Source organism: Vicia villosa, linkage group LG2 (assembly GCF_029867415.1).
Source record: "Vicia villosa cultivar HV-30 ecotype Madison, WI linkage group LG2, Vvil1.0, whole genome shotgun sequence".
NCBI lineage: Eukaryota > Viridiplantae > Streptophyta > Magnoliopsida > Fabales > Fabaceae > Vicia > Vicia villosa.
The window spans coordinates 187,598,342-187,670,430 of record NC_081181.1 but is presented as its reverse complement, the minus strand read 5'-3'; the positions used below and the strand labels follow the sequence as shown (position 1 = coordinate 187,670,430).

Here is a 72,089-nt window from a genome sequence, read left to right as displayed (position 1 = left end):
ATCCTGGTGGATGAGGTACTTTGAAAGGCTAAGTTTACGCCTTTGGATAGTTAACACCGGTTTGGTGTGGTTTCTTCTTATATATATATAAGTTCAGTTTACTTTATTTATCGCATTTATTTTTTTTTTAGTATTTATATTTAAGATATAATTAATTTTGATGAGTTGTCCTGATGATTAATTAGCTGGAACACGACTTTTTGTTGTCACGATGAATTTGGCTGATGCAACACAATTTGAGTGGTGATGATATAAGTTGAAAACTGTACGTGCAAGGTACATCCTTTATCGTTTTGTTTATCAAGTACCGTTGATTCTGATGCTTTTAAATTGTACAAATTAGTTGTCATTAATTTCTGTTGATAAAATTAGTTCAATTGTGAATCATTTTAGCCTAGCTGTAGTTGTGAGGAGACTTTCCACTGTGTAGATATATAATAAATTGTGCTGGATACCAGCAATGTGCGCTTTAACTCGTTTTTAGTATGATTAATCTTGCATTTATTATTAAATTGTGTTAAGCATGAAAGTGATCAAGGCGTTTTGTTCTGCACTACGAGTATAACTTCTCTACCATATATAACTTACCCGGTGAGTGTGTGTGCATTTGATAACCATTTTGAGCCGTTTTTGCCAAGATTCAATCGGTATCAATTCCTTGTCTATATTTGCCGATTTTTGATCTGAATCTTGATGATTTTCTTTCAACCTTGAAGAGCACCATTAATTGTGGTTAGGAATGATTCCTTTTCGCCTTAGAATAGAGAGCATTCGTGATTATATGGTGGTAATATTCAAGTTGGGGAGAATAAATTTTTTTTGGTTGTATTGGTAATGAGAAGTAAATAAGTGATTGCTCAAGAGAAAAAAGAAAAAGAAAAAGAAAAAGAAAAAAAAGCTTTGTATAGAGCTAGTCCTTTAAAATAAAAAGGTGAACTCTTGAGCAATAATGTTGTATGATCTGTTGATAAAGAGGTGTGGATGTAAGTGTATTTGAATGCTCTCTTAGGTATTGACCCTTTCGATTCAATGGCCGTGAGATATGACACTTCGTTGTTAACCAAGCCAAGCTACAACCCGAAAGTCCTTAGTGATTCATGCTTATATACTTTTTATTTATTCTGTGCCTAGATGAGTTCATAATTAATTCGGTATGTTTGCGTCATTGTCTGGTGAGTGTTAGGATCCTCCATTTTTGTTCTCTCAGAGGGAAGTGTGTAGGTGTGATTCATTTTTGAACTTCTTTTGCTTATGGAATTATTTTGACATAAAATTTGTACATGGCGATTAGCATTGTTATCATGGTGCTTCGATGGAAACTGGTAAGGATTGATCTTTCTGTACTGTTGGAATTTGAACCACTCAATTGTTCTTGTTCTGCTTGATTGTTTCATTTGTGAAATTTTGTGTTCCCGGTAATTTATCATTGTTTTGTTTGAGGACAAACAAGAGTTTAAGTTGGGGAGAGTTGTTAGGTGCCAAATATTGTTAATATTTAGTTTAATTAGTGGCACCTTTGAACCGATTTTATCGAGTATGCTTTTAATTCTTTGAAGTTTTAGATAATTATTTATAGTTTACAGTTTTTAGCTTTCATTTTATGTTAATTTGTGTTTTTAGTCTTGATTATGTAGGTTTTGGCCAATTTTGGGATGTTTGGAGCTTGTTTTGAGCTTGACAAGAGAGTGCCTGGCAGAAGTATGCGCGCGTCGCGCGGGAATGTGGGCGCGTCGCGCCCTGGGCAAGAGATTTTGAAGCTTCATCCAGAGATCTGCGCGCGTCACGCGCATGGGCGGTTTATATTTTATAAGTGTAATGGCGCGTAGCGCGCTGGAGGGCGCGACGCGCCCTGGACAGATTTCAGAAAAACTATATAAAGAGGTTTTCAGATATTTTGAGGTTGTTGGTTGATTTTGAGAGCTTAAGAACACTTGTCTACTGTAGCAAACATAGAGTTGAAGATTGGAAGCCTTGATCGTCGATTAATCGCCTTTGATGCTTGTTGATCTTCATCCTTTCCTTCTTGTGCAAGTTACCATTCTCATGGATAGCTAAATCCCTTTTGTATCAAGATAAGATGTAATCTTCCTAGCCTTTTGTATGTTTTTCTTGTGAATATATGTGTATGAACAAGTGATGATCAATATAGATGGTTTAGTTTGTTTATTAAAGCTTTTCTTTGGTATAAATGTTTGAGACATCAATGTTTGTATCTAGACCTAACTCATCATCTTTCAAACTATAATTTGCAGACATGGATTTAGAGTTTGATGTTTACTAAGTATCGGTTTTAAAACGTTATTTGTATTGTTTAAACGGTGGAGAAATTGTCGGTTAAACAATACGGTAAATCTAGCTATATCGTTGCGGACACGGACGATATAGGTGTCGATACGTAATTATATTGATCGTTAGCAAGTTCATAAGCGTATATTTATAAGGAAACATACAAACTTAGGTCGATGAAATCGAATCTTGATGCATTTTCTTTAACTTAGAACTTTCATTAATTTACTCTTTGCTAATAAAATTGAATGATCTTTTGCAAACCTAAAACTAAAGTAACATTAACTCAAGACAAAATAGGCTATAGAACGGCGGTGATATCGCAATAATCCCTGTGGATACGATATAAACGAAAAGTACACCACAATACTCTTTCAACAATGTCTAGGATCAAAGACCCAAAACATGACTCTCATCATGTCTTATTTAAAACCTGAGGTAACCAAACTGAGTAGATAACCATGCATTTTGGTGAATTGTGAGTTTTCGGGAACCATCAAGACCAATTCTTTAATCTGGGAAGGAACCCTTACAAAGTTGATTCGAATGAAATTTCTAGGAATGGAAGCCATGACCTGCAACAAAGAACAAAGATAAATTCCTCGGTCCTTGAAATGGTTAGTGAAAATGATATGTTATGATGTTATGATGTCATGTACATGTTAATAGCAAACACAAACAATTCACACAATAGCCTTAAGTTTAAAGGCTTGCATGATGTCCAAAGGTAAGTACCCTTCCCCATTGAGGTTTAGTTGGCTCAACCTGTCTTAGAATAGTAAACGGGTTCTAAGAGACTCATATCACGGATCTTTCTCGCAAGTTTTATTTTAATGGGAACCCGAATGGCCGACCAAAACATCCCGAAAGTCAAATCTCAATGAGCGTAGCCTAGAGTATCAAATAACTTCGGACTGCACCAAAGCCGGTTGTCTCACTACCTTCTAATGGCCAAAGATGAGTTAACTAGGGTTCTAAAAGATTGCAACCATCATATCAACCATATCGGTACATGTCGTACAGTCTCCATGATCTATTGTCATTTACCTAAAGTATAACTAGATCCGGGTGTAGGATCTTTCACACAAGTAAATACCCAAACAACCCTTTAAAGATAAAGCAATAAAGTCAAACAATTTAAAGCGATTAGAAGTGATCTAAACTATAAGGTAACCCCTCCACTTTAAGCATCTCCCAAGCATAGTCGTCAGTCCTGTAATACGGTAGGAGAACTGAATTTTTTTGTTTTTATCCAAATGTGCGGATTGCTAGAGTAACAACCGACTTTTCTTTTATCCAATAAACAAAGGTTGAAAAGAACAGGAAAGACCTTGATAGATTTTGAGCTCGGGGGGTAAGTTATAGAAAGGGAAGATATTAGCACCCTTTGTATCCATGGTTATCCATGGGCTCTTAAATGCTCAACTCACTTTACTTTCTTTTTGAAAAGTAGTGTGTGTTTAGAAAATATTTCGTAAAAGTTTAACTTTGTAATAATTATCGTATGAATATATATACAAAGTGTTTATTTTTTGAAAATATTTTTGAGGTGTGAGGTGTGAAAAATAATTGATTTGTGAGCAAGCATTTAAGAGTGTCTCACCCTCTCAAGGTCGTTTTCCTTCTCCCTTTAGGATAAGATTATCCTTACCATTAGTTGGTAAGTAGTCTTTTCTTTTGGATGTGAAGGGACATGCGTAGGGTAATCAAATGGTCATCGAAGACAACATTTATAAGGATACTTTAGCGATTTCGAAGGGACTATCATCATTTTTTGTAGGGTCACCGGGACAAGATCATATTTCATAGGCAACACGAGGGTCATTGAGGGACTATGATTTCTTGTATAGTATGGACTACGATGATTTTACCGAGGATCTTTTGCTAAGATACCCCTATGTTCGAGGGACATGGCCATTTGTAAGGTGTCATACCCTAATTTTTGACCCCCCCTGAGATGACATATCTTCAGGATTTTCATCAAGTCAAAGCAAGTACCCAGAGCAGCCTGACATTCAATCGAGGGTGTTCAAAGACAAGAAAATTCAGGCAAAGGATCAATCAATAGAAGGATTAGTCTCTAATACAATCATAAGACTCAAAACCCTCATTATTACACCTATGATTGATTAAGACACCCAGTTATCTAAGTACAGGATTACTCAGATCAACAGACTAGGGTTTGGAGTCTATCAAGGACTAAAATCAGGGATCACCTTTGGGAAACCCTAAAAAGCCCCAGGGGATCATTCAAAGACATCAATCATCTTCAAATAACTCATATGACAAGATCAACTGGACATCACACCTCAATTCAAAGTCTACAGTCATCATTCCCATCTGGTCGACAATTAGGGTTTTTGACCTAATTCACCAGGATGGTTGACTTTTAATCAGGGCATGGATCCAAAACTCAATGCATGATTCAAGAATCTCTACTACCTCAATATAATCCATTTACATCATTCATTTGGGGAGAAGATCTTGTTTCTTCACAAAAGCCCAAAAATTCACTTTGTCAGGAAAAGTCAACTGTGTGGGATCACCATTGACTTTTGAGATTTTTGGTCAAACCATGACTTTTAAGGATCAATATCATCAATATATGGATAATAAAGTCATTTGACCAAAGAAATTCAAAGAAATTCATCAAGGAGCAAAAAGTCGGGAATTAGGGTTTTTGAGGGCATGGTGAGAACTCAAAATTTCACCTACACAACTCAAAAAACTTCCAACATGAAAGTTGTAGATCTTGAAAAATAAAACAACATCTTACAAAGGAACTTTTTTCAAAAGATCAATCATTTGAGAGTTTTGGAAATTTTGGAGTTTTAGGTCATAAACACTTAGAAATTTTCTAAGTGTTTTAACCTAGTTTTCATCCAACTTTGGGCTCATTTTTCACAAATTTCCCAAATGATTCTGAAGAAGACATAAACTAATGATTTAAAGTAGATGTTTAGGGCTTTCCAAATTGTGTTCAACCTTCTCCAAATTCAATTTGAGCTAAGAGTTATGCTTGTTCAAAGTTGGCCTCATGAAGCAAAATTATAGGTCATGGACACTTTTGGACTTTGCAAATTTTGTGCAAATAACCTCTCTTATGGATGCTACACGACCCATAACACATTTGAAAACATGCCATGCATTCATTTTCACCATGCCATAAGAATTGAAGAAGATTCTAAAAACAAGAACATGTGATTATGTAATGATTACATTTGTGAATTTATGGCAAATTGATGAATCACCCAAGGAATCTTCTCACCAACCAATTAGAGCTCATTTCTGGCTCAGAATTGTCCCCTAAGATTAAACAAAATCGAGGGCTAGGGGATTGATCAAATGGAATCAAAATTCTCATCATTGCATAAGAGATACTTGCAAACTTCCTTCATGGCTAAGAAAGCAAATCAACTTCACTAAGGAAGCTCACTCCTCTGCAGCTATACTGATCCATTTGCCTATAAATACAGATGCATTCCTCATTCAAAAACACACCAAAGCAACCATATTTCTTGCTTTCTCTTTCTCTTCTCATGTTCATTGTTTTTCAAAGATCTTTGGCAAGAAGAATCGATTTCTTCAAACCAGAGCTTATCTTTGGAAAGTGAGCATTCTAACATCTCAAGGGAGGTCATTTGAGGTGATCCAAGCACCTGGATCACTTCTGTAAGTAGAGGAACACCATTGTTGCTCTCACTTTGGAGCATTTGCAGTTGGAGGTCCATAGACTGATTCAGGAGGTTTCAAGTCAAGCCAATCATCCAGACACACTCCTCAGGTCATAGTGAAGCTAACCAGATGGCTGCAGCTCATCTGTAACTCCAAATTCAACAACCTCCATGTTCACTTGAAGCTGAAATCGAGGGAGGTCCATAGAGCAATTCAGGAGGATTCAAGCTCCAATAAGCATTCAGTTAGTATCATTGAGTCTCAAGGAAGCTATTGAGATCATTCATTCAAACCCAGGTGCTCTCGATCATCCTCACGATCTCCATTTTCAGAGGTAAGTTTCTGAACTTCACCTCTCTAATTTAAGCACTCTTTGTGAAATAGCTCGATTCTATCTTGTTCAGCATCATCAGAGGATTGAAAACCCTCTATCATCATTCATTTATCTTTCAGTATAGTCATTTAATTTGATTTTGAAATTTTAGGGTTCTTCACGATTTCTGGTAAATTAGTTAGATGTAGTTAATATTAATCCATGTTAGTTACATATTCAAAATCGTGAGTGAATTTAGAGCAAGTTTCATGTTTACATCGTTGCAAATAGTTGAGAAACGAGTAAGTTCAGAAATTCAAAAATGAAGAACTTGAGGTTGAAGACGAAGATGGTGAAGCGCGCCATTTTTGAAATTTCAGGGCAAAGTTTATTTTATTTTGAGTGATAGGTGTTTTATAAACTGAACAAACTTGCCCCAGTGGCCACACATACGCCCTTAGTCTCATCATGCCTCAAGTCTGGGGTTCGAATCCCCCTCGCCCCAGACTTTTTGCTTCATTTATTTTTCAATGTTTTGCCACTTGTTTGAAAATATAATAAGTTGGATGTGCATCTTAAACAAACTGCGCGCGTAGCCCAGATGGTGGGTGTTTTGGCCAATGACTTGGAGGGCGTGAGTTCAACCCCTCTAGGTGACAAAACCATTTTTTTATCACTTTTCACACTAAATTTCTTCACAACTTCACACAATCAATTCACCTATCAAATTAAATCATTTTCACTTCATTTTTCACACACTTGCTATTTAATATACCTACTTTGTGAATAATCAAAAAAAATCATAAAAATATTATTTATTTCATGTATTTTAATTAGGTTTAAAATAGTATGTTTTAAATGTTTTCTTTAAAATATATATTTTCATTTTGTTTTAACCTAATTACTTTGTGAATAATTTTATGATAAAACCCTAATTATTTAGGTCTTAATTGGGTATAGATTTCATCTTTGCCTTAATTAAGTTGACTTTTGTCAATATTCAAAACTGTTTTCAATCTCTGATTAAACGGACGATTAAGGTTTTCAAACAACAAAACCTTGCATCATTCCAAATCATTTTTCAAATTGCTTTTACACCAGTACTGTAAAGTACTGGGCCTCTAATAGAGTATAAGTCCCAAAAACCTTCTCTTCTTAGCTTGTTTTCAAAACTGTATTTTCAAAATCTTCTTTCTGTTTTCAAAACATTCTTCTGGTATTTGAAGGGCATTATTCCCGGTGAAACTCTTCAGATACCTATGTGACCTATGTCCATCTTCACTTCTTCTGTTTTCAAAAACCCTTAACTGTTTATCATATATATATTCAACTGTTATCCATCAATTACTGTTGAGGCTCTGTACATACTTCTTCAAAGGCCTCCACTCCATCCAGGTTAGGCTTTACAAGCTTTCAATTTACAGTCTTTTTTAAATTACTGTCAAATATAAATTGTGCATATATTAGTTTAGAACTATGTCTGAGTATAAACCTTAGGACAGTTAAACTATATATATATTATAGGAATATGACCTAGGATTGAGAATGTCTTCCCGGTGAAGGCTCTTTCCTAATTAGAGATCTGTAGTTCAAACCCCCAAGATGAATTATTCCCGGTGAAACATCTTGGCAAAAACCTTAGAATCCAAATAATAGGACACATCCACCCAAAGAGGAATTATTCCCGGTGAAACCTCTTACCCATTTGCTTAGAGCCAAAATAAGTTCAAAACTACATAGCTTTCTCTTGTGCTATAACAAGGACCCTCGATTAGCCTCCTCTTGGGCTTTGTACAAGGACCCACAGGCTTCTTAAAAGCATTTCCAGCTTCCTCTTGAGCTTGTATACAAGGACCCATCAGGTTTCTTATAAACATAGGAACAGGTCTTTAGTCACCTTTTAGCCTACCCTGGTGAGTTTCTTCCAATTTAAACCAGACTTTAAACAAGCTAAGTTTGTCTCAATTTTGCATTGAGTACACCTTTTGGAATGAGAGACATGGACAGTCTCTGTCACCCTTATCTTCATCAATCTTCCTTAGCAGAGTCTAGGATCCATGCTTTGGGTCATCCTCAGCATTGAGTCAGCCTTCATCTTGGGCTTTAAACAAGAAGTTTCCATTAGATAATCTTTCTGCCATTCATTTTTAATAAACCCCTGGAAAGGGTTAGCCTCCAAATCATTCTTCCATTTTCAATAAACCCCTGGAAAGGGTTAGCCTCCAAATCATTCTTTCATTTTTAATGAACCCCTGGAAAGGGTTAGCCTCCAAAGTCAATTAATAAAAATGTTAAAAAATAAAGATTCATTTCTCTTAGGAGATAATTTCCCCAAAAGAGTCAAAACCCCTGGAAAGGGTCAGCCTCCAAAAAACATGATAAAGTCAGTCTTTCAAACAGACAAATTCACCAGCTGAGTCAAAATCCCTGGAAAGGGTTAGCTTCCAAAGAAAAACAGTCTTTTAATAAATAAAATCTCCTCAGTAGAGTCAAAACCAACAAAAACAGTTAGCCTCAACCTTGGGCTTCATACAAGGCACCCAAACAATAAAACTCCCCTGTCAAGAGTCAGCCTCAACCTTGGGCATTGTACAAGGCAGATAATAGAGTCTCCCCAGTGAGTTCTTCATCATTCAGTAGCCACAACCTTGGGCTTTGTACAAGGCAGATAAACCATACTTTCATGTGTCAAAGATTCCTAACACCTAGGATCTTTTCCCCATAGAGTCATCCACACTCAGTTTATTTAAGAGTCAGCCACAGCCTTGGGCCTTGTACAAGGCAGAAAATAATGTTTTCCCTAGCTAGAGTCAGCCACAACCTTGGGCTTTGTACAAGGCACATAAAATAGAGTCATTCATTCAATTATCCTCAACAGTTAGCCACAACCTTGGGCTTTGTACAAGGCACACAAATAGAGTCTCCCTAAGTAGAGTCAGCCTCAATTCTGGGCTTTGTACAGAACACAAAAATACCCTGTAATTAATCCCCAGTGGAGTCATCTCCTAGAGTCAATAATAATTAATTAATCAATCAAAAAGCCTCAAGCTTGGGCCTCATACAAGCCAGCTAAAGTCAAATCTTTTATGCAGTAGATAGACATAGCTTATCTCTATAGAGAGATATTTTTACTACTCTACCACATTCAAACAAACAAACATTTCAATTTCAATTTCAATCAAAGTCTCCCATTTAGGACTCTGAAAGACATGCTCTAGCACATCCCCAGACTTGTACACTTTCCCTAATTTGGACGAGCATCTCTCTTTCATTTAAGAGGCATCTGACTAGCATACTTGCACACACAAGTAAGGTCCCCCTCTTGAATGAAATGAATCCAGTTATTCTGTCACTCTTTCAAAATGTTTGTGGTAGAATAGTACTAATAACTCTCTGTAGAGATGATTTCATGTCTCTTTACTGTAAACAGAGATTTAATTCCAAGCTTCAACCTTGAGCTTCAAGCAAGGCACCAAAAACAATTAATTTCCCTAGTTAGTTCCCCGAACTACATTAAGCTCTGACTTCCACTAGGGATATGTAGGCATGAGGTTCACAAGGAATCTCAGCGAGCTAATAAAATACCAAAAATAGTCAGTCTGTCTATCTGTCTGTCTTTTCAAATCAAATCAATTCCTTCTCCTAACACAAAGGAGAAACTTTCCCAATAATTAGCAGCAAACACAATCACAAATGACACAGAGAAGGTTCCTGTAGAGTACTACAGATATGTAGGGTGTTTAAACACTTCCCTATGTATAACCGACCTCCCGGACTCCAGAATTTCTAGTCTAGGTGAAATCCCCACACTTAGCAAACTCCTAGGGTTTAGTTGAGATCTTTTTTTCCCTTTCCTACTCGTAGGACCAATAAGAAAGTTCGTGTGATATCGTAGGAAGAACTGAAATAAAATTCATCCCACCACGGGCGCATTCTCCTTCCAAATTTCGCGTGAAGGGTTTAGCGTGCCGTCCTCCCAAGTGAAACGGGGAGGTAAAAGAAAACGACACCACAGAAAAATGGCGACTCTGCTGGGGATATAAGTGTTAAAAACCTTGGTTTTTCATCCAAACCAATGGTTGACCTGTTGCTGGTCCAGCCCCAATGAGGAATTAGGGATGCCAAATTCCCCCTCAAACAAGAGAGGTCCTGCCTAACCTCTGTGTCATATCATGTGTTTGTTGCATATATATTTGTTTATTTTGTTTATTCTGTATCGGGAAAGGGCTTGATTCCCCCTTGTGGTGAGAAATCCTATACTCGGATTTGAGTGCAACATAAGATAGGATGGAGGATGTCTTCCCGGTGAAGGCCCTCTAATCTTGGTTTCCAAATCTACTCTTGGGATTTGCCTGGCTGGTTGTGATTAACTGCGCCACTGCATTCCGAGACTGATTTGTACCAGGAGGACCTAGAAACACATTAACCCCACTTAAAGCCTTTTTTAGGACGTAGAGCGGTGATTACGGAAGTAATTGTCTCGCAGATACTACACTCAGAGGAAACTCTCTTATAGATACCAATCAACGTATCTTTAAGGTTGAGCAAAAACTCTGAGACCCCTAGAACCCGTTCTACAGGTACAAAAATCCTTATCCTTAGTTTACCATTGGGGCGGGGATTGCGTTTGGACTTCATGACCACTATACCCTTCAACGCCATGTTTGTTTAAAACTCTTGTGTGTGCATTCATGCATTCATGCATCATTCATTAATAAACAACTAAAAACAAAAAAAAAAGAGTCTTTTTTGAGTCGTTTTTCAAGGAAACTAAATAACGAACGTTTTGAACTTCATAGAAAGAGAGAAACGGAGAAAGGACTTAAGGATCTATATTATGGATTACGGAAGAAAGAGAGCTAGGAAATACACCTTCAAGATTCCCCAGGTCGAGGAACTGGGAAAGCTCGGAAAACTGGTGGTCAACCCCCAGGCTTTCAAGGAGAAGTATGGAAAACTTCTGCCTTTGCTCAATACCAACATGGTGGATGGGATCCTTCCCACCTTGGTACAGTTTTACGATCCCACGTATCACTGCTTCACCTTTTCAGATTATCAGCTCATGCCTACGTTAGAGGAGTACTCTCGTCTGATTGAGATACCCGTGTACGCGCAAGATCCGTACTCCGGTTTGGAAAAGAATCTTGACGACATTATCATTGCTGCAACTACTCCTTTGAACGTAGTCGACATTAGAACTCATATGGTGAGTAGAGGAGGACTTCAAGGATTGCCCTCCAAATTCCTGTTTGATCAAGCTCGGTACTTCGTCAGCATCCAAGATATGAGTGCTTTTGAGGAAGTCTTGGCTTTGCTTATCTACGGATTGTTTTTGTTCCCTAACATTAACGATTTCGTCGACATCAACGCAATTAAGATCTTCTTGATTGGAAATCCAGTTCCAACCTTGCTTGCAGATGCTTATCACTCTGTGCATTCAAGAAACCTGCAGCAAGGAGGATTAATCACATGCTGCGTACCATTGTTATACGAATGGTTCGTTTCGCACCTGCCAAAGTCTAGCACTTTATGGAACATGAGGGATGGCCTTTACTGGTCACAGAAAATCATGTCTCTCACTCATACAGACATTGATTGGTGTAGTCCTGACAACGACGAAACCAAGATCATCTTCAGTTGCGGAAGTTTTCCCAACATACCCCTTATTGGAACTAAGGGAGGGATCAGTTACAATCCAGCTTTAGCCCGTCGTCAATACAACTATCCCATGAAAAATATACCAAGTAACATTCAATTTGAGGGTCTGTTCTTCAAGAACATTGACGATCATGGCAACATGCTGAAGAAGGAAATTGTCCAAGCCTGGCGTCTTGTTCACAGCAAAGGGAGAAGATTGTTAGGAAAACATCTTTGCATCTCCCTGGATCCTTACCTTCAATGGGTACGCGTCAGAGCATTCAAACTCAGGATGCCATATCAACATCAAGAACCTATTCCCCTAAGGGAACCAATTTACCTTTTCTCCACCGACGTTGAAAAACTGCAAGCAGCATTAAACAAGGTATGCCAAGAAAGGAATGCTTGGAGGAACAAGTATCGAATTGTCAACATGGAAAATGTTGAGATTCAAAACATCCTAAGAAGGAAGGATGAGTTACTTGAAGTGCTCGATCGACAAGTGACACAAACGTCACTTTCTCATCACATCCCTCCTGCTTCCTGGATCATCGATCAGCTCACGTCAGAGAACGCTCAGCTCAAGAAACAGAAGAAGATGTTAGAACGTGAAGTCGGCTCATCATCAAAATTTTAGAGTCCTTTCTCTCAGTTTCTCTGTATTTCCATTTTCAAAGTGTGTAAAAACGGCGTTTTCGCTTAATTAATAAAAGTTTGATGTTTCATAACGTAATTATGGTGTTTCCTTGAAAAAATAATAACTTAATTGCATATCATACATCGCTTTAGTCGTACGCACTGACACGAGAATTGTCGCGGATCTAATAGTCACTTTCCTTTCTCCAGAAAGAGAGGAGGAGAAGGAGGTGAGCCAAGACTTTCAAGCTGTCTCATCCATACAACACTCGTTCAAGTCGCAAGAAAAGAATGGAAGACTTTGAGCAAGAGAATGAAGAACTCAGAGAAGAGATTAATACTCTCAAAGGTACTGTTGAAAGACTCAATAGTATGGTGGAAGCCCTGGTAGTTGCGCAGAATCGACCAACGCCAGAAGAACCACAAAGGACTGTGGTTTCCGAGATTGTTTCTACTCCTATTCCTCAGTATACCATGCCGCCTGATCGACCTTGGGGCATGCCGTATAATTTTACTCCAGAAGGGTACATACCTCCAGCTTCTGAAGCTCCAAAAGTCACCATGGATATGCGTCCACCGGAGGGTTACAAACCTCTGGAAATTGAAGTTCCAAAAGCAACGGCAATGGGTTTCGCACAACAGAATGCTGAGATTCCAAGATCTGCTGTCATGGCTTCTCCACAGCCGATTATGCATACTTTTCCCCCGCAGGGCGGACAAGTATATCATCACGCTCCAAGTGAGGATGCTGGCGTGTATGAAAGATTGGACGAGTTCCAGGAACAGTTTCTGCAAATGCAGAAGGAACTCAAGACTCTCCGAGGACAAGATCTATTTGGAAAGAATGCTGCAGACCTCTGTCTGGTTCCAAATGTTAAGATTCCTCACAAATTCAAAGTACCAGAGTTCGAGAAGTACAAAGGGAATTCATGCCCACAAAGTCATCTTGTGATGTACGCTCGAAGAATGTCAACTCAGACTGATAATCAACAATTGCTCATTCATTATTTTCAAGACAGCCTGACTGGTGCTGCACTCAAATGGTACATGAACTTGGACAGTTCAGAGATTCGTACTTTTCGAGACCTCGGAGAGGCCTTCGTCAAACAGTATAAGTACAATCTGGATATGGCTCCCGACAGAGATCAACTCCGGGCCATGACTCAAAAGGATAGAGAAAGCTTCAAGGAATACGCTCAGAGATGGCGTGAAGTTGCTGCTCAAATTTGTCCGCCACTTGAAGAGAAAGAAATGACAAAAATCTATCTCAAAACTTTAAGTCCATTTTACTACGGACGAATGGTTGCAAGTGCACCAAGTGACTTTACCGAGATGGTAAACATGGGTGTGCGTTTAGAAGAAGCAGTTCGAGAAGGACGCTTGAACAAAGAACCCGAATCTTCTGTTGGTCCAAGGAAGTATGGAAGTTCTTTCCAGAAGAAAAAGGATCAAGATGTCAGCAATGTCTTGCACAAAATCAGGAAGAAATTCCAACCTCAAGTTGCAGCAATAACTCCGGTTGTTAACTCAGCGCCAGCTCATCAACCTCAGGTTTCGCAACAACAAATTCAACAAAGGTCGCAGCAACCTCAGCAGCAGGTTCGACCTCCAAATTACAACAATCGGGCTCCAAGGCATCCTGCCTTTGACTCCGTACCAATGCCGTATGCAGAATTGTTTCCAACATTACTGGCAAAAGGACTCATTCAGACAAGGAGTCCTCCAAATCCTACAAACAGTTCCTCACCATGGTATAAGGCTGACCAATCTTGTCCCTATCATCAGGGGGCACCAGGTCACAATATTGAGAACTGTTTCTCTTTCAAGATTGACGTCCAACGATTAGTGAAGAGCGGAATGCTATCCTTCAAAGATACTAATCCAAACGTCCAAGCAAATCCTTTGCCGCAGCATAAAGAAGCTTCAGTAAATCTGGTAGATCAACACCCCAATGTCATTCAAATCTACGACATTCGTCAGATAGGGGAAAATCTTGCAAGAACAAATGAACTTAGGATGGATTCAACATATCCGAGTCAGAACTGAACATGACATCAACATGGTTCAAGGATGTCCAGGAGAATACAAAATCTACAAAGTTGAAGACCTTGAAGGATCGGTAGTCAGGTTCCACAAAACTTTAAATGGACTTGCCTACTTTGGAACGGATTTCCACGCTTACAGTAGATGCGAAATCTGTCGAAGAAATTCACGAGGATGTTTGCGTGTTCGCAACGACATTCAAAAGATGATGGATGACAATACCATTACTGTTCTTGCCAACAGAGAAGATGATGAAGTCTTTACCGTATCTCCTCAAACTAATCAAGATGAACCTATGCAAATTAAGTATGATAGCAGGAAGACAGCAATTGCTCCACTAGTCATCTACTTACCAGGTCCTGTACCGTATGAGTCCAGCAAGGCTATACCATACAAGTACAACGCTACATTCATTGAAAATGGTAAGGAAATACCATTACCGTCTGTTGTCAACATTGCTGATGTTAGTCGAGTCACCAGAAGTGGACGAGTCTTCAACAGAACAACAGAAAATATGGAGAAACCTTCGGAGGAAGTACCACATAGGCAAGACAGTCATCCGACCAATGCTGTTCAAGTGAAAGAAAATGATGAGATCTTGAAGTTAATCCAGAGGAGTGAATACAACATTGTAGATCAATTACTACATACTCCGTCTAGGATTTCTGTTCTTTCCCTGCTATTGAGTTCTGAAGCTCATAGGGAAGCTCTACAGAAAGTTTTGGAATAAGCTTTCGTAGAACCAAGTGTTACGATAAGCCAATTCAACAACATCGTTGCCAACATCTCCGCAGGAACTAGCCTAAGTTTCTGTGACGAAGATCTTCCTGAAGAAGGAGTGGACCACAATCTTCCACTTCACATCTCAGTTGGCTGCATGGGTGATACACTCACAGGAGTCCTAGTAGACAATGGATCCTCTCTCAATTTCATGCCTAAATCAACATTATCAAGATTATCTTTCGAAGATTACCCTCTAAGAAAAAGTCATGTCATCGTCAAAGCATTTGATGGATCAAGAAAGTCAGTTTTCGGAGAAGTAGATCTTCCCATAACTATTGGACCTCAGACATTCAAAATCACTTTCCAGGTTATGGATATTCCAGCACAATACAGTTGTTTGCTAGGTCGCCCATGGATTCATGAGGCTGGGGAAATTACTTCAACACTTCATCAGAAACTGAAGTTCATAAGAAATGACAAATTGGTAACCGTATGTGGAGAACGAGCTCTGATCGTCAGCAACCTGTCATCATTCTCCGACATAGAACCAAAAGAAGTTGTTGGAACTAAATTCCAAGCACTTTCCTTGGACAAAGGAAAGGAGAAAGCAGCGTCTATCTCTTCATACAAAGATGGAATCCAAGTTGTAAAGGATGGCACTACCAGTGGTTGGGGGCACATTAATATTCCTACCAACAACAAGAACAGAACAGGAATTGGATTCTTTCCGACATCATCAAAAGCTATCCCAGGGATTGAGGTAGTTCTCCCAATTCAAGAAACTTTCTGCAGTGGAGGTTTTCTTCAACCTGTTCAACAAACAGTCAATACCATCGGTACGGAAAACACCGATGAAGAGGAATGGTTATCCTATCTTAATAAAGCAGGATACATCTCCCTACCAGAGTCTGATCCACCTTGCTGTTATCCGACTAAAGGATCTGAAAGTAAGACTCAACCAAGCAGTGATGAAGTTACTGACAGCTTCACCACCAGAAGTCATGGTTCATCGGAAGAAGTTCCTCCTATCCCCGAAGAGACTTGGGATACATTAGGAGAACCAAGCGGAAAATTCGACTACATGGTGAAATACTCCGCTCCTGAAAGTTCAAAAATCTCTCTTGAAGACATTGTTCCAACTGGATGGAACATTGATTATGAGTACCTCTCTCAGCCAAAAGAGATGTATAACCCTTGCTATTCATCAGCATCTGGTGAAATCATCATTGAGGATTATATCCCCAAGTCACCTTCCGAGGCTACAGATTTAGAGTTCACATATCTAGTCAATGCCATCTTGGGAGAAGAGCAAGACCAAAATACAGAAGAGGATGATCTCGAAAGTGTATGCGACAACGAGTCTCTCCATTCAGAAGATTGGAAGTTTCCTCAAAAGAAAAACCGACATACTCCACTCAGAAATGGGTATGCTCACACCGCTCAGTCTGTTGAAGTAGAAGAAGATCGTCTGAGTGTTGCAAAGACAGTGGTTGGTAAATCAAGACCTACCACATGCCAGCTTAAGCCTAAGGTTCCAGATTACTTAGTGCACAATGGGGTTCGCCACTACTGGACAGCTGTTGAAGTTTCAACTGTTGTTCGCACTCCTAAGTAGGAACTTTCACCGTTATTTTGTCCTCTCACCGTAGCCCAGGGTGAAGAGATGTTTCATAGGGCTTTGCATTTTACTATTTCTTAGGAAAATGTCCCTCTTTGCTTCGCCCAAAGCAATAGAGTTTTGTTTTATAGGGTCTTTGTTTCAAGAAATGACTGTCAATAAATAAAAATGTCATTCTGTTCCTTCGTTTAGTTTTTCCTTTTTTTTTTTCTTTCGGAAATTGGTAATCCTAAAAAACACCCTTAAAAAACATCAAATATTCCATTAACTGCATACACCGAGTCTTCCCTCGTTGTCTAAATAAAACTTATCACACATATGCAGATTAATCATAAAATACCCCGTTGAAACGTGCAACCGTATGACTTCTCCAAGCTTTGAGTTTCCTGTATTCGAGGCAGAGGAAGAAGAAGACGAAGAAATATCAAAGGAAATTTCACGGTTACTTCAACAAAAGGAAGAGGCCATTCAGCCATACAATGAGCCTCTAGAGATCATTAACCTTGGTTCCGATGGAAACAGAAAAGAGGTTAAGATTGGAGCTTCGCTCAGTTCAGAGATCAGAGAGAGTTTGATACAGCTGCTCAGAGAATTCTCAGATGTCTTCGCTTAGTCTTATCAAGATATGCCAGGGTTGGATACCAGTATAGTGGAGCATCACTTGCCATTAAAAGCAGAATGCCCTCCGGTCAAGCAAAAATTGAGAAGAACTCATCCGGAGATGGCCATGAAAATCAAAGAGGAAGTTCAAAAGCAGATCAACGCAGGTTTCCTCGTCACCTCAGAATACCCTCAGTGGTTAGCTAACATTGTTCCCGTTCCTAAGAAAGACGGAAAAGTCCGCATGTGCGTCGACTACAGAGATTTGAACAAAGCTAGCCCTAAGGATGATTTTCCTTTACCACATATTGATATGTTGGTGGATAGTACAGCAAAATCCAAAGTTTTCTCGTTCATGGACGGATTTTCAGGATACAACCAAATCAAAATGGCACCTGAAGACATGGAAAAAACAGCTTTCATCACCCCCTGGGGCACGTTCTGCTATCGAGTTATGCCTTTTGGACTAAAGAACGCAGGGGCAACTTATCAAAGGGCCATGACTACGCTTTTCCACGACATGATACATAAGGAAGTGGAAGTCTATGTGGACGACATGATTGCCAAATCAGAAAATGAAGAAGATCACATACAGAATCTGACAAAGTTATTTCAACGCTTACGGAAGTTTCAGCTTCGCCTGAACCCCAACAAGTGCACCTTTGGTGTATATTCAGGAAAACTCCTTGGTTTCATCGTCAGCAAACGAGGAATTGAGGTAGATCCAGACAAAGTCAAGGCAATTCAAGAAATGCCTTCGCCCAGAACCGAGAAACAAGTTAGAGGATTTCTTGGACGTCTGAATTACATCTCGAGATTCATATATCTCATGACTGCAACTTGCGCTCCTATTTTCAAACTTCTACGGAAAAATCAAAGTTGCGTCTGGACAGACGATTGTCAGAAAGCGTTCGACAGCATTAAGGAATATCTGTTCGAACCACCCATCTTGTCTCCTCCAGTGGAAGGAAGACCTTTGATAATGTACTTAACCGTCTTAGAAGACTCCATGGGTTGTGTCCTTGGACAGCAAGACGAGACAAAGAGAAAAGAGCATGCCATTTACTACCTGAGCAAGAAATTCACTGATTGTGAATCCCGCTACTCCATGCTCGAGAAGACGTGTTGTGCTTTGGCCTGGGCTGCCAAGCGTCTCCGCCAGTACATGATCCGACATACTACTTGTTTGATCTCTCATATGGATCCAATCAAGTACATCTTTGAGAAGCCTGCCTTAACCGGGAGAATTGCCCGATGGCAGATGTTGTTATCAGAATATGACATTGAGTATCACGCACAGAAAGCCGTGAAAGGAAGCATTCTAGCTGAGCACCTGGCTCACCACCCACTCAATGGTCATGAATCAACCAGTTTCGACTTTCCGGACGAGGACGTCATGTACCTCAAGATGAAAGATTACGACGAGCCACTACCAGACGAAGGACCTGAGATAGGATCCCAGTGGGGCTTAATCTTTGACGGAGCTGTCAATGCTTATGGACGAGGAATTGGGGCAATCATTGTTACACCTCAGGGTACCCATATTCCATTTACTGCCAGATTAACTTTCAAATGCACAAACAATGAGGCCGAATATGAAGCTTGCATCATGGGTCTCGAAGAAGCCATGGATCTAAGAATCAAACACTTGGATGTATACGGAGATTCTGCTTTGGTCATCAATCAAATCAAAGGAGAATGGGAAACACGCCAGCCTGGGCTAATTCCTTACAAAGACTACGCAAGAAGATTATTACCATTCTTCGACAGGGTAGATTTTCATCACATTCCTCGTGAAGAAAACAATTTGGCTGATGCATTAGCCACACTCTCTTCCATGATTAGGATAAATCATTGGAATGACATTCCTCGGATCGATGTTATGCGCCTGGATAGGCCCGCTCATGTGTTCACAGTAGAAGCAATCATCGACGACAAACCGTGGTATCACGACATCAAGAACTTTCTTCAAAAGCAAGAGTACCCTCTTGGGGCATCAAAGAAAGATAGAAAGACTTTGAGAAAGTTAGCTTGTAGATTCTTCCTGAATGAAGATGTTTTGTACAAGAGAAATTTTGACATGGTTCTGCTCAGATGCGTTGACAGAAAAGAAGCAGAAATACTCATGAGAGAAATACATGAAGGTTCCTTTGGTACTCACACCAATGGACACACCATGACAAGGAAAATACTGAGAGCAGGATATTATTGGCTGACGATGGAGTCAGATTGCTACCAGTACGCAAAGAGGTGTCACAAATGTCAGATCTACGCCGATAGAATTCATGTGCCACCATCTCTTCTCAACATACTCTCTTCCCCTTGGCCTTTCTCCATGTGGGGAATCGACATGATTGGAATGATCGAACCAAAGGCGTCCAACGGACATCGCTTCATCTTGGTAGCCATAGACTATTTCACCAAATGGGTTGAAGCAGCTTCATATGCAAACGTTACAAGACAAGTTGTCGTCAGGTTTATCAAGAATCACATCATCTGTCGCTACGGCATTCCTAGCAAGATAATCACTGACAATGGGTCAAATTTGAATAACAAAATGATGAAGGAGCTTTGTGAAGAATTCAAGATCGAACATCACAACTCATCTCCTTACAGACCAAAGATGAATGGAGCTGTAGAAGCAGCTAACAAAAACATCAAGAAAATCATTCAGAAGATGGTCGTCACTTACAAAGATTGGCATGAAATGCTCCCGTATGCTCTTCATGGTTACCGTACATCAGTACGTACTTCGACTGGAGCAACTCCTTTCTCCCTTGTATATGGCATGGAGGCAGTCCTACCTATAGAGGTTGAGATTCCATCAATGAGAGTTTTGATGGAGGCAAAATTAACAGAAGCCGAGTGGTGTCAAAGCAGATTCGATGAATTGAACTTAATCGAAGAAAAGCGCATGACAGCTTTATGCCACGGACAGCTATATCAACAAAGAATGAAGAAAGCTTTCGACAAAAAGGTTCGACCTCGCACAATCAAAGAAGGCGACCTTGTACTCAAAAAGATTCAATCTTTTCTCACAGATTCGAGAGGGAAATGGACTCCCAATTATGACGGCCCCTACGTGGTCAAGAGAGCTTTCTCAGGAGGAGCCTTAATACTCACGGCTATGGATGGAGAAGAATTCACCCGTCCTGTGAACGTCGACGCAGTCAAGAAATACTTCGCCTAAATAAACAAAAGAACAGCTCGCTAAGTTGAAAACTCTCAAAGAGCGACTTAGGCAAAAAAGAGCGTCTCGGTGAATCGAAAACCCGAAAGGGCGATTCAGGCAAAAGTTAGAGACATAAAAAAAATATATAATAATCAATCCCGGTAGACTTAAAACCCGAAAGGGGTAGTTTACGCAAAAGTTAGGGATATATGGCAAGTAACTGTGTTCAGGACACACTTGATCATTCAAAATCCATAGCGGAGTGTTCATCAACAGCAGGTCATCTTCTACGAAGCATGAATACAGCGCAACTCGGAGTGGAAGGGAAAGATAACGGTCGTCACGTTTCATCGTAGCCCTTTTCCCGAAAATTACCAATTTCCAACTTTGTAAATACTCCATGGAATCAAGCATTTGGCTGATTACCATTCCATATATAATAATTTGAGCCTTGTGCTTTTCCTTTGCAATCTAGTCTTATTCAGTTTCTTGGAATGCATTTTAAGTTTAAACAGTCATTTTCTTGAAACAAATGTTTTCATAAAATAAAATGAATTTACTTGCAAAAATAAAGGTGAAATTTCTTTCTGAGGTTTACAAACAATAGGAAGAATGCAAACAGTTGCTCCGAGAACGGTTGAGACTCCGGGAACCAATATTTCCCCATGAGGTCGCTTTGCGAACATCTCCCGATGACGGATCATCACTTCAATTCATATTACTCATTTCGGACAGCGGACAACTGATAACCAGATATTCCCAACAGAGTTCGAACTACAAGGAGAGGACATCTTCTGATCAACAAGAATTCAAGTCGTATCTTAGGATTTTCCATCCGCGACAATTCTATTCACATTCACTTTACATTTTATCATTGTCATAATATTCATGCATACATTACATCATAATTGCATAGCCGAATCGGGCTTTGATCCTGTGAATGCCTAAGTCATTAAGGCATGAACTCAAGTTTCCCCTGCAAATTCCGGAGAAACTTTTTCCTTCGAAACAACAGTTCATACACAAGGATCTCCCCAAGCAAGTCAACAAATGGTTGTCTCCCTCAAAGAGATAGTTTGTTCACTTTTGGATTTCCTCAGCCGAGATTCTCCTGCAGAGCGACATTCGACAGTCTTCTTCAGATAAGATAGTCTGCTTCACATTTTGGAATTCCCTACAGGTTTGGTATTTCCCCAGCAGGGTCAAGAGGTGCCACTTCTTGTCAAAGAATAATTCAGAATCTCCCAGCAGATCAACAAATGATTCCCCAGCGGAGTCAGCGAATGATAGTCTTCGTCCAGAAGATAGTTCAGATTCCCCAACAAAGTCAGCAAATGGCAGTCTCTTTCAGCAGAAGACAGTTTGCTCACTTTCTATCACAACAAAGTCAGCAAATGACAGTCTCTTTCAGCAGAAGACAGTTTGCTCACTTTCTATCATAACAGAGTCAGCAAATGGCAGTCTCTTTCAGCAGAAGACAGTTTGCTCACTTTCTATCATGACAAAGTCAGCAAATGGCAGTCTCTCCCAGTAGAAGACAGTTTGCTCCCCTAGCAATTGGCAAATGGCAGTCTTTTCCCAAGAAAAGACAGTTTGTCTGCTAAATACTCAAGAGATCGACAAATGGCAGTTTCTTCAAACGGTTTGTCTGTTTCTTGGATGTTTAACTCCCCACAGAGTCGATGAATGGCAGTTTTCCTCTTAGGAAAACAGTTCGTTGATTCCCCGGGCATCAGTCGACGAATGGCAGTTTTCACCCTGAAAACAGTTCGTCCGCCTTCAAACAAAGTCATTAGCCCCTCAAAAGATCATGAGGCCATATGACATTCTTTCAAAGACGTCAAGTCAAAAGGGAAGATGGTGAAGTTTCTCTACCACCGTCAAATGGCATCTTATCTCCAAGCGCTGATAAGAAGTTTGACGAGGAAACAAACCTTTGAAGTTTCTCTACCACCGTCGAATGGCATCTTATCTCCAAGCGCTGATAAGAAGTTTGACGAGGAAACAAACCTTTGAAGTTTCTTTACAGCCGTCAAATAGCATCTTACCTCCAAGCGCTGGTAAGAAGTTTGACGAGGAAACAAACCTTTGAAGTTTCTCTACAGCCGTCAAATGGCATCTTACCTCCAAGTGCTGGTAAGAAGTTTGATGAGGAAACAAACCTTTGGAAATTTTCTCTTTATCTGAGATATCGTCCAAACGCAACTGAGACCAGTTTCGAGATTTGGACATCCGGAACGAGAGGAGGTTGTTTACCTTTTTCTAAGTATCAACACTTAGTTAAAGAAGATGGATTGCGCATCCTACATTGCCATCCATTCACCAGAATCCACATCAAGTATTTCTGCAGGAGTTTATCTCCTCATCCCCCGCCAAGTGCGACAAAAGGATCAAATCATGCAAAGATTTTATCATCTCAGGAGCGCCCAAAATTCGGGCATTCTTTGATATTTAAGTCTCTTTTACGCAGAAGAGATCGAGATATCAATCTCTCTCCCTCCAGTTAAAAGAAACTTAAATAGGGGCATCTGTCATACCCTAATTTTTGACCCCCCCTGAGATGACATATCTTCAGGATTTTCATCAAGTCAAAGCAAGTACCCAGAGCAGCCTGACATTCAATCGAGGGTGTTCAAAGACAAGAAAATCCAGGCAAAGGATCAATCAATAGAAGGATTAGTCTCTAATACAAGCATAAGACTCAAAACCCTCATTATTACACCTATGATTGATTAAGACACCCAGTTATCTAAGTACAGGATTACTCAGATCAACAGACTAGGGTTTGGAGTCTATCAAGGACTAAAATCAGGGATCACCTTTGGGAAACCCTAAAAAGCCCCAGGGGATCATTCAAAGACATCAATCATCTTCAAATAACTCATATGACAAGATCAACTGGACATCACACCTCAATTCAAAGTCTACAGTCATCATTCCCATCTGGTCGACAATTAGGGTTTTTGACCTAATTCACCAGGATGGTTGACTTTTAATCAGGGCATGGATCCAAAACTCAATGCATGATTCAAGAATCTCTACTACCTCAATATAATCCATTTACATCATTCATTTGAGGAGAAGATCTTGTTTCTTCACAAAAGCCCAAAAATTCACTTTGTCAGGAAAAGTCAACTGTGTGGGATCACCATTGACTTTTGAGATTTTTGGTCAAACCATGACTTTTAAGGATCAATATCATCAATATATGGATAATAAAGTCATTTGACCAAAGAAATTCAAAGAAATTCATCAAGGAGGAAAAAGTCGGGAATTAGGGTTTTTGAGGGCATGGTGAGAACTCAAAATTTCACCTACACAACTCAAAAAACTTCCAACATGAAAGTTGTAGATCTTGCAAAATAAAATAACATCTTACAAAGGAACTTTTTTCAAAAGATCAATCATTTGAGAGTTTTGGAAATTTTGGAGTTTTAGGTCATAAACACTTAGAAATTTTTCTAAGTGTTTTAACCTAGTTTTCATCCAACTTTGGGCTCATTTTTCACAAATTTCCCAAATGATTCTGAAGAAGACATAAACTAATGATTTAAAGTAGATGTTTAGGGCTTTCCAAATTATGTTCAACCTTCTCCAAATTCAATTTGAGCTAAGAGTTATGCTTGTTCAAAGTTGGCCTCATGAAGCAAAATTATAGGTCATGGACACTTTTGGACTTTGCAAATTTTGTGCAAATAACCTCTCTTATGGATGCTACACGACCCATAACACATCTGAAAACATGCCATGCATTCATTTTCACCATGCCATAAGAATTGAAGAAGATTCTAAAAACAAGAACATGTGATTATGTAATGATTACATTTGTGAATTTATGGCAAATTGATGAATCACCCAAGGAATCTTCTCACCAACCAATTAGAGCTCATTTCTGGCTCAGAATTGTCCCCTAAGATTAAACAAAATCGAGGGCTAGGGGATTGATCAAATGGAATCAAAATTCTCATCATTGCATAAGAGATACTTGCAAACTTCCTTCATGGCTAAGAAAGCAAATCAACTTCACTAAGGAAGCTCACTCCTCTGCAGCTATACTGATCCATTTGCCTATAAATACATATGCATTCCTCATTCAAAAACACACCAAAGCAACCATATTTCTTGCTTTCTCTTTCTCTTCTCATGTTCATTGTTTTTCAAAGATCTTTGGCAAGAAGAATCGATTTCTTCAAACCAGAGCTTATCTTTGGAAAGTGAGCATTCTAACATCTCAAGGGAGGTCATTTGAGGTGATCCAAGCACCTGGATCACTTCTGTAAGTAGAGGAACACCATTGTTGCTCTCACTTTGGAGCATTTGCAGTTGGAGGTCCATAGACTGATTCAGGAGGTTTCAAGTCAAGCCAATCATCCAGACACACTCCTCAGGTCATAGTGAAGCTAACCAGATGGCTGCAGCTCATCTGTAACTCCAAATTCAACAACCTCCATGTTCACTTGAAGCTGAAATCGAGGGAGGTCCATAGAGCAATTCAGGAGGATTCAAGCTCCAATAAGCATTCAGTTAGCATCATTGAGTCTCAAGGAAGCTATTGAGATCATTCATTCAAACCCAGGTGCTCTCAATCATCCTCACGATCTCCATTTTCAGAGGTAAGTTTCTGAACTTCACCTCTCTAATTTAAGCACTCTTTGTGAAATAGCTCAATTCTATCTTGTTCAGCATCATCAGAGGATTGAAAACCCTCTATCATCATTCATTTATCTTTCAGTATAGTCATTTAATTTGATTTTGAAATTTTAGGGTTCTTCACGATTTCTGGTAAATTAGTTAGATGTAGTTAATATTAATCCATGTTAGTTACATATTCAAAATCGTGAGTGAATTTAGAGCAAGTTTCATGTTTACATCGTTGCAAATAGTTGAGAAACGAGTAAGTTCAGAAATTCAAAAATGAAGAACTTGAGGTTGAAGACGAAGATGGTGAAGCGCGCCATTTTTGAAATCTCAGGGCAAAGTTTATTTTATTTTGAGTGATAGGTGTTTTATAAACGACTGAACAAACTTGCCCCAGTGGCCACACATACGCCCTTAGTCTCATCATGCCTCAAGTCTGGGGTTCGAATCCCCCTCGCCCCAGACTTTTTGCTTCATTTATTTTTCAATGTTTTGCCACTTGTTTGAAAATATAATAAGTTGGATGTGCATCTTAAACAAACTGCGCGCGTAGCCCAGATGGTGGGTGTTTTGGCCAATGACTTGGAGGGCGTGAGTTCAACCCCTCTAGGTGACAAAACCATTTTTTTTATCACTTTTCACACTAAATTTCTTCACAACTTCACACAATCAATTCACCTATCAAATTAAATCATTTTCACTTCATTTTTCACACACTTGCTATTTAATATACCTACTTTGTGAATAATAAAAAAAAATCATAAAAATATTATTTATTTCATGTATTTTAATTAGGTTTAAAATAGTATGTTTTAAATGTTTTCTTTAAAATATATATTTTCATTTTGTTTTAACCTAATTACTTTGTGAATAATTTTATGATAAAACCCTAATTATTTAGGTCTTAATTGGGTATAGATTTCATCTTTGCCTTAATTAAGTTGACTTTTGTCAATATTCAAAACTGTTTTCAATCTCTGATTAAACGGACGATTAAGGTTTTCAAACAACAAAACCTTGCATCATTCCAAATCATTTTTCAAATTGCTTTTACACCAGTACTGTAAAGTACTGGGCCTCTAATAGAGTATAAGTCCCAAAAACCTTCTCTTCTTAGCTTGTTTTCAAAACTGTATTTTCAAAATCTTCTTTCTGTTTTCAAAACATTCTTCTGGTATTTGAAGGGCATTATTCCCGGTGAAACTCTTCAGATACCTATGTGACCTATGTCCATCTTCACTTCTTCTGTTTTCAAAAACCCTTAACTGTTTATCATATATATATTCAACTGTTATCCATCAATTACTGTTGAGGCTCTGTACATACTTCTTCAAAGGCCTCCACTCCATCCAGGTTAGGCTTTACAAGCTTTCAATTTACAGTCTTTTTTAAATTACTGTCAAATATAAATTGTGCATATATTAGTTTAGAACTATGTCTGAGTATAAACCTTAGGACAGTTAAACTATATATATATTATAGGAATATGACCTAGGATTGAGAATGTCTTCCCGGTGAAGGCTCTTTCCTAATTAGAGATCTGTAGTTCAAACCCCCAAGATGAATTATTCCCGGTGAAACATCTTGGCAAAAACCTTAGAATCCAAATAATAGGACACATCCACCCAAAGAGGAATTATTCCCGGTGAAACCTCTTACCCATTTGCTTAGAGCCAAAATAAGTTCAAAACTACATAGCTTTCTCTTGTGCTATAACAAGGACCCTCGATTAGCCTCCTCTTGGGCTTTGTACAAGGACCCACAGGCTTCTTAAAAGCATTTCCAGCTTCCTCTTGAGCTTGTATACAAGGACCCATCAGGTTTCTTATAAACATAGGAACAGGTCTTTAGTCACCTTTTAGCCTACCCTGGTGAGTTTCTTCCAATTTAAACCAGACTTTAAACAAGCTAAGTTTGTCTCAATTTTGCATTGAGTACACCTTTTGGAATGAGAGACATGGACAGTCTCTGTCACCCTTATCTTCATCAATCTTCCTTAGCAGAGTCTAGGATCCATGCTTTGGGTCATCCTCAGCATTGAGTCAGCCTTCATCTTGGGCTTTAAACAAGAAGTTTCCATTAGATAATCTTTCTGCCATTCATTTTTAATAAACCCCTGGAAAGGGTTAGCCTCCAAATCATTCTTCCATTTTCAATAAACCCCTGGAAAGGGTTAGCCTCCAAATCATTCTTTCATTTTTAATGAACCCCTGGAAAGGGTTAGCCTCCAAAGTCAATTAATAAAAATGTTAAAAAATAAAGATTCATTTCTCTTAGGAGATAATTTCCCCAAAAGAGTCAAAACCCCTGGAAAGGGTCAGCCTCCAAAAAACATGATAAAGTCAGTCTTTCAAACAGACAAATTCACCAGCTGAGTCAAAATCCCTGGAAAGGGTTAGCTTCCAAAGAAAAACAGTCTTTTAATAAATAAAATCTCCTCAGTAGAGTCAAAACCAACAAAAACAGTTAGCCTCAACCTTGGGCTTCATACAAGGCACCCAAACAATAAAACTCCCCTGTCAAGAGTCAGCCTCAACCTTGGGCATTGTACAAGGCAGATAATAGAGTCTCCCCAGTGAGTTCTTCATCATTCAGTAGCCACAACCTTGGGCTTTGTACAAGGCAGATAAACCATACTTTCATGTGTCAAAGATTCCTAACACCTAGGATCTTTTCCCCATAGAGTCATCCACACTCAGTTTATTTAAGAGTCAGCCACAGCCTTGGGCCTTGTACAAGGCAGAAAATAATGTTTTCCCTAGCTAGAGTCAGCCACAACCTTGGGCTTTGTACAAGGCACATAAAATAGAGTCATTCATTCAATTATCCTCAACAGTTAGCCACAACCTTGGGCTTTGTACAAGGCACACAAATAGAGTCTCCCTAAGTAGAGTCAGCCTCAATTCTGGGCTTTGTACAGAACACAAAAATACCCTGTAATTAATCCCCAGTGGAGTCATCTCCTAGAGTCAATAATAATTAATTAATCAATCAAAAAGCCTCAAGCTTGGGCCTCATACAAGCCAGCTAAAGTCAAATCTTTTATGCAGTAGATAGACATAGCTTATCTCTATAGAGAGATATTTTTACTACTCTACCACATTCAAACAAACAAACATTTCAATTTCAATTTCAATCAAAGTCTCCCATTTAGGACTCTGAAAGACATGCTCTGGCACATCCCCAGACTTGTACACTTTCCCTAATTTGGACGAGCATCTCTCTTTCATTTAAGAGGCATCTGACTGGCATACTTGCACACATAAGTAAGGTCCCCCTCTTGAATGAAATGAATCCAGTTATTCTGTCACTCTTTCAAAATGTTTGTGGTAGAATAGTACTAATACCTCTCTGTAGAGATGATTTCATGTCTCTTTACTGTAAACAGAGATTTAATTCCAAGCTTCAACCTTGAGCTTCAAGCAAGGCACCAAAAACAATTAATTTCCCTAGTTAGTTCCCCGAACTACATTAAGCTCTGACTTCCACTAGGGATATGTAGGCATGAGGTTCACAAGGAATCTCAGCGAGCTAATAAAATACCAAAAATAGTCAGTCTGTCTATCTGTCTGTCTTTTCAAATCAAATCAATTCCTTCTCCTAACACAAAGGAGAAACTTTCCCAATAATTAGCAGCAAACACAATCACAAATGACACAGAGAAGGTTCCTGTAGAGTACTACAGATATGTAGGGTGTTTAAACACTTCCCTATGTATAACCGACCTCCCGGACTCCAGAATTTCTAGTCTAGGTGAAATCCCCACACTTAGCAAACTCCTAGGGTTTAGTTGAGATCTTTTTTTCCCTTTCCTACTCGTAGGACCAATAAGAAAGTTCGTGTGATATCGTAGGAAGAACTGAAATAAAATTCATCCCACCACGGGCGCATTCTCCTTCCAAATTTCGCGTGAAGGGTTTAGCGTGCCGTCCTCCCAAGTGAAACGGGGAGGTAAAAGAAAACGACACCACATAAGGCAACGAAAAGATGGTTACCTTAGAGGTGCAAGTGTGAATAATGTTTGCTTTCAGTTATTTAATCTTGGATTAGGATTCTCTAGAATTCGTTTTAGTCTTGCCATACAAACCCTAGTTACTAACAGTTAATATTTACAGGAATTTAAATTGCGGAAAAAAATTCCTACGCTATTACAACCTGTGAGCAGTTACATAATTATAAAAAAATGCGGAATTTGAATCTACACTATTACAATTGGTTAACAAATACAATTAAAAATAGCAAGAAAATAAATAATCATGAAAAAGAAGGTTAATATTTGAATAAAGTTTTAGGGGTAATAGAAACCTAATTCTAATTAATTGAAATTAAACCTAATTAATTAAAACCTAAGTTGAAATTGATTTTAATAAACCCTAATTAACTAAATTAAATTAATTAATTATTTGACTAAAAACCTAATTTAAATTAATCATCCTAAACCTAAAATTAAAACTAACCCTAATCATTTGGCCAAACCCTTATTATTAAGGTTTTTAACAAATGACTCATGGTTAGTGAAGGTTTGTGATTATGTTAATTATCGGTTGATAAATTAGAAAAGAATGTGAAATAAGCAAAGAAAAATAAGAAGCCAAAATATTGTGTGGGGTGGGAATTGAATTCGCCCCCTTAAAATCAAGGGGTAAAGCTCCATCCACTTGGCCAATCACGTTGGTGTGTTAAGGAATGACTTACACTCAATTCATAGGAAACATGTTCATAAACCTAAATAATCAAAAATAACATAATAAAACAAAACCACAAAAATTCAAACTAATTAAATACGCGCTAAACACTGTTCATCTTTGTTTTGATGAAAGACTTTTACTCATCCATCAAACTTCTAGCCAGGATTCCCCAAAATCACGAAGAACAAACCCTAGCCATGGCAATTCATGATACCTGCACTAATTCTCTAAACAAATGATCCAAAAACATTATATGCATTCATACAAATAATAACATATGATCAAAACATGTTTATGATGCGTGAATCAATGTAATCGAATTAAAAAAACGTAAACAAATTGTGGCACTTGGTTGAAGTGATTCACGAGGTTTTGAATGTTGGTGATGATTGAAATAGCTTCCGATCAACCTTTGGATGCTTGTTTGATCCTTAGGAAAGCTTGGAGATGGCTGCAAGATTAAAACTAGTTTGTCCTGTTTTTTGTAGTTTTTTTTTTTTTTGCGATTTAGAATAGTGTTGATGGAGCAAGAATTCGTCCTTGTTGGAGCAAGAATTTTTGCGTCCTCCTCCCTTCTCTTGGTCTGAAATTGTTGTATACTTATAGTAGAGTGAATTAGGTCAACTTGTTTGCAAAGAAATCATGAGATTAGATGATTGGAGATTTAATTGGAAATTTGATTGGAAATTTGAATGAAAAGCTTCCATATTTGCTCAATCTTGTACCAACAATTGTAACATGATTTCTCCATCACAAAGATATGGTTTTGGATTCATTATTTGATTTGAAATTCATATCTACATGCATAAACTATATTAATTGGTATTTTATTTGATTTATTTTGATTTTAATTGAACAAAATCATAATAAAAAGAAATAAAAAATCACCAAAAATATATGAATAGATTTATGGGTCCTTGATAAGGTCAAAATCACGTTTAGACCTTAAAAGATAGGTAACTTGGTTCAAAAATTCAAGTTTTATCATTTTGACTTTCATGAATTTTTTCAAAATTACCCAACTTGTGTATCTCATAACTTGATCAATTTTTATCATATGAGGGTAATCTTGGACTTTTAGAAAACCTCAAGATATCTCCTACAACTTCCTTGTTGGTCATCCTTTCATATGAGGGTAATCTTACACATGATATTACACATTTTTTTGATAGTGTGAAAATCTATTTTTCTGACAAACCGGATATTTTGCAGACCCCTAATCTTTACTATGTAAATCTATTTCTGCTATTACTTCTTAAGTGCACAGCTGATAACTAAATCTATTTCTATTCTAAGCTGGTTAACAAGCACTGTAAGTAAATTTATTTCTATTCTAAGTTGATCATTCTAAAACAGTTAAACTCTAGATTAAAATTATTATTATTATAAAGAACAAATAAAGTTACTTGTTATGTGCCAACTCATTTTAGTTACCCTAAAATAGGCTCAACAAGCCAAATGTCAATCAACCCATTATCCTATTACCAATACCTCTTCATAAGTGTCCCCAAACTGCTGAATTCAAATTATGCAGCAAAACAGATACGGCATGGAAAATTTCATCCTAAATTTTTTAATACAAGGCTTACCTATAAGTTAGAGTATATTTATATTCATATATAACCAATTAAAAGCTGTTTGAAAAGAGAAACTATAAATCTAGCATAGTCAATTTTATAAGCAGGCCTCTAACAATTCTTTTTAAGATTCACAAATAACGAAACATTCCAAAAAGTTCAGACTCTAAATGATGATTATGTACACAGAAAAGGTCTAGTGTTGAGGATTTATTCCGATGCGGTATCACATTTTAAACTAAGAATATCACCTGTAAACAAATGAAAAGGTTTTCAACAATTTCATGTACTACTTCTCCATGTTTCGTATGACTGCAAAACTATGACAGTGGCACCGCCGTTGTTCTAAAGTGCAATTTCCTTGCCTAATCACATTCAGATACTAGACAACATATGTTCCCTTGAAGATAAACCACAAACTTGAGTTCATGCAAGAGACGTATCGGAGGTGGAAACTAGAAACATATTCAAAGTGACAGTAATACCAACGAGGCAATCAAGTATTATAAGTACAGTACAGCAATGAAATTTAAAAAATAATAGCAACAACTCTCAAGTGAAAGGCAACGAGACCCAATACTACAACTAAAATTAGAATTCACAATGTGCTTTTTCGATAACTAACTCTTTCTCAATTCTCATAACTATTTTTTCATTCTTGGATCACTTTTAGTCTCTTGACCTTTGCTCATATCCATCATCCCATCACAGGTATTTGACTTTTGTATCGAAATGAATTTTTTACTATATAAAGCATCTAGATATAAGCTATTGTTGATAATAAGTATTATCTAGAGTAAGTGTAATACAATTAGTACAAATTCAACACAACAACACTCCTAAGACAATAATTTTCTTTTCATATCCAACCAATTTCCCTCAAGTTGCAACTCACCACTCTATTAGTTGGGAGGCATAAACACACTCAACCAAACGAAATTAGGTGAATCAACTTCATAAATAAAATGATAAAACAGTAGTGTTGAAACATAAATTCAAAATAATAATGTACAACAATAGGTAAATATCTTACCTAGTTTTAGCCATACAATAGACCTCTTGCAATCATTTCACAAAGAAGTTTCTCCGCCTTATCATTCTCATCTTTATCAAAAAGAGAACGGATAATTATTTCATAAGTTATAGCGTTTGGAAGGCAACCATTGTCTTTCATTTTTGACAGCAAGGTCATCGCTTCATCAAACAAGCCCTTGTCGCAAAACCCTTGGATCATAGCGGTATATGTAAAGACATCAAGATTGTAGCCTTTGACCAAAAGATCTGCAAAAACCTTTTGTGCATCCTCTAGTCTTCCAACTTTACACAACCCATCGATAAGAATATTATACGTGCACATGTTTGGGTGAATACCCTTATCATTCAATTTTCTTGACAATGCAATTGCCTTATCAACTTGATGGTTTTTGCATAAAGCATCCAATATAGAATTGTACGTGATTATATCAGGTAGTTGACCTTTATAACACATTTCATCGACAAGCTCCAAAGCATATGAGATTCTTCCCAATTTGCACAAGCCATTAATAAGGGAACTATAAGTTATCGTATTTGGAATGATTTTTCTACAATGCATTTCTTTGAAGAGATTAATAGCTTCATCTACCATTTTAGCCTTACAAAATCCATCGATCATGATAGTATAGGTTCGAACATCAGCAGTCAGTCTCCTTTTGAACATAACATTGAATATATCATTGGCTTTGTTCACTTCATTTACTAGACAATATCCATTCATTAGAGAATTGTAGGTAACACCAGAAAGTTTAATGTCATTTTTAATCATCACAGCTAACACATTTTGAGCTTCTTTCACCTTCCCTTGCTTACAAAAAGCATCAACCAATATATTAAAGGTATACACATCCGGATTGATGTTTTCCAATGTCATTTTATTAAATAAATCAATTGCTTTTTTTAATTCACCAACAATGCAAAAGCCACAAATTAAGGCATTGTAACTGAAAACATCAGGAGAGATTCTCTTAGCAAGCATTTCAGAATATAAATCACATGCATCATTAACAAGTTTATTTTTGCACATACTATCAATGATTGTATTGTACATTACCGAATTAAGCTGAACCAATTTCCCATCAACTCGTCTGAGCAATTGTAGTGCTGCTGTTGTTTGTCCGGCTTTGCATAGACCATTGATCAATGTCGCATAAGTAACTTGGTCCAACTGAAATCCCTGAGCTATGTGGTTGTCATGAAATCGCAATGCTTGATGGAGGTGACCTTTGAGACAGAGACCCTTGACGAGTGTATTGAAGGTTATGAGATTAGGGTGATAACCTCTCTTGAGAATCTTAGAGAAAACAGAAAAAGCAAAAGAAATATGACCCAATTGAGAGAAAGAATTGATGAGGATGTTGTGAGTTACAAAATCAGGAGTAACTCTACTGAATTCCATTTGTTGAGAAAGGGAAACAACAGTAGGGTAATGTTTGGCTTTGACAAGAGAGCCTAAAATCTGGCCAAATTCAATGGCGGGTGGGGTGGGTTTCTTATGGAGCATTCGATTGAACAAGGAAACAACATCAATAACATCATCATTGAAATGTTGGAGAGAATGAGAGTATGATCTAGAATTTGGAAAGGAAACGGAAACAGCATACCTTAAAAACGACATCGTTGTGTTGCCGCTGGACACAGTAAACAAAATGTTGGAATTGGAATTGAAATAAAAGAATGAGAAATGTTATGTGTACACTTATTTGTACACCGACACCATAATTTATACACAAAGTATATACTTTTCACTTTTTTTATTAATTTTTTTCACACTTTGGTATGTGTGCAGCACAAAATAAATGTATATATATACGGTGTAAAATCTCAGGTGTAGAAATATGGTGTACACATAGCATTCCTCTAAAAGAATAGCTGAACTGAAATGTTGAATTGGAATAATAATCTTCGATCTTACTAATATACAGTAATTGATAATAAATGTCTTTTTATTTATTTGCTTTGAATATTTAGACCGATTTACAGCATTTCATTTGAAATCCATTTTAGGGTTTTTTTGGAACGTCACATCATCTTGAAACAATTCATCCAATTTTTATTTTAACGGGGCAACTTTAAGGGTGCGTTTGATTTACTAAAAAACAAGGTAATTGACAAGATAATTTTTTTTACTCTGTTTTGATGCAGAAACTAATCATAACACTGGATAAAAAAATATGGCAAGATAATGGACAAAACCATAATTTCTTGTCCCCCACTAAAAAAGTACTGGATAAAACACATATTGAGTTCCATAATTTTACTTTACATGATAATATTTTATTCATAATAAATTTTATTTTAATTCAAAATATTAATGTGTAATAAAATAAATAAATAAATTTATTTAAACTTAAATTTTATAATAATAATTAAAGTAAAAAATATTATAAAAGTGTTAAAGAAAATTAACTTTTATTAAAAAAACAATTATTTATAAATTTGTTAATATAAAATATAGTTAAATATAAATATTTATAAACACATAAATTATTAAAGTAAAAAGTTAGAAAGTAGAATGAAAGAAAACAGTTTTATCATTATTTTATTATGACTTAAATGCACCTTTGGTCTCTGTAAGTTAGCGAGTTTTTGATTTTCGTCCCTGTAAGTTTTTTTTCTGGGTCTGAGTCCCTATATTTCACTTTCGCGTTTGTTTTAGTCCCTAAAATCAAAATCCGCAAGAAAATTCGCAGGAAAACCTGCAAATTTTCCTGCGGATTTTGGCTTTAGGGACTAAACCGCAAACAAAAAGTAAAATATAGGGACTCATACCAACAAAAAAAACTTACAGGGACGAAAATCAAAAACTCGCTAACTTACAGGGACCAATGGTGCATTTAAGCCTTTTATTATTTATTAAAATTGAAGAACTCCATTAAGAGCAGCTCCAGCGGACCGTTTTTCACAAGTTTGTCACTTAGTTGTCCAGCTGGCAACATACTTTTTCTGCTCCATATAACTCCAGCTGGTCATCGTTTGAACAACATGCAACCTTCTTTTTTTTTTTTATATTAAAATTTTAACTCCAGCTGCTCCATACTTTTTTAATGTTATAAAATTTAATATAAATAAAATATTCATTTATAAAGTAAAGTTGTGGGACCCAATATGAGTTCTTCAGAGTTGTATCATTGGAGAAAAAAATTAATTGAGTTGCTTCAAGCTGACGTGACTTAATAGGTTCCACAAAGAACCCAAAAATGAGTTCATGGAACTAAGGCCGTCTCCAACGGTAAGTTTTTACCGTGTCGTACGTCAGTTGGAAGAAAGATTTGAAGATTGAAGTGCGCCAGCTATGCAAACGTTATGGTACAAAGCAATGGCACTTTCTAATAAAATAATAATATAACTTAAAGCTGTTGCTCTTCAACGACTCTTTTTTTTTAAAATTTTTTTTATAATTTATTTGGTTATAAATATAAGCAAATGTTAGTCAAATCTTATCTCATAAATTTATTCCTTACTCATAGTGTTTTAATTTTCTCTCACAATTTCTTCTTATTAGCCTTCAATTGATCATATATTTTACCAAATTTTTCATCTTCTTAGTTCAAATTACTATTGTTAAGGACAAATGGACCCTAATCAATATAATTTTCAACAATCTATGTTCCATCTCATGCAAAATCAGCAAAATTCTAATCCGCAAAATTCTCAATTTCCCCCACCGCCAATAAACTCTACCGTATTTTTTCCGCCACCAAACAACCCAAATATTTATTTTAGACCACAGATAAATACTCATGGGGTGAATTTTTCTCATCATGAACCCGAAACACCAAATAGGTTTATGTCTGAACGCCAAGTTCCACAATTTTCAACTCAAGTTGGTATTGAAAATACTACAATTGAAAAAGAACAAAGGCGTTCTGTTAAAAAAAACCTCGAGAGGTATTCACAAGGGAAGAGGATACACTTCTTATGCAATCATGGCTCAATGTTTCAAAGAATCCAATTGTTGGAGTTGATCAAAAAGTTGATAGCTTTTGGTTAAGAATCACTGATAATTATAACCAATATCGTGGGCAGTCATGAGAAAAGCTACAAGGCCAATTAAAATCTCGATGGCATTGAATAAATGGTTGTGTTCAAAAATTTGCTGGGTGTTACAAACAAGCTGTCATGGAAAAAAAAGTGGGGCATCAGAGAAAGATATCTTAATCATTGCGTATGCTTTTTATGAACAAGATGAAGGTGCACCATTCAATCTTGAGTATGCATGGCGGCTTTTAAAAGATGAACCTAAATGGATGGGAGCGTTCACCGAAAATTCTTCAAAGAGAACAAAGAATTCTACTAGTGGTTCATACACGACATCGCCAAACTCAGAGACACCTTCAAGTTATGAGTTAAACTCATCATCTCCAATGGAGCGTCCAATGGGACAAAAGGCGGCAAAACGAAAAGGTAAGGCAAAGGAAAATGCAAATGCAACTGAACCTCCTTCTAGTGTTATTTCCGATACAAGGAATAAAAGAATGGAAGTAATGGAAAATCTAGCACGACTTAAGGATGAAGAAAACAAATTAGTCAAGAAAAAGATGGAGTTTGAAGCAATGCAATTCATAATGTCAGATACTTCTAAGATGAATGATAGTCAACGTGAATTTCATGAAAAACGTTGTAATAACCTAAAAGAAAAATATGGATGGTAATAATATGTAATGTTCTAGTATTTATTATATTTAAATATTATGTAGTACTTGTTATGTATCAACAACTATTGTAATAAGGTGCAATGTTCTAGTATTTTTTATATTTAAATATTTTTCAAACTAGCCGTTATTCAAACTAGCCCTTATTCAAACTAGCCGTTATTCAAACTAGCCTTATATATACTTTCATTCTTTTCTCACTCTTCTATCATTTTTCTATCACACTTCTATCATCATTCTCTCACTCTTCTATCATTTTTCTATCACCCTTCTCTCACTTCAATGGATTCAAACAATTCAAACAACCTCAACAAACTTTTTTGGGAGGTGATTGAAGAAGAACTTATGGACAACACAGATGAAGAACTATTGTTATCAATGCTCGAGAAGGAACTTCAATCTAGAAGTTCATCAAGGCGAACAAGAAGATGAGTGATAGATCGGAATCGTGAAGAAGGGCATATACGATTATTCAACGACTACTTCTCAGAAAATCCATGATACACGGATGCGCAATTTCGTACAAGGTTCAGAATGCATAGGCATTTGTTTCTTCGAATTGTATAAGCCCTTGGAAATCATGATGAATATTTTCAAATGAGGGTCGACGCAACTGGTAAAATGGGTCTTTCACCATTGCTAAAGTGCACTTCTGCTATTCGTATGTTGGCATATGGATCTTCCGCTGACATTGTAGACGAATATGTTCGAATTGGTGAAAGCACTGCAATTGAGTGCTTAGAGAGATTTGTAAGGGGCGTGAATGAGGTATTTGGGGCCGAGTATTTAAGAAGGCCTAATAACAATGATGTTGAACATCTTTTACAAATGGGGGAGTCACGTGGATTTTCAGGCATGCTAGGTTCCATTGATTGTATGCATTGGGAATGGAAGAATTGTCATGTTGCATGGAAAGAACAATTTTGCCGAGGTGATCATGGTAAACCTACGATCATGCTTGAAGCAGTGGCATCACAAGACTTATGGATTTGGCATGCATTTTTTGGTATTGCAGGTTCAAATAATGACATTAATGTGCTAAACCAATCCAATGTGTTTAACGATATTTTGGAAGGACGTGCTGCTACTGTGCAATATACAATCAATGGGACTCCATATAACATGGGGTATTATTTAGTAGGTGGTATATATCCTGAGTGGGCTACATTTGTCAAGATCATTTCAATGCTGCAGGAGAAAATTATTTGCTCAACATCAAGAATCAGCTAGAAAGGATGTGGAGCGGGCATTTGGAGTGCTTCAATCTCGATTTTCAATTATACGTGGCCTAGCGCGTGCATGGCATATGGAAACCCTCAAGCATACCATATAGGCTTGTATCATATTGCACAATATGATTGTTGAAGACGAACGACACACATATGGAGGTGATTTTGATTACTCTTATGATAATGTAGATGACACCTACTCTACAACGGAAACATTTAACGGTCCTCATCTGAATCTTGCAACAAAACTACAAAGAAGAGCAACTCTTCATGAAAAACAAGTTCATCGCAAACTTCAAGGAGATCTAATCGAGCATATTTGGAAAAGTTTTGGACATGAGGATGATGTAAATTAAATTTGAGTAATTTTATTATGTTATTTATTTTTATTGTTTTTAATTATATGTCATGTATTTGAGATTAATTTTAATTATCATTTTAAATTTTATGTTTAATTATCATTTTAATTATATGTTGTTAATTTATTTTATATTAATTTCATTATCATTTATTTGAGATTAATTTTAATTATCGTTTTAAATATATGTTATTTATTTATTTTATATTAATTTAAATTTAAATAATTTAAATTATTATTTTAAATTAAATAAAATTTAATATGAATAAAATATTAATATATATAATAAAATTTTGAGACCCAATATGGGTTCTTTAGAATTGCACCATTGGAGTGAAAATTAAGTGAGTTGCTTTAAGATGACGTGGCTTAATGGGTCCCACAAAAAACCCAAAAATGGGTTGCACCATTGGAGATGCTCTAAGACCATCTCTAATGGTAGTTTTTTCTATTGGGTTCTCCACATGTACCATTAATTTAATAATTAAATATTTAAAAAATTTGCCATGTCATAATAGAGTTGCATTGCAATGCAACAACTAAAATATTGTAGTACCCAATCAAATCAAGTTATGAGGTAAAGTTGTGGGACCCATATCAGATTTTTATTAAAGTTAAAATTAAATAAATTCTTTTAATATGATGTGGCTTAGTGGGTCCCATAAAGAACTTGAAGGATAGAAAAACACTTAGAAAGGGGGGGTTTGAATAAGTGTGGCTTTAAAAACTTGAACGATAAAAATAAATTGCACAGTTATTTTTATCCTGGTTCGTTGTTAACTAAACTACTCCAGTCCACCCCCGCAGAGATGATTTACCTCAACTGAGGATTTAATCCACTAATCGCACGGATTACAATGGTTTTCCACTTAGTCAGCAACTAAGTCTTCCAGAGTCTTCTGATCACACACTGATCACTCCAGGAACAACTGCTTAGATACCCTCTAAGACTTTTCTAGAGTCTTCTGATCCACACGATCACTCTAGTTACAACTTGCTTAGATAACCTCTAAGACTTCCTAGAGTATTCTGATCCACACGATCACTCTAGTTCATTACAACTTAATGTAATCAATTCTAAGAGTATTACAATTGCTTCTTAAAAGCTATAATCACAAACTGTGATATTTCTCTTAACGTTTAAGCTTAATCTCACTAATATATTACAACAGCAATGTAGTGAGCTTTGATGAAGATGAAGATTCTGAGCTTTGATTTGAACAGCGTTTCAGCAAGTTGATATTCACAGAATAGGTGTAGAAATCGTTAACCTTGCTTCTCATCAGAACTTCATATTTATAGGCGTTTGAGAAGATGACCGTTGAGTGCATTTAATGCTTTGCGTGTTCCGTACAGCATCGCATTTAATGTTATACGCTTTTGTCAACTACCTCGAGCCTTGTTCACGCTGTGTCTACTGACGTAGCCTTTAATAGCTTTTAACGTTCCTTTTGTCAGTCAGCGTAGCCTGCCACTTGTACTTCCTTCTGATCTGATGTTTGTGAATACAACGTTTGAATATCATCAGAGTCAAACAGCTTGGTGCATAGCATCTTCTGATCTTCTGACCTTGAAGTGCTTCTGAGCGTGATACCATCAGACCTTCAGTGCTTCTGATCTCATGTTCTTCTGATGCTTCCATGGACCCATGTTCTGATTCTGCTTCGACCATCTTCTGATGTCTTGCCAGACCATGTTCTGATGTTGCATGCTGAACCCTTTGAGACAAAGCTTCTGAGCGCTGAATTATGCATACTCTTTATATATTTCCTGAAAAGGAAATTGCATTGGATTAGAGTACCATTATTATCTTAAGCAAAATTCATATTATTGTTATCATCAAAACTAAGATAATTGATCAGAACAAATCTTGTTCTAACAATCTCCCCCTTTTTGATGATGACAAAAACATATATAAATGATATGAATTTGCGATCAGAAAGAGCAGACGGCAAAAGACAAATTACACAGCTATAGCATAAGCATATGAATATGTCTCCCCCTGAGATTAACAATCTCCCCCTGAGATAAATAATCTCCCCCTGAAATAAATACTCGAAGAACTTTAATAAAAGACTTCCCTGATTATTTCGGTAGAGACGATCACATAAGCTTCTGTCTTCAGAGAATTCATAGCTTCTGACTTCTGCTTCCATTGGACAGCTTCAGAACTAGAATTTCTTTAGATCCCTAGAACACTCACAACTTCTGATTCCTGCTTCCATCTAGGACAGCTTCAGAACTTGAATTTCTTTGATCTTCAGAACATTCACAGCTTCTGATTTCTGCTTCCATTTAGGACAGCTTCAGAACTTGAATTTCTTTGATCTTCAGAACATTCACAGCTTCTGATTTCTGCTTCCACTTAGGACAGCTTCAGAACTTGAGTTTTCTGGATCTTTAGAACATTCACAGCTTCTGACTTCTGCTTCCCTCGGATAGCTTCAGAGCTTTGAATTTCTACCAACATCACTTCATGCTAGATTTGTATCAGAACATTGTTGAATGTACCAGAGCATCATCAGAGCATCTCTACATCCTGAAATGTTACAGAACAAAAACTAAATGACAAAAGTCAGCATGAACGAGTCAGAACATAAAATGTATATTAGAACACATGATATGTATCAGAGCCATATAGGCTAAAATAATGTTATCAGAGCAAATAGAATTTTGTCAGAGCAAATAGACAAATATGGATCAAATTCTATTATCAGTGCTTCTGATTCATTCTTCTTTCTTGCTTCTGATTTCTGAAGCTTGACAGCACTCAGCTTGCTTCAGTTTCCATGAGTTTATTCTTTTTTCAGAATAACACTTCTTATGGTTTTGCTTCTTGTGTTTGCTTTGAAGATTCTCTTCACTTCTTTATACCTGCAAAACACTTAAACCATATAGAACTTGCAGTTCTTGTTAGTAAATATGTGGGAGCTTTACCCAGCAACTGATAGATTAATCAAATCATTTATCATTTATCTTTCTCCCCCTTTTTGTCATAACATCAAAAAGAATATTTCAAAAGATACAGATGTATAAAACGACAGATAAAATTACTGGAATATAAAAACAAAAACTTTTCATTGATAATCAAAAGAAGGATTACAAAAGGTTCCTATGTTTAACAAGATGAGAAACATTCCTAGCAAATAAAATGAGACAAATGATGGATAGCATTTAATGTTGCGTGAAATGAGGAGAGATAATAAAGACAAATGAGGTGACTAGCACAGTTACCTATGGTCGGCGTCCCTTCAACTGCACGCGCGCTTATCTATGAACAGTAACAACAGGTTTACCATCCCGAGATAAAACGTTACAGCTGTTTTGCTTTAAAAGAGGTTCTGAATCAACTTAGACACTGAAACGTTAGTAATAACCGAATCATAATTTCTAAAAGATTTCAATCAGAACTTCTGATTTAAAAAAAATCCACATTCATTTCAGAAGATACTCATACATAAGAACTTCTCATCTTCTCATTCTGGGCATAAATCCATACTGATGTTCTTCAGAATGAACTTAAACCTATCTTCAGCCAGGGGTTTTGTAAAGATATCAGCCCATTGATGGTCTGTATCCACAAAGTTTAAAGATATAACACCCTTCTGAACATAGTCCCTTATGAAATGATGTTTAATCTCAATATGTTTAGCCTTTGAATGAAGAATAGGATTCTTAGATAAACATATAGCAGAAGTATTATCACAGAATATAGGAATGTTACTCTCATATATCTGATAATCTTCTAACTGACTCTTCATCCAGAGCATCTGTGTACTGCAACCAGCAGCAGCGACATATTCTGCTTCTGTTGTTGATAGAGCAATAGTTGCTTGCTTCTTGCTGTACCAGGAGATCAAATGACTTCCAAGAAATTGGCAACTTCCTGAAGTGCTCTTTCTTTCAATTCTGTCTCCAGCATAGTCAGCATCGCAGAATCCTACTAAGTTGTATTCTTTAGATTTTCTGTAAACTAAGCCAACATTAGTAGTACCTTTCAGATACCTTAGAATTCTCTTAACAGCAGTTAAATGAGATTCTCTAGGATCTGATTGGAATCTAGCACACAAACAAACACTGAACAGAATGTCAGGTCTAGAAGCAGTCAAATATAGAAGAGATCCAATCATACCTCTGTATAACTTCTGATCTACCTTCTTACTTACCTCATCCTTACCTAGGATGCACGTTGGATGCATAGGAGTTTTGGCTTCTTTGCAGTCTAGAAGATTAAACTTCTTCAGAAGTTCCTTCACATACTTGGTTTGGTGAACATACGTTCCTTCTGATGTTTGATTTATTTGTATTCCAAGGAAATACTTGAGTTCTCCCATCATGCTCATTTCAAACTCAGCCTGCATAGACTCAGCAAACTCCTTTCCAAGTGTAGCATTAGATGTTCCAAAAATAATATCATCTACATATATTTGACAAATTAAAATATCCCTTTTAAAGGTTTTACAAAAGAGAGTAGTGTCCACTTTTCCTCTAGTGAAACCATTATCCAGAAGGAAAGAACTTAAGCGTTCATACCAAGCTCTGGGAGCTTGTTTCAATCCATACAACGATTTCTTTAGTTTAAAAACATGATTAGGAGACATAGAGTCTTCAAAACCAGGAGGTTGATGGACATAAACTTCTTCATCTATATAATCGTTTAAGAAGGCACTCTTAACATCCATCTGATAGAGAGTGATGTTATGTTGAGTGGCAAATGAAATTAATAAACGAATAGATTCTAACCTGGCCACTGGTGCAAAGGTTTCTGTATAGTCAATCCCTTCTTGCTGACTATAACCCTGAGCCACCAGTCTGGCTTTGTTCCTTATCACTTCACCTTTCTCACTGAGCTTGTTTCTGAAGACCCATTTTGTACCGATTATATTGAATCCATCTGGTCTAGGAACAAGATCCCAAACATCATTCCTTGTAAACTGATTCAGTTCTTCTTGCATAGCAATTATCCAGTCTGGATCTTCTAGAGCATGATCAACAGAAGTTGGCTCGATCAGAGACACAAGACCTAATTGACAGTCTGCATTGTTCTTAAGGAATGCTCTTGTTCTGATTGGATCATCCTTCTTTCCAAGAATGACATCTTCTGAATGACCAGAAATGAGTCTGGATGATCTTCTGACAGATGGTTCTTCAGAAATGCTTAGATTGTCCAGAGAAGCTGATACTTGATCTTCAGATTCTTTGCTTCTGAGAAGCTCTGCTTCTGATGCGTTGCTTCTTGGCTCAACAACTTCTGATATGTCAATATCACAATCTGCAAAATTATCAAACTGCTTTGGTTTTTCAGAACCAAGCTTATCATCAAACCTGATATTGATTGATTCTTCCACAATCAATGTTTCAGTATTGTATACTCTGTAGCCTTTTGAGCGTTCAGAATATCCAAGAAGGAAACATTTTTGTGCTTTGGAATCAAACTTACCAAGATGATCTTTAGTGTTCAGAATAAAGCATACACATCCAAAAGGATGGAAATATGAAATGTTGGGCTTTTTATTCTTCCACAATTCATAGGGAGTCTTATTTAGAATAGGTCTGATAGAGATTCTATTCTGAATATAGCATGCAGTGTTTATTGCTTCTGCCCAGAAATGCTTAGCCATATTGGTTTCATTGATCATGGTTCTGGCCATTTCTTGCAGAGTCCTATTCTTTCGTTCTACAACTCCATTTTGCTGTGGAGTTCTAGGACAAGAGAAATCATGGGCAATACCATTTTCTTTGAAGAATTCTTCAAAGGATCTGTTCTCAAATTCACCACCATGATCACTTCTGACCTTTATGATTTTACACTCTTTTTCAGATTGAATCTGAATGCAGAAATCAAAGAACACTGAATGAGTCTCATCCTTGTGTTTCAAGAATTTTACCCACGTCCAGCGGCTATAATCATCTACGATGACTAATCCATATTTCTTCCCTCTGACAGATGCTGTTTTGACTGGGCCAAACAGATCAATGTGCAAGAGTTCTAATGGCCTTGAGGTAGAAACAACATTCTTGGACTTGAATGCAGGTTTGGAGAACTTGCCCTTCTGACATGCTTCACAAAGAGCATCTGATTTGAATTTCAGATTAGGGAGTCCTCTGACAAGATCCAGTTTGTTAATCTGAGAAATCTTTCTCAAACTAGCATGACCTAATCTTCTGTGCCAGACCCACTGCTCTTCAGAAACAGACATAAGACAAGTCACCTTCTGACTCATAAGATCTTGCAGATCTGTCTTATAAATGTTATTCTTCCTCTTGCCTGTAAATAGGATTGAGCCATCCTTCTGATTTACAGCCTTGCAAGACTTTTGATTAAAGATTATATCATAACCATTGTCACTCAATTGACTGATAGATAAGAGGTTATGTGTTAATCCTTCTACAAGAAGTACATTAGAAATGGAAGGAGAGTTACCAGACTTTATAGTTCCAGAGCCAATTATCTTGCCCTTCTGATCTCCTCCAAACTTGACTTCTCCTCCAGACTTAAGCACCAGGTCTTGGAACATAGACCTTCTTCCTGTCATGTGTCGTGAGCATCCAGAGTCCAGGTACCATGACATGTTGTGCTTTGTCCTTTTTGCAGCCAAGGATATCTGTAATAGGAATAATCTTATCCTTAGGTACCCACATCTTCTTGGGTCCTTTCTTGTTAGATTTTCTCAAGTTCTGATTGAACTTGGGTTTAACATTGTAAGCAATAGGAGGAACAGCATGATAATTTTTAATGTGAGTTTCATGATATTTCCTAGGTTGTGTCACATGCTTTTTGGTGTGTGTTATGTGAAAACTTTGAGCATGTGAAGTGTGCCTAATATCATGGGAGTGGCCATACTTGAACTGATCATACAATGGCTTGTATGTGAATTTCATTTCATCAACAGGTTCAAGTTTGTATGGGGTTTCACCCTCAAAACCAATGCCGACTCTTTTGTTTCCAGACACAGCATATATCATAGAAGCTAGCTGACTTCTGCCAATACTTCTAGATAAGAACTTCCTGAAACTTAAATCATATTCTTTCAGAATATGGTTTAGACTAGGAGTGGATTTTTCTGAATCAGAAGGAGATCCAACATTATTGGATAATTTTAAAAGTTTTTCTTTTAATTCAGAATTCTCCAACTCAAGCTTCTTTGTTTCAAATTCAAATAGCTTTTTCAGCTTTTTGTATTTGAGACTAATCTGAGACTTGAATTCCAGAAGTTCAGTTAAACAGGAAACTAACTCATCTCTAGTAAGTTCAGAAAATACCTCTTCAGAATCTGATTCTGATGTAGATTCTGATCCGTCATCTTCTGTCGCCATCAGCGCACAGTTAGCTTGCTCATCTTCAGAGTCTGAATCATCTTCTGATTCATCCCAGGTTGCCATAAGACCTTTCTTCTTATGAAACTTCTTCTTGGGATTTTCCTTCTGAAGTTTTGGACATTCATTCTTGAAGTGTCCAGGCTCATTGCATTCATAGCACATGACCTTCTTCTTGTCAAATCTTCTGTCATCAGAAGATTCTCCACGTTCAAATCTCTTTGAACTTCTGAAGCCTCTGAACTTCCTTTGCTTGCTCTTCCAGAGTTGGTTTACCCTTCTGGAGATCACGGATAGTTCATCTTCTTCTTCAGATTCTGATTCTTCAGGATCTTCTTCTCTAGCCTGAAAAGCGTTAGTGCATTTTTTGATATTTGATTTTAATGCAATAGACTTACCTTTCTTTTGAGGCTCATTTGCGTCCAGCTCTATTTCATGGCTTCTCAAGGCACTGATAAGCTCTTCCAGAGAAACTTCATTCAGATTCTTTGCAATCTTGAATGCAGTCACCATAGGACCCCATCTTCTGGGTAAGCTTCTGATGATCTTCTTTACGTGATCAGCCTTTGTGTATCCCTTGTCAAGAACTCTCAATCCAGCAGTAAGAGTTTGAAATCTCACTACAACAAAAATGACTTTAGCCAACAATGGAAAACCGCAGCATAAAGTTAAAAAACCGTTGCCAAAAGCTTCAGGGGACGGTTTTACATGCGTGGAATAAACGGCCGTTGCCTATTTCTTTAGAGCGCGGTTTTTGTATTTCTACCCACGGATTCAAAACACCGTCGCCTTAAATATTTAAGGGCCACGGTTTTTGTAATAATTTTAGGGTGCGGTTTTTTAACGGCAACATAAAATAACCGTCCCCAAAACATAAGAAATGGCAACGGTTATCAACAGGCAACACATAAAAACCGTAGCCTTATCCATAGCACCACTCATTAATTTACCCACACAATTATCAAACCAACCAAATATGTCATATTCTTATATATAAAAAAACGTAATATTTCATATCACCTTACAATATAATTAAATGACTAATGTAAGTTTATTTTCATGATAATAATATTAAGAACAACTATTTATTTTAATTTATCATCAGAATTTACAATGATTCAACCAATTTATGATAATTCTATGACCTCAATAATTAATTTAAAAAATCAAGAGTAATACTTTGATTCCTTAACAATATCCATGACTTTTACAAAACTCATGCTCACCAATAATGGGCACAAACAACCACTGTAAAGTCAATAAGATTTAACAGCAGAGAAACTTCAAAATAGAATGAACAACTATTTCAAATTAAGGCCAACAAAATAATCATCTATAATATGATAGAAATTCATTATAGAATATCCCAATGGGTAATATGTACAACTAGAACAACCAATGATTAAGAACGGTACAAAATATGACAGGATTTACAAAATATTATTGATCTTACTAATAATTTGCTTGAAGGAATGAATCTAAATTTTTGTAAAGCTTCCTTTAAGTTTCTACTTCCATTTTATGTTCTCCTTCAGCAGCTGCCAAGATTGTTATATGTTATAGAAGAACAAAAAAAGTTAGGAGCAAGATACGTGAATTGTCCCATGAAACTTTACTCTTCAAGTGATAAGGGACAAAGAAGTTGAAAATAAAGAATACTTTTCAAATAATATTAAAATACATGTCAATATAATATATTATATAACATTAAAAATAACATTTAAATATTACCGGTGAAACCTCGGTTCAACCCCTGTCAGATCATTGAACCTTAAACCTCTACCTACTCCGATTTAATGACCGGTCCGATTTTAATTACCTTGCTATTTATTTTTCCAGTTAACAAAATCACAGAGCTCTGCAGCCAAACAAAAGTAAGAACAGGTTCATTTAGTTTAGTTCAGTTATATGCCTATTGGATTTAAGAGATTAATTATATGCCTATTTGAACAAAGATGTAGGTTAATGAATCAAATGCATATTGTCACGAGCAACAGAGATGAGATAGATTTCAAATTGATTTCTATCCCTTTTCTTTGTTTTCTTGTTACTACTTTGAGTTACTTAATGGAAAAATGATCGTTGACATATGCAGAGCATGTCAACAAGGATCATCTTTTAAAACATTTCCTGAATGATCTTGTATAATAAAATGTATGTAAAATATGCATATTGGAAAGATTAAAACTACTCAAAAAAACAAATGTTTCAGTCTGAGTGAAATGCATTAGGCTGCTGAAAGCATAATGCGTACCTCGTCATAGAGCAAACATTCTCTCTCTATATATTTGTTTGTTTTGCTGTCTTTTTTTATTGTCGAAAGTTCCCTTGCATGGAACCAAATTTAAAATAATAAGCATCATCACTTTACCAAAGTTGCCAACTTGATATTGGAAAACAGACAGTCAAAAGAGTATGCAATAATAAGCAGCATCATTGAATGTTTAGCAATTGTAAAACAGGGAAAGGGTTGAGGAAATACCTTGTTAACATTGATATAATGAAGCCAAGCATTAAGAAATTTGTGGAAGTAATGAAACATTTCCACGGAAGAACCAAATGTCTTTGCTCCCAATTTCACAGCTTCGGATGCTTCATTTTCTTCTCCATCTTCAGTGTTCTCTAATTTCTCAAGCTTCTGTTCTTCTACAGACTTTTCCTCGTCCACTTTAGATTTCTTCGAAACGAAATCATCTTTGGGTTCCGCTTATTCCCTAGGTTGTTTATCCTTGGAATCAACAGCGTGTTTAACCTCCATGTCGACGGTAGCAGCGACGGGGTTGTCGGTATCGACGGTGGTGGCAACAGCGTTGTCGGTATCGACGGCGATGGCGGCGGTGTTGTTGGTATCGACGACTCATGATTCAGTTTCTTCTGCAATTAGATAGATTTTGTTTTATAATTATTAGGTTATTCAAGGGAGTGTAATGGCTAGCGTGAAAGGGGTGAGTGAGTTGCAGAGCAAATCGCAATTGTACCTGCAAGAGAAAGAAGACTATATTAGGGTTTATTTCCCCAATTTTAACGATAAAGGTAATAAGTATGTGTCAAAAAAGAAAAAAAGATTTTAATATGATTTTAATATATTAATATGTTTGATGATAAAAAACTTTCAAGTTTGCGCAAATGCTTCAGTGGTGGTGAAGTTACTCTAGTGTTTTAATTGCCTGGGTTCGAAACTCAATTTTAGCATTTATATAGGATTACTTTTTCCATTTTTAAATAATAGACGTTCAAGGAGTGGGGTTCGATCCCCGTGTTTGACATATGTATTAAAGCGAGATATTTAAAATACCAATCTCTAAAGCTTCAGTTTATAAAGCCACAATTTCAAAAACGTAGGAAAAAAGGAATAAGCTACGGTTATATTATACCAACGCTTTAAAAGTGTTGTTTAAAGAGAATAAACTACGGTTATGTTAGGCCCACGGTTTTAGAACAGTAGCGTAAAGTAAATAAGGGACGGTTTTCATTAAAAATCTGAAAACTCGTCAACATTAAAAAAAGCGCAGCCTATTATCCCTATAAGCTACGGTTTTTCAGCCGTTGCCTATTCTTCCGTTGCCTAAAGTCAAAAATGTTGTAGTGTCTTGAAAACATCTTTTCAATGTCTTCATCATCCTCCATCTTGAAGGCTTCATACTTCTGGATTAAAGCGAGAGCTTTAGTCTCCTTGACTTGAGCATTTCCTTCATGAGTCATTTTCAAGGACTCATATATGTCATAGGCCGTTTCTCTGTTAGATATCTTCTCATACTCAGCATGAGAGATAGCATTTAGCAAAACAGTTCTGCATTTATGATGATTCCTGAAAAGCTTCTTCTGATCATCACTCATTTCTTGCCTTGTCAGCTTTAAGCCACTGGCATTTACTGGATGTTTGTAACCATCCATCAGAAGATCCCATAGATCACCATCTAGACCAAGAAAGTAACTTTCCAGTTTATCTTTCCAGTATTCAAAGTTTTCACCATCAAATACCGGCGGTCTTGTATAACCATTGTTACCGTTGTGTTGCTCAGCAGAGCCAAATGTAGATGTAGATTTTGCATTTTCATCAGCCATCTTTTACTGAAGCGTTTTTCTCTTCCTGAATCTTTTCTAAACACGGTTAAGTGCTTGCACCTTAGAACCGGCGCTTTGATGCCAATTGAAGGATAGAAAAACACTTAGAAAGGGGGGGGGGTTTGAATAAGTGTGGCTTTAAAAACTTGAACGATAAAAATAAATTGCACAGTTATTTTTATCCTGGTTCGTTGTTAACTAAACTACTCCAGTCCACCCCCGCAGAGATGATTTACCTCAACTGAGGATTTAATCCACTAATCGCACGGATTACAATGGTTTTCCACTTAGTCAGCAACTAAGTCTTCCAGAGTCTTCTGATCACACACTGATCACTCCAGGAACAACTGCTTAGATACCCTCTAAGACTTTTCTAGAGTCTTCTGATCCACACGATCACTCTAGTTACAACCTGCTTAGATAACCTCTAAGACTTCCTAGAGTATTCTGATCCACACGATCACTCTAGTTCATTACAACTTAATGTAATCAATTCTAAGAGTATTAAAATTGCTTCTTAAAAGCTATAATCACAAACTGTGATATTTCTCTTAACGTTTAAGCTTAATCTCACTAATATATTACAACAGCAATGTAGTGAGCTTTGATGAAGATGAAGATTCTGAGCTTTGATTTGAACAGCGTTTCAGCAAGTTGATATTCACAGAATAGGTGTAGAAATCGTTAACCTTGCTTCTCATCAGAACTTCATATTTATAGGCGTTTGAGAAGATGACCGTTGAGTGCATTTAATGCTTTGCGTGTTCCGTACAGCATCGCATTTAATGTTATACGCTTTTGTCAACTACCTCGAGCCTTGTTCACGCTGTGTCTACTGACGTAGCCTTTAATAGCTTTTAACGTTCCTTTTGTCAGTCAGCGTAGCCTGCCACTTGTACTTCCTTCTGATCTGATGTTTGTGAATACAACGTTTGAATATCATCAGAGTCAAACAGCTTGGTGCATAGCATCTTCTGATCTTCTGACCTTGAAGTGCTTCTGAGCGTGATACCATCAGACCTTCAGTGCTTCTGATCTCATGTTCTTCTGATGCTTCCATAGACCCATGTTCTGATTCTGCTTCGACCATCTTCTGATGTCTTGCCAGACCATGTTCTGATGTTGCATGCTGAACCCTTTGAGACAAAGCTTCTGAGCGCTGAATTATGCATACTCTTTATATATTTCCTGAAAAGGAAATTGCATTGGATTAGAGTACCATTATTATCTTAAGCAAAATTCATATTATTGTTATCATCAAAACTAAGATAATTGATCAGAACAAATCTTGTTCTAACAGAACTCAAATGTAAGTTGCACCATTGGAGATGCTCTAAGAGCATCTCCAATGGTGAACCCATTTATGGGTTCCTTGTGGGACCTATTAAGCCACGTCAGCTTGAAGTAACTCAACTAATTTTTCGCTCCAATGGTGCAACTCTTAAGAACCCATATTGGGTCCCACGATTTTATTTTATTTATTAATATTTTATTCATATTAAATTTTATAGAAATGAAAATAATAATTTTAAATGGCTCTTTTTAATATTATAACATTATAATATTAAAACAACCGTTGCATTATTATAGTATGATGACCAGCGTGGCAATGGTTTTGAATGGCTACAGTGGAAAAGTAGATGTCCATGCTGGCAAACCAAAACGAAAATCCAACGCTGGAGGTGGTCTAATATCCATATCAATGCAACGTTTGCCATGCTAGAAAAACTGAAAAAAAAACTCCCATGGTGCAACTCATTTTTGAGTTTTTTATGGGTCCCGCCAGCCATATCATCTCAAAATAATTTATTTAATTTTTATTTTATTGGTGTAATTCTAATGGGTCCCACAACTTTACCTCATAAATTAATTTGATTGGGTAACACAATTTTTTACTAGTTGCATTGCAATGGAATTGTACTATGACATGGCAAATTGTTTTAATATTTTATTATTATATTGATGTCCAGCTGGAGAACCCAATGGAAAATACTACCATTGGAGATGCTCTTAGCTTTCGGAATGACGTTAAAGCACATAGTCCAATCGGTTCAAGCCACGTGATGCAGTTTTCTGTGAATGCTTTGATTACAGCTCAATGTCAGAAAAAAATTCACCCAACATAGAAAAAAGCAAAAAAAAAACGAAGAAAAAGAAAAAGAAAGGATAAAGTCATTACAAAGAGCATTTTCCGTAAAAAAAATACATTTTCCATATAACATAGTCTAACTCCATCCGGTTTTTAATATAAATCATTTTTGGGAAAAAATTAATATTAAATTATAAATCATTTTATACTATTAAAAAATTATTATATTATTATTATTCAATGGTAATCTTGTTCTTGTCTTTGAATGGCTTACGATCTCAAATCAAATGACCATGTGTCCCCAGCATGGTAACCACCCAGTATTATTATTTGTTCCTGCGAAAAACTTTAGATTACTTCCCAAAAAAAGACTCTAGCGAAGTCATACAAAAGTTGTAAGTTTTCAGCTTTAGGGATTTGAGCAATGCAAATGGTCCAAGCTCAAGATAGAAGGCGTCTTGCTTATCCCTCGGTCGGGAGCTCTAAGTATAGATGCTAGAGCAGTAATCACCCTCGTGAATGGAGAAACCTTGTATTATTATTGAACTCAAGAGAGTTGTCTGCGGTGAGAGAGACCCAAAACACGAATCTTAATCAACTAAAATTCCAACAAGCAGGGAAGCAACTGAACATATGGGCACCGGGATCACATTAGCTTGTTTATCATATTCTTTCTATCTTTGTTGACAAGCAAAGGTTGTTGAAAAGGAAACTCCATGAAGAGGTTCTCCAGGATATAAAACAAAATCTTGGGAATGAGATGTGTGCCCCTGCAGATCAATCTTGATTACTGTCTGGCAGATGTGAGGCAAAGGATGCATGCCATTATGCCTTCTAGTTCTGAAGAAACATACGCAGATGAGTTTAACATAAAGGTAAAGCATGATGGTTCGCTATCCGTTAGCAATATGTACCGGTATCTTGCTAACGAGATAGAGGAGGGCGAGAATTTTGAGTGGAGACAAGTTTGGAAGCTTCAGGTGCCTGAAAGAGTGAGGACCTTTATATGGTTGTTGAAGTATGATAGGCTTCTAACAAACAAAAGCAAAAGTTTGAAAGGGATGGGGTCGGCTTCCTACAAGTTGTGTGGGTGTTATAGTGAAACAACCATTCATGCTAAGCGAGATTGTAATAGAGTTCGTAAAGTGTGAGAGGTTATGGTGCCAAATCGAATATGGAATGTGTTTTTTTAGTCTGATATTAAAAGTTGGTTCAATATTAATATTGGTGAAAAGAGTGGAAGAACAGTTGGCGACGGCGTGCCATGCGATGGAGACATGGAGAAACAAGGAGGAGCATGACGAGGATTTCACAAGACTGTATGACCCGGGAGATTGTATTTTTAAGAGAAAGAAATAGTATGAGGCAACCACAAAATTGAATATAGAAATCAACCATATGAGCGGAAGTTTACAAAGAATTGGGTGGATTCCTCCAAAAGTGAGCACTGCTAAGATTAATGTGGATGGCACTTGTAAGCACAATTTATTTACAGGGTGTGATGGAGTTATCCGGAATAGAACCGGTAATTGGATAAACGGCTTCTCTAAATCGTTGGGATGTTGTAGCATTATAATGGCGGAACTCTTGGGAGTTGTGGAAGGTTTGAAACTTAGTGTATCTTTAGGATTGCGCAAGATTTAGATTAATGTGTACTCATTAGAAGTAGCTCAAGCTATTGACAAGGGTTTTGCGAGACATGGGGAAGGTGTGTCTCTCATAAAAATGATTCGTAGATTGATTAAGTTGCATGAAGAGGTTAAGATAGAGCACGCGTTTCGTGAATCCAACAAGTGTGTGGATGTGCTAGCCAATCTAGGGTGCACGCTTGATTCAGAATTGGTTATTTTTGATATGGCTCCGATGGTCATCTCTAGCTTGTTAGAAAATGATTAAAAAAAGGTGTGACCACCACTAGAGTGGTCTTTTCGTAGTTTTCTCATTTTTCTTGGGCGTTCGCCCTATCTTGTACCCAAAAAAAAAAATTTCTTTCTTTTTTTCAATTATATTCTCGAATATCCATTTTTTTCTTTTAATTTTTTAAATTTATTTTTCTCATATAAATATTAACATCTATGTTATTTAAACACTGAATCTCACACTTACACCCTAGTCACTGTTCATTAATACAGTAAACATTGATATAAATTATAAATAATATGTGAACAATACATGAACAATAATTGTGAATAGTAATACGAACAATGGTAGCACAAAATTGTTTAATTGAATATGAAAAATTGGTTAATACAGTGTATAGTTTGGTTAGCAAACGTACAGTTATTAAAAAAAATTTAATAGTAAAAGAAAGTTGGTTAATGAAGTGTAAAATATTGGTTAATAAACGTCCAGATATTAAAAATAGTTTTTAATAGTAAAAGAAAGTTGGTTAATGAAGTGTAAAATATTGATTAATAAAATGATGAAATTGCTTAATAAACGTTCAAATACTAAAAATAAGTTTTAATAATAAAACAAATTTGGTTAATGAAATGTAAAATGTTGGTTAATGCAATGATTCAATTGGTTAATAAACGCTCAGATATTAAAGATAAGTTTTAGTAATAAAACAAAGTTGGTTAATGAAGTATAATGTAGCATCCTAATTTACCCGTAAAATATTTATAAAATTGGACTAATAGAATTCCATTCAACACAAACCATAATGTCACATTTCTTCATAATACAAACACCTGTCCGCAATTAACAATAGATACATAACACATTTAAGTCGGATGAACCGATCAAAACAATATAGTCTTCAAAAACATATTTCATTACGCAGCGGAAATTATTCATAATTCAAATAAAAACCGACATAGCAACTTAGTTCAACAAATAGTCAACATCAATATTTAAAATAATTCAAAAATCATATAAAATCCAACAACAAAAACAAATGGCGTTCATCCCCCCTCCAGTGTTACGTATCAGAGCGATGACACCGACTCGTACTACTGAAGGTAATCCTTCATTCCTGATCACCTGCATGTTACCAACATCGGGACATTCAAACAAAAGGGGTGAGATATCATAACAATATAAAGAAGTGTATGATAATAAATATATGAGAATAAAGTAATACACAATTCACCACTTCAAAAAGCATCAATATCATTAATCAACAAGTAGTAAATAAGTATTCAATATCAATATCTCATCATCACATCATTAGTTATACAAAGATTCATCATCAAAAAACTCATTATCATTCATCATCATCTCAAATACAAAGAGACCAACGACTATGCAAATGTATGTGGTACCAACAGGGCATACACCCCATCTTAATTGTTAATAAATAGAGGCATCAACAAGGCATACACCTTAATCCTAATTTGTCAATCCAGACCATCTTATAGAGCATAAGCCTCCATCACGACATCTTACAGAGCATAAGCGCCTATCACGAATGCAACGTATGCGACACGACACACAACATCACAATTATGCAACCTTAAGGCCACCACTTCTTCGCCATCATAGGCCACCATTTCTTCGCCATCACAAAACCACATCGTACAATTACAAACAACATTTATTAAACAAGATTAGAAATTCTTTATCAAGCAATCATCCATTCTAATGCCAAAAACATAGAAATTCAAGTAAATGATTTTCATGAAAAATCGATTCAAAAGCCAATCAAACTACTCTTGTAAATTCTTAATAAATTACTATTGTCCAAGATGCAATTAAGTTTTGCAAAAAAAAAAACATTCATGACAGAGCTCACTAAGCACAGCTAGCTCCCTAAGCGCACGATCGATTATGCAGAAATTTTTTACAACTATTCGTTACTGCCACAACCGCTAATTCCACCAAAAATCCATCTTAAACAGTTCGATTTTACGAAATAATTATATATTTATACTCCTCTAATCATCTAACATCTATTGAGATCCTAAAATCGCAATTCTATGACGTCACTTTCGACACCAATTTTACGGTCAAAACACAAATTTTCACGAAACACAACAACAAAGCCAGAATTCATGCAATATAAGCCATACAATACACATACAACATATCGCAATAAGAATCGTCGTCAAACATACATCAATTTATCAATTTCATGGGAATTCCTCTTCAAAACCTAAGTTATCAATACAAACGCAAAACCCCCATTCTTACATACACACCATCATACTCAATCTTATAGAGTTAGAACCTCACTCTTACCTTTGGATTAAAGGTGCTCTACTCTTTCAATTAAATCTTTTCCCTAGCCTCTTTGTGCCTCTTGTCCTCTTTCACGTTCTCTCCAAAATATCTATCTTCTCTATTTTTCCCAATTTTCTCTTTTCCTCTTATTTTTATTAAACCCTTCACTAATTTCTAGTTCACTATTGGGCTTAACTCACACACTGACACCCCCACTACTTCTAATGCTAACACAAAACATGCCCAACTATCTATTTACTCATTATTACATCATTATTATTATTATTATTCAACTATATACTATAATAGTATGGATACCAATAATTCACAAATACATCACAAATTCATCAAATAATTAACAATCAATTAATTAAATAATTAATTAAAATAAACGGGCTTTACAACTCACTCCCACTTAAAATATTTTCGACCTCGAAAATTTACCTGATGCAAACATCTTTGGATTCGACTCTCGCACCCTAGTGCCCAGTTCCCACGTTACATTCTCTCCAGCAGCTCTTCCCCAAACAACCTTTACTAAAGCAATCCCTTTGCACCTCTGCTTCTTTACCTTACGATCCTCGATCCGTACAGGTATCGTTTCAACTGTAAGGTTATCTCTTACTTGAACATCGTTCATCAGAATCACATAAGAAGGATCGTAAATATACTTTCGGAGTTGCGAAACATGAAACACATCATGCAGATTTGAAAGATTAGGCGGTAAAGCCACTTTATATGCCACAACTCCCACTTTCTCAGAAATATGGTATGGACCAAAAACCGAGGCATCAACTTCCTCGACTACAAGGAACTACCCACACCTGTCACCAGAGTGACTCTAAAAAAATTACATGGTCTCCCGCTTGAAATTCAAGATCTTTCCTTCTCTTATCATGATAACTTTTCTGTCTACACTAGGAAGACTTCATGATCTCTCAAATTAGTTTGACTTTCTCGATAGTCTGTCGAGCAATTTCTGGTCCAAGAACTACGCTCTCACCATATTCATATCAACACAACGGAGTCCTACACCTCCTATTGTACAAAGCTTCAAAAGGATTCATTCCAATACTAGAATGAAAACTGTTATTGTAGGTAAATTCTATTTGTGGAAGATAAGTATCCCACGCATCTCCCTGCTCAAAAACACAAGCTCTCAACAAGTCCTCTAATAACTGAATAGTCCTCTCCGTTTAACCATCTGTCTGTGGATGATACGCCGAACTCAATCTCAGCTTAGAACCTAACACATCATGCAATCTTTTCCAAAAGTCATAAATAAACCTTAGATCTCTATCCGACACAATACTTGACGGAACACCGTGAAGCTTCAGAATCACACGAATATAAATCTCCGCCAACTTCGGTATTGGAAAATTTATATTAATCGGAACAAAATGGGCTGATTTCCTCAACCGATCAACAATCTCCCAAATTGCATTGTACCCTCTAGGAGTACTAGGAAGCCCTGTTACTAAGTCCGTTGATATACTATCCCATTTCCATTTCGGAACATATAACTGTTGCATTAATCCTACAGGTCTCTGATGTTCGACTTTTGACTTCTGACAAGTCAAACACGTATACAAAAACTGTGTTACATCATGCTTCAACCCAGGACAAAAAAATAACTCCTTCAAATCTTGATACATCTTAGTATCCCCAAGATGAATACTTAAATTGCTTCGATGTTCTGGTCCAAGAACTACGCTCTCACCATATTCATACCAACACAACGGAGTCCTACACCTCCTACTGTACAAAGCTTCAAAAGGATTCATTCCAATACTAATGAAAACTGTTATTGTAGGTAAATTCTATCAGTGGAAGATAAGTATCCCACGCACCTCCCTGCTCAAAACACAAGCTCTCAACAAGTCCAATAATGACTAAATAGTCCTCTCCGTCTAACCATCTGTCTGTGGATGATACGCCGAACTCAATCTCAGCTTAGAACCTAACACATCATGCAATGTTTTCCAAAAGTCAGAAATAAACCTCAGATCTCTATCCGACACAATACTTGACGGAACACCGTGAAGCTTCAGAATCACACGAATATAAATATCTGCCAACTTCGGTATTTGAAAATTTATATTAATCGGAACAAAATGGGTTGATTTCCTCAACCAATCAACAATCTCCCAAATTGCATTGTACCCTCTAGAAGTACTAGGCAGCCCCGTTACTAAGTCCATCGATATACTATCCCATTTCCATTTTGGAACATCTAACTGTTGCATTAATCCTACAGGTCTCTGATGTTCGACTTTTGACTTCTGACAAGTCAAACACGTATACAAAAACTATGTTACATCACGTTTCAAAACAGGACACCAAAATAACTCCTTCAAATCTTGATACATCTTAGTAGCCCCAAGATGAATACTTAAATTGCTTCGATCTTCTTCCTCAAGAATCATCTTCTTCACATCGTCATCATCGGGAATACAATTTCTACCGTGAAACCTCGCCACACCTTGTTCATCCGTCTTAAAGTTGCCAGCTTCTCATTGATTACCTCCAACCATTACATCTACTACTTTCACATATAACTTCTGAGATTCTTTTATTCTAGTTAAGAAATCACTATTAATCTTCAACATTTCCAACATAACACTCTGCGGTGTCCTATCGCAAATCAAACTCAAGTCTCTAAACTGCTCAATTAATTCCAATTCCTTAACCATCATCATTGACATATGCAACGCCTTCCGACTCAAAGCATCGCCTACAACATTAGCTTTACCAGGATGATAATTCAAACCAAAGTCATAATTTTTTAACAATTCTAACCACCTGTGTTGCCTCATATTCAACTCCTTCTGATCAAACAAATATTTCAAACTCTTATGGTCGCTGAATACTTCAAATCTAGAACCATAAAGATAATGTCTCCAAACTTTTAACACAAATATCACTGTAGCTAATTCCAAATCATGCATAGGATAATTCCTTTCATGAATCCTCAACTGTCTTGACGCGTAAGCTACTACTTTATCATTCTGCATAAACACACCACCTAAGCCCAATTTAGAAGCATCACAATACCCAACAAACGACTCTTTAGGTTTAGGCAATATAAAAATCGGAGCCGTCGTCAATCTCTTCTTCAGCTCGGTAAAACTTTCCTCACATTGAGCATCCCACACAAATGCTTTACCTTTGCAAGTCAACTACGTTAATGGAAGTGATAACTTAGAAAAGCCTCCGATAAATCTCCTATAATAACCAGCCAAGCCCAAAAAGCTCCTAATCTCCGTGATCGACTTTGGAGTTTCCCACTGCAACACTACATCAATTTTGGATGGATCTACCGTGATACCATCACCTGAAATAACAAGACCAAGAAAACTAACCTTCTCTAACCAAAACTCACATTTGGACAGCTTTGCACACAATTGCTTCTCTTTCAAAACTTGCAATGCTACTCTCGTATTTTCAGCATGATCTTTCTCTGACTTAGAGTAGATCAGAATATCATCAATGAACACTACCACAAACTGATCCAAATAAGTATGAAAGATGCAGTTCATATATTCCATAAATACTCCCGACGCATTAGTAACACCGAAAGGCATCACCGAATACTCATAATGTTCGTATCGAGTTCTAAAGGCCTTCTTATGAATATCTCCCTCTTTCACTTTAATTTGGTCATAACCCGATCTAAAGTCAATCTTGCTAAACACACGTGCACCCACCAATTGATCCATCAAGTCGTATATCCTTAGAAGTGGATACCTGTTCTTGATTGTTAGTTTATTCAACTGTCTATAATTGATACATATCCTCATACTTCCATCTTTCTTGTTCACTAGCAATACCGGAGCTCCCCACAATGACACACTTGGTCTCACAAACTTCTTCTCAAGTAAATCTTCCAGTTGCTTCTTCAACTCTGCCAACTCAGGTGCTGACATCCTGTATGGTGCCATGGAAACAAGTCCGGTACCAGGGACAAGATCAATAGTAAATTCAACTTCTCTTTCTGGCGGTACATCGGGAATCTCACCGGGAAAAACTTTAGGGAATTCACGTACCACCTGCAACTCATCAATCATAGTCTGATTTGATTCTCCATCGATAACGACACCGTCAACGAAAATACCTGAGCTTCATCTTGCATCAATTTCTACAATTGTCTAGCATACAGAAAACCAGTTTCGTGTTCCTCATCAAGAATAGAAAACCGTACAGACTTGTTACAACAATTAATATGAACATAGTTATATCTCAACCAGTTATACCCAATATCACATCCAATCCACTTAACGGTAAACAAATCAAATCAACAACAAAGTCTCTGTTGTAGATCGACAAGGGACACTTCAAACACACTAGAGAAGTAGTCATTGATCCCTTAGTTGGAATATCGACGACCATCTCTCCATTAATAGAAGACAACACAAGACCCAACTTTTCCACACAATTAGAAGCAATAAAACAATGAGTAGCACCAGTATCAATAATAGTAATTAAAGGAGTATTATTAATGAAACATGTATCTCGGGTTAGTCTATCCTTAGTAGCTGTCTGAGTACCTGCTAAAGTAAACACTTTCCCACCAGCTCGTGCCTTCTTCAATTTTTGGCACTGACTACCAATATGCCTTTCTTCGCCACAGTTGAAGCAAATTACCTCTTTATGCTTACAATCAGTTACTATATGCCCGACTTTACCACAACAGAAACACCTTTTTACCTCTGTATTACATGCATTACTCTTATGACAAGGTTTTGAACATTTGAAACACACAACACCTGTAGAAGTGTCTCCCCCACTAGTCCTTTGACCATCAATAACTTTCTGTTTACCCTTACCGGCCAGAGCATTATAAGGTTTCCCACGGTTCTATTGGTGCTTATCTCTCTTCTCATTCATAATCTTATAATGAACATTATTGTTCTCCTCATAAATTCTATAACTATCCACCAAATCCAGAAAATTGCGAATCTTTTGGTATCTAATCGCCTTCTTGATCTTAAGATGCAACCCGTTCTCAAATTTGATGCACTTTGAAAACTCAGCAGTTGCCTCGTTACAGTGTGGATAGAAATTTGCTAGTTCCATGAATTTCGCAGCATATTTTGTAACTGACAGATTTCCCTACTTTAGCTCGAGGAATTCAATCTCCTTCTTCCCGCGGACATCCTCAGAGTAGTACTTCCTTATAAACTCTCTAGTGAATACAACCCAAGTGATAACTTCGCCTGCAGCCTCCAACCTCTGAAGAGTCTCTAGCCACCAGTTATCAGCTTCGATTGTCAGTATATGAGTACCAGTCCATTACTCATAAAATCCTTTCTATCTCCTTGAGCTAAGCCAACACTCCATCAGGATCATACTTTCCCTTGAAGGTAGGAGGATTCTCCCTCTGAAAAGTCTCCAAACTACGGGATTCATCACGCGCACCAGCGTTAGGCTGGTTCTGCATAGCCAGAGCCATCACTTCCAAGACAGCAGCAATCGCAACATCAGTCCTTCCGACCATCTTCTGCTTCATACCATACAAAAAACAACGGTTAGAAACTAAATTGACAATACTTGATTGTCAAACGACACTACTGCCTCGACAACATGGTCGGATGGACCGACCTGCTCTGATAGCGCTAATATAACACCCCAATTTACCCTGTTGAATATTAATAAAATCAGAGTAATATTCAACACAAACCAGGATGTCACATTTCTTCATAATACAAACACATGTTCGCAATTAACAACATATACATAACACATTTAAGTCAGGTGAACCGATCAAAACAATATAGTCTTCAAAAACATCTTTCATTACGTAGCAGAAACTATTCATAATTTAAATAAAAGCCAACATAGCAACTTAGTTCGACAAATAGTCAACATCAATATTTAAAATACTTCAACAATCATATAAAATCCAATATTGTAAACAAATAGCGTTCATCCCCCTTCTAGTGTTACATATCAGAGCGGCGACACTGACTTGTACTACTGAAGATAACCATCATTCATCCCTGATCACCGGCACGTTACCAACATCGGGGGTAACATTCAAACAGAAGGGGCGGAATATCATAACAATATAAATAAGCGTATGATAATAAGTATATGAGAAAAAGTCATACACAATTCACCACATCACAAAGCATCAATATCATTAATCAACAAGTAGTAAACAAGTATTCAACAACAACATCTCATCATCACATCATTAGTTATACAAAGATTCATCATGAAATAACTCATCCCCATTCATCATCATTTCAAATGCAATGAGACCAACGACAATGCAAATGCACGTGGTACCAACAAGGCATACACCCCCATCTTAATTGCTAATAAATAGATGTATCAACAAGGCATACACCTTCATCTTAATTTGCCAATTCATACCATTTTATAGAGCATAAGCCCCCATCACGACATCTTATAGAGTATAAGTCCCTCTCACTAATGCAACGTATGCGACACGACACACAACATCACAATTATGCAACCTTAAGACATAAGCCTTCAACAAACGCCATCATAGGCAATCACTTCTACGTCATCACAAAACCACATCGTATAATAAAAGACAACAGTTATCAAACAAGATTAGAAATTCTTTACCAAGCAATTATCCATTCCAATGCCAAAAACATAGAAATTGAAGTAAACGGTTTTCATCAAAAATTGATTCAAAATCCAATCAAACGACTCTAGTAAATTTTGAAAAATTCACTAAAATTCTTGATAAATCACTATTGTCCAAGACCCAATTTAGTTTTTCCAAAATAAAACTTTTCATGATAGAGCTCGCTAAGCACACTGTCGATTATGCAGAAAATTTTTGCAACTGTTCGCTACTTCCACAATCTCTAATTCCACCAAAAAACCATCTTAGATAGTCTGGTTTTACGAAATAATTATATATGCATGCTCCTCTAATCATCTAACATCTATTGGGATCCTAAAATTGCAATTCTACGACGTCACGTTCGACACCAAATTTACGGTCAAAACATAATTTTTCACGAAACACAACAGTAAAGCCATGCAATAATACAATACACATACAACATATTGCAACAAGAATCGTCATCAATTATACATCAATTTATCAATTTCATAGGAATTCCTCTTCAAAACCTAAGTTATCAATACAAATTCAAAACTCTCATTCTTACATACAAACCATCATACTCAATCGTATAGAGTTAGAACCCTACCCTTACCTTTGGATTGAAGGTGCTATACTCTTTCAATGGAATCCTTACCCTAGCTTCTTTGTGCCTCTTCTCGTTCATGTTCTCTCCAAAATCTCTATCTTCTCTATTTTCGAAATTCTCTCTTTTGCTCTTATTTTTATTAAACCATTCACCAACTTCTATTTCATTATTGGGCTTAACCCACACATTCCCACTACTTCTAATGCTAACACAAAATAGGCCCAACTATCTGTTTACTCATTATTCTATAATTATTATTATTATTATTATTATTATTATTATTATTATTATTATTATTATTATTATATTATTATTATTATTATTCAACTGTATACTATAATAGTATAAATACCAATAATTCACAAATACATCACAAATTCATCACATAATTTACAATTAATTAAATAATTAATTAAAATAAACGGACGTTACATATAATATATTGGTTAATAAAATAAAAAATTAGTTAATCACATAATATTTATATCGGTGCTCCTAAATTAAAAAAAATAAAATATTTTTTAATAAAACACTGTTTATCATATGTTTTGGGTGTAATAATAGAATTTTTCTAATAATAAAGGACAATTTATTTTCGTCATATTCTTACTAAAAAAATAATTTTGTAAAATAATTTCTTATTTTTCTTTACATAACAATGATTACCTTGTTTAATAATATACCTAAAAGTCTAAATTTTTTACATCAAATAAGATTTTTAGCTATTTCAATTTATAACTAGGACTAAGAATATTTTTGATAAGTTAGTTCATGTGGGTTGGTGAACTGAGCTTTGAACTCTGTTTCATACTAATTACATAAAGGAAAGTAAACCCCAGAGTTGGTCTAGCGGTGAAGATTTGAGTTTTAAGAGTGAGTTCCTCTCAAGTTACTGCGCTATCAATTCTTGTGTTGGGTCAGTAAAAAAAAAACATAAAAGAAGAGCAAATGAAACCTAAATGGCTCCCGAGCATGGATTTTCATTTCTCTTTGGCCACCGACCATGTGTATAATAATGGACCAATGAAAGAAATAATTTGAATTGGTCATCAAATAATTAAATGAGAGTTATTGGTTATTATTAGCATTTGATTCTGTCAAGTAGTTAACAAACAGTAGCTATAGTTTAGGCATCATTCTAGCTATTTCCATTCAATTATCATCATGTATTATAGTTATATATACTGATGTAAATCTCTGTAAAAGATATTCATACGAGTGAATAATATACTCTTATATATAAGATACTGACTTGGTTGATTGGAGTTAGTTGTTGGTTTGGTAGACCATATTTCTATGTGTTTCAGTGTCAAATTGAGTGACTTATTTTGCAGTGCCAGCTTTAACCGTGATGGACAGCCTATATTGAGTAAAGGAAGCAAAAATTTAAGTAAAAAACTACAATATTATGCAACTAGTACCTGTAAGGCTTTTTATTGAACACTATTTATAGTCTGTCCCATTCGATTTTTCCAAAACCAAATTACTGCCTTTGACAGTCAGATTTAACAACATTACTCTCTATGTTTGGCGGATTTTTTGTAGTTCAAAGAGAAAGTTAAATATCATGCTAGAAGTATTTCTCAAAGATATTTGAAAATGTATATCTGTTGATATAGGAGCACAACTTGGTTATAACTTCTTCAGTGACTTATTTGTAAAACATAAAGCCCTCAAGATCAAGGGTTATTTTGGAAATAAAAACTCAAGTGCACATAACCATTCTTCATTTTAAGTCTGAATATGTTTTATGTTGTTGACTTTAGTTTAGTGCTAAATTCATAGCCCCTATTTCAACATTGAATGAGGGTTCTTTCAATGGAAATGAGCATAGAGGTTGACATTGAATATTCTGGAAATGCAGTATTAGAGATTGAAACAAGGCTTGAAGTTTGTGAACTAGAGCTCCATATTTTCAAATATCTTGGTAAGAAATTAAATCTTGAAGAAGGATTGAATGATTTACTTTAGCCAATGATGAAGTAAGAACATAGTAACTGAAGCACTGACTAGTACATCAGTGAATTAGAATCTCTATCAAGAATAGATGAACCTTCAACAACGTGGATATCTAGAAAACATTCTTGATTGTTAACCGGAAACAAAAGTTTTGAAGGCCTGTCATATTGAGATTAAGTTTACCTAAACATATAGATTAAAATGGAAACCTTATTCGAAATATAACTTATTCATATGTTTCTGCATTTTCTGTTAACAAATAAGCTTTTAATTGATATTACTGACTTCTGTTGTTTACCTCCTTTTCTGTCTGCAATATATCGAGAACTTAGTTGGGAGTCAAGATATACATCTTACAAGCATGTGAATCTAATTCCGCAGATATGTTTCCCGAAACTGATGATTGTGTTGAATGCTGCAAAATTCAACTAAATATTCAAAAACTCAGCACTATAGGTGTATTTACTCTTCAACTCTGCATTCAGGGCATTGTAAAAAACAAATTAACTCAAACTATCTCTCTCACCAGCCATAAATCTCTTGCATCAACCGAAGTTCCTGGTTTCAGACCTAGGTCAGACCAAGATGCAGTTACCGTTGCTTTCGATGAACTCCTATTCCATAAGATGACTGCTAGCTTGTTATCACTGAGAGGACCTGCCCAAACCTGCACAATTTCTTGCTTATCTCATAAGATTTGCTTCTAATCTTAGAGCATCTTAGATAATCTCTTAATGTTAGTTTCTATATTGATTATTATAATTACCTCCAAATCACCATTATTTTTCACCTTCTTCCCTTGAACTCCTAGTTTGTCTGCAAAACCGCAAGGATATTAGTATAAAAAGCATTGGTTGTTAAGAGATATTATAGGATTTTTAGTTTTCTCCTGCCTTGATTTACTGCAATAACTTCTGAGTTGCTTAGCAATTCCTTTGTCGTGTCATCTAGTGCTCGAATGTCACAACCAATCAATAAAGGAGCCTATTTATCAAAAGAATAGGAGTTATTATATAAAGCACATTTTATTTAGACGACATTATCGTGAATGTAGTTATCTAAAATGCAAGTATTAGATTTTTTTTGTTTCAACTTACCTTAGCTAATGCCCATATACTGAAATGGGCACGATATTCCTCGGTTGTCATACCTCCGTTTCCAACTTCAAGCATGTCAGGATCTGTCGCCCACAAAACAGAATCTGAACTTTAATTTCTTATTATGAGATAAGTAAGTTTTTTTTTTTTTTTACTTATTTTGGTGAAAGAATCGGTTATTTTAGTACTTGAAGAGCGATATCATGATAAATAGAAATAGTATTTTGTTTGAATGATTACCATTCCATCCTCCAGGTCCAGCGTAAGAAGCCCATTTGTTATTTTGATCTGCGCGAGATATCATACTACGAAGAAAGTATGATAAGTTTGTCAATGGAAAATGAAGAAACGAAACAGGTCAAGTGTTCAATAGAGCAGGAATCATATGCAATCATTGAGATGCTCACCTATCCCATTTATCGTTAATATCTCCGGTTGTTCTCCAACTATTTCCCACACTTTTTGCCCATGTGGCTGGATCTTCTGATCCCCTATGTTTGAGATTACAATCAATCATGAAAATATAGAAAATGAAATGCTAATTTTACTTGCTTCTAGCATTATAAATATTCCTTGAAGAACAAGTAAAGTTTATCAGAATAGATAAACTCATTCATTCGCCAATATGACTCACCATTCACACAAAGAGAAGAAGATTGGCCTTCCAGATTTCAACAAAGCTTCACTCATCGCCGGGTACCTATTTTTACAAAATGCATGAATTATAATTTTAGAAGCATTTCGTCGGTCTGTTTACGCATCTGAAAGCCGGAGTTATATATACCTTTCTTTGGGGTCTATATTATTATTCTCACAGTTATCATACTTCAAGTAATCAATTCCCTAAAGTATCAATAAAAATTTATGTTAATTAAATTCATATAATATATAAGTATATATATAAATGCAAAATGGCTTTTTGAGTGAACTGTATATTACCCAGGAAGCAAATGTTTTTGCATCTTGCACTTCATGCCCTAGTGATCCAGGCATTTTCTTACTGCATGTTTGATTTCTGCAGAGAAATTGTTAGAAGTCCAAAAATGGTTGAATAAATAATCATAGGTATTATAAAATGTGAAAAATAGCATACCCTGCATCAGAATAAATCCCTAATTTGAGACCTTTCCTATGTACATAATCAGCTAGAGCCTTAATTCCTGAAGGGAATGTTGATGATTTAGCAACCAAATTACCCTGCCACCATTTCAAATTTCTCAAGGTGTAATTCACATTTAAATTAATAAGTATACCATAATTTAATAATAAAATATTAATATCACCTTCGAGTCTCGATTAAGTTCACCCCAACAATCATCTAAAAATTAAGAAAAAAAATTCAATACTATTTATTTATAAATAAACATATGATTTTTATAGAAAAATAAATATATAAAAAATACTAGCAATACACTCTAAATTTTAACCAATTAATTTTTTTATTAAAATATATATTAGAGAGTGTGTTGTTAGTATTCCTTTGAATAAAATAATATAGTGATAATAACAAAAGTTATAGAAACAAGGTAAAATATTGTCATACCTATATTAATATATTTGTAACCTAGATCAACAAGGCCGGTTGACACCATAGCATTAGCTGTATGGTTAAAGTATAGAATGAATTAAATTAAATATTTCTACAATAATAAAACAAATTTTACAATGTAATAGTTATAAGTTACCTGTTTGTTTGATTAAATCTTCATTAACATTACATTGAAAATGGTTCCAGCTATTCCATCTGATTTATTAAATTAATAATTAGTCATTCATATTTTGTAAGAAATGTACAACTAAATCAAGTGTATTATTTATAGACCCAAAAATAAATCAAGTGTATTATTTTAAAAAGAGATTAAAGGTACTGCACTGTGTAAAATAATTTTACACTATCATTTAATTGGGATTCATCAATCAGCCATGTCACATATTTTTTTAAAAATAACCGTGTGACTTAACACTTAACATGGTCGTGATTGATTGACAGTGTAAAATATTTTTTTTCTCTTTAAAAAAAAGAGGACATTTACTTTAAAAATTAAGTATTCTATTATTGCATATAGAATTGTTAAAAAAAAGCTTAATCGAACTGAACCGTCAAAGCCGCCATTATGTTTAGTTAATGATTTGAACCATGTTGCTCAAACAATTTTAGAATTGAATCAAATGGCAAATAAACTGAATTGAAATTGAAAATGAAAAATATAAAAATGAGTTTAAAAAATTTGAAAAAAGTATAACTGTTTAATTCTTTAATAAATAACTCGATTTTAGAAAAACTATCTTCTAACAGTTTGGAATTCCAAACCGATATATCAAACTAATAGTTTTGATTCGATTGGTTATGGATAAATTAACCGATTTAGATGAACTTTTCCTATGGTTCAATTCAATTTGATTCAACTTTTTTTAACTGAATTGTAGCTTGAAGAGTTCTAATTACATGTATGAATCAATAGTAGGACAATTTTATGAAAGAAAAATATAGAAAGAAAGAGATTCAGATGGTTACCCCATAGGAGGTGTTTGGCCAAGTCCATTATCAATCATAATTCTTCTGTGTTCCTCTCTAAACATGATTACTTCTTCTGTTTTGTTCAATAACAAACTTGCATATGAAGAATTTGCAATATTCAACAGCATAAGGAAACACAAAACAAGATTTTTCATCATGGATAACTTGAAGCTCCAACCTAAGCATGAATATTGAAGTTTCTTATACATAGCACTATACTAAGTAGTATAAATAGATACAAGTGTATATTGATGTGTGTGTGTGTGTGTCAAAGAAAGAAATAGAAGAAAGAAAGCAAGAACATAGACAGCAATAATGTTAAGTGATGGATGGACCAATGTTGAAAGAGTGTGTTGTAATTTGTAGAGCAATAAGTGAGCTGGTTTGATTTGGTGAATCTTAATGGACAAGGTTGTTTGCTCCACGGGTGTAATAATGTACTTTACTATACATTACTTTATTACTTTATACTTTATTGTATCAAGTACATGTACTAAAAGTTTCACACCAAAAAAATTGATAAAACAATACTAGTAATTTGATTTATTAAAAAGTACATGAATATACTTTATCCAATAATTATTATAAACAATTTTTAAATTTTTTTAATCATCGTTATAAAATATAAGATATACTAGTTATTTAATATTTTTGTAAGTTATTAATAATATCGATCTGTGAAAATATAAATAAAAATAGACTTAATAGATTTATTGATTAAGGATGTATTTGAAAGATTTAAATATATAACGACATATTATGAAATGGTCGTTAGGAGTTATGAGTTATGGCGGTTGTTATGTATGTCCCTCAGTACCAGCATTGCATGTGTGCAATTGGACATGAGATATGCACTTATTGACCCTTATTTTGATGATGCAATAATATTTTTGCATTAAATTGACCCTATTTGTGGGATGAGCATTAGACATTTAAAAATGATATATCAACAAACAATGGATAACAACATGGTGAATTACAAACACGAGTTTTGAATAGAAGTGAAAGCAAATAATGTATTTTTTTAAATATCTTAACTCTAAATCCTAAATCTTAAATAAACAAATGTTTAAGGTTGGATATGTCTGACATTCACTGGTGCAAAATGAACAATATAATTTTGAAATTTACACCCGATAAACAAAAAACGGGTGTAAATGAAAAATATGATGGCAATTTTGTAAATACTATCATTTTTAATATTATCAAGTGACAATATACACCCTATTTTCTAAAAACGGATTTAAATTAAAAATATTATTATAATCAAAACTCAATTACTCCCTTTAAACTAAAAAATCGGGTGTAAATTTATATAAACTAAAGAAATTTATTTATTTTTATAACTTAAAATATATAATCCATAAGACATACAAGAAAAATATTATTATAATGAAAACTCAATTACTCCCTTTAAACTAAAAAATCAGGTGTAAATTTGTATAAACTAAAAATTTATTTAATTTTATAACTTTGGCATAAAACACCAATCAACTATAGTTTCGAACGATCTCAACCTCCTCAACGGCTTTACGTACCTCCTTCCTCTCGTAAAACCCACAACAACTACGACGATAACGACCTAAACAACATCGACTACGGCGAAGATGCATCAGAAGAACCCACCAACAATAATTGTGTTGAGGAGGAGGAAATTGATCCATTGGATGCTTTTATGGAAGGTTTATGCGGCTGCTTAGGCGGTGGATGCTGGTTTTCGGTACAGGTTTGTTTCGATTTCAAATCGAGTTTTGTTTCAGTTCAGAATTTGATTTACATTTTTTGTTCATAATTGGTTGCGTTTTGGAATTCTTGCATTTTTAGGATTTCAACTCAATTATGGATTCTACTACAGTTTGATTGTGAATCGATTTCAGTGCAGATTTTGGTTTGAATTAAACCGGTTGAAATGAAGAAAAATGAAGATTTCATTAGCTCGCAAGGTGTTCAATGAAATGAACCAACTGGATGCTTTCTTTTTTCTTCTGTTTTGATTTTCTTATGCTGTGATATTATGTTGTTGATGATTATGTTGAAATCACAGATTGTGAATTAGTATGATGTTGCCGTTATTGTCTTCTTGGTTTCTAGGCAAATGACACCAAGATGAGGTATATACATTGATTTTCTCTCTATGCCAATCTATGTCGATGCATTACTATAGACAATTGATTTATGATCTTGCCTTTTGTATGACTGAGATACTTGGTCAAAATGTATAGTTTTACTAGCTTTTGCCTCAAATCTATTTAAATTATATGTTTTTTGGAAATAGAACTTAAGTAATCTGTTATTACCATCTTTTGACTCGGATCTGTTTACATGGTTTAAGTCATTAAGATATTATACCTAAGGACTTCTTATTTACTATACAAATGAAAAATCTTTCACCTTTTAATCCATGTTATCTAACTTTCTAATACTCTGCACTAAGCTTCAACCAGTACCTCAATCATTTATATTGATTGAAATGTAGTGTATGATGATAATTATTATATTGGTGGCGGACATTCCAGCAACGACAGCGAGGCTAGTCATGACGTATAGCAGGTAGCCTTCATTCTTCGTCTTCTCTGAATAGCAAATCCTCTGATCTTCCTTTGAGAACTCGTTTCTGTGTTGTTTTGGTGAGCGAGAGAGTGACTGTATGAGAGTTGAATGCTTGGCTTGTGCGAGGTGATGCGTGAGTGGGTTTGCTGAGAGTTTGAGGGTAGTTTTGAAGGGTGGATTGTGAGGTGAAGGTTATGAAGTTGAGTGATGGATTTATGTGGTTTAAGGAGATGTCGGTTCTGAGGAACTAT

At 36.1% G+C, this 72,089-nt stretch overlaps 2 protein-coding genes and 2 pseudogenes across 4 annotated transcripts; 2 read left to right on the top strand and 2 right to left on the bottom strand.

The window, feature by feature from the left end:
- Positions 1-31,055: 31,055 nt before the first annotated feature.
- On the bottom strand, positions 31,056-34,314 carry LOC131653285 (pentatricopeptide repeat-containing protein At1g12300, mitochondrial-like). Its single transcript, XM_058923379.1, has 2 exons — positions 33,696-34,314; positions 31,056-33,449 (listed from the first exon to the last, which is right to left on the bottom strand). Exons 1-2 carry the CDS (start codon positions 34,257-34,259, stop codon positions 32,646-32,648), a joined length of 1,368 nt encoding a protein of 455 aa, XP_058779362.1. The 5' UTR covers positions 34,260-34,314; the 3' UTR covers positions 31,056-32,645.
- A 1,901-nt stretch (positions 34,315-36,215) lies between these two features.
- LOC131647689 (glutathione S-transferase T2-like) lies at positions 36,216-37,296 on the top strand (annotated as a pseudogene).
- A 621-nt stretch (positions 37,297-37,917) lies between these two features.
- LOC131650895 (uncharacterized) lies at positions 37,918-38,881 on the top strand (annotated as a pseudogene).
- Positions 38,882-55,213: 16,332 nt separating this feature from the next.
- On the bottom strand, positions 55,214-69,651 carry LOC131653283 (alpha-galactosidase-like). Of its 3 annotated transcripts, none has more exons than XM_058923378.1 (16): positions 69,286-69,651; positions 68,456-68,514; positions 68,314-68,370; positions 68,054-68,088; positions 67,864-67,967; positions 67,710-67,785; positions 67,555-67,613; positions 67,405-67,470; positions 67,178-67,261; positions 67,011-67,075; positions 66,771-66,853; positions 66,567-66,657; positions 66,440-66,489; positions 66,200-66,340; positions 65,972-66,088; positions 55,214-55,339 (listed from the first exon to the last, which is right to left on the bottom strand). In XM_058923378.1, exons 1-15 carry the CDS (start codon positions 69,495-69,497, stop codon positions 66,002-66,004), a joined length of 1,269 nt encoding a protein of 422 aa, XP_058779361.1. In that variant the 5' UTR covers positions 69,498-69,651; the 3' UTR covers positions 55,214-55,339; positions 65,972-66,001. The 3 variants fall into 3 exon arrangements, with proteins under 3 accessions (XP_058779361.1, XP_058779360.1, XP_058779359.1); XM_058923377.1 differs by lacking the exon at positions 55,214-55,339 and adding an exon at positions 65,657-65,832; XM_058923376.1 differs by lacking the exon at positions 55,214-55,339 and having other exon boundaries at positions 65,657-66,088; positions 69,286-69,648.
- Between the last annotated feature and the right edge of the window lie 2,438 nt (positions 69,652-72,089).

Coding starts and splice junctions, on each gene's coding strand:
- LOC131653285 (XM_058923379.1), bottom strand. CDS start 34,259: ATGTCGTTTTTAAGGTATGCTGTTTCCGTTTCCTTTCCAAATTCTAGA. Junction 33,450..33,695: donor AATTGGTTCAGCTTAATTCG/GTAATGTACAAT, acceptor GCTTTTTGTAAG/CAAGGGAAGGTGAAAGAAGC.
- LOC131653283 (XM_058923378.1), bottom strand. CDS start 69,497: ATGTATAAGAAACTTCAATATTCATGCTTAGGTTGGAGCTTCAAGTTA. Junction 67,614..67,709: donor CAAAAACATTTGCTTCCTGG/GTAATATACAGT, acceptor TTGATACTTTAG/GGAATTGATTACTTGAAGTA. Junction 67,262..67,404: donor TTCTTCTCTTTGTGTGAATG/GTGAGTCATATT, acceptor TCTCAAACATAG/GGGATCAGAAGATCCAGCCA.